Source organism: Silene latifolia, chromosome 1, assembly GCF_048544455.1.
Source record: "Silene latifolia isolate original U9 population chromosome 1, ASM4854445v1, whole genome shotgun sequence".
In the NCBI taxonomy this organism is placed as follows: domain Eukaryota; kingdom Viridiplantae; phylum Streptophyta; class Magnoliopsida; order Caryophyllales; family Caryophyllaceae; genus Silene; species Silene latifolia.
Genome location: NC_133526.1, coordinates 12,343,255 through 12,415,343, shown reverse-complemented (window position 1 = coordinate 12,415,343; position 72,089 = coordinate 12,343,255). Strand labels below are relative to the sequence as shown.

The window sequence follows — 72,089 nt, the reverse complement described above, 5'->3', positions numbered from 1 at the left end:
TAAAATATGATTGTACAAGAAACATTGACGATAAATCAAATCTTTTTCTCCTCGACCACACAGAACACCCCATTTCTCTTATAATCCAAGCTTCCAAGGACATCTGTATTCAGTGCAAAGAGCATTGAACTATGCAACAGACACAATGGAGAACATCCATGTAACTCATAGGATCTCCTAAAACTGAGACTGTTGAAAAGCCTTCTTGCATTATTGCGTGCCTGATGCCCCAGCTGCCAGAGAGTGTCATATGGGGATATGGCCTTAACTGCTTATCTCAAGCGCGTAAAAGAGGAGAGTTGCGATAGGTTTGCATTTGCCAGCGTCAAAACAAGTCACACTCACACCTTATGAATGGCTCTAAACTGAATTTATTTAGCTGGTAATACAAGTAAACTTGGTATATTGCAGAATAAATGAGAACTATTAGAGGTACATCTACCAAAAACATGACTAGCAGTATTTTTTTGACACACGCTCACACACACACACACACACACACACACACACAGTGAAAGAAGTAATACTCACTTATCTTGACAGGATTCATTTACTTGAGATACCAGAGAGCTGTGTCTCTTAAGAAGTTCCATGTACAGTCTATAGGCTGTAGGATGCAAACGCCGACTCGGAATCGCCCTGCACCAAGTAAAAGTACAATCAGCACTGACTGCGTCAAGTGAAACCTCTAGAAGTAACTAAAACAGAAGACCAGAAAGCAGCAGCATCCATTAGTTTATGAAATACAACACAACGCACCAGTAGCGAAAAACTTCAGTGACTCAAGTTGGCATTACTTTTCATGTGTAGAATATTTATAATTAACAATGTTGTACATAGAACTATAGAAGAGACACCACAGGAATGACACCCATTCAAGAGCAAAACAAAAAATCATCACTCCCTTTTCTCCAGGATAATTTATCCAGAGAAGTAAGGAAAACACTCGATACTCTGAAACTCTGGAAGTGACACCAAACTTACTTCTAGCCTCACCATATATAACCCTTAGAAAAGAACACTTTTGAGTGGTGGACAAACAGAATCTTTTCCACATATGTCCATAACCCTTTCATTTCATATACTCCTTCGAGTTGCTGAAGGCACGATCATTTGGGGTTTTATACCTTTCAACTCTATCAAACACAAGCAAAAATCATGAATAACCGTGATAAGATAATAGCTATTGTTCTCTGCCTCAAGTTGTACACAAGTGACATACATACCCTACCCATGTTCTATGAGCTAGTTATCTTTCAACCAGTGTTCTCCATGAAAAGGTGACATAATCAACCACTATATAAGACACTAGAGCTTCTGCAAGGTGCAACACTGTCCTTCTATTAGTTGTACTGCTACCAGATTTGTCAGCATGATGCTTCTTGTACTCCACTAAACAAAAAAGTTTGATTTGCTCGAGGGTTTATTGAGAACTCCCGCCTTTTCTAAGTATCATTTTAACACCTCCCACCTTCAATAATATTTTTTTTCAAAACTCCCACCTTTTATGAACATTTTCTTTACAACTTCCAACAAAAACCCAACTTTGCCAAATTGAAAGACATTTTTTAGAAAAATTAATCATGGTATATCTTCATTTTTGCCAAAACCTAACTTTTGATAGCTTTCGTGGCCGGTACTGCCGAAATAAAATTAAAAAAAAAAAGTCTCATTTTGACAAAAACAGCTTTTAGGTGGAAATTTTGGAGAAAATGTTCATTTAAGGTGGGAGTTTCGAATTTGAAACATATTTACAGAAGGTGGGAGTTTCAGAAATAGGGTAAAATCTTTGCTCAAAAAATACGGTTTTTTTTAGAGTTTATTCACAACTCCCACCTTCTCTAAGTATCATTTTAGCAACTCCGACCTTTAATACTTTTTTTCAAAACTCTCACCTTTAATGAACATTTCCTTTAAACTTCCGCCAAAAACCTTTTTCTGCAAAACTAAAGAACATTTTTTTAGAAAAATTAATCACGACATATATTCATTTTTGCAGAAACCTAACTTCTGATAGAATGAAATGTCAATTCATGACCGTTATTGCCGGATAAAAAGTCTTTTATTTTGACAAAAACAGCCTTTAGGTGGAAACTTTGGAGAACATTTAAGGTGGGAGTTTTGTAGAAATTACAAAAGGTGGGAGTTTTGAGAAAAAAGGGTATAGAAGAGGTGGAAGTTTTGAACTAACGCTGTTTTCAATAATCCAATACAAGGAGCTTTTGTGCTAGGCAGGTACCCAGGTTCACTCAAGACAGTGTGTATTTTCTTATCTTTAATTTTGGGTTAACTGACTCGATTTCTACTGTTAGAAGAATTTGTCTCCAAGACAAATCTAGGTAAAGTTTCAAATATTCACCAAGGCCTGACCAATACCAAAATCGCGCGCATTCATCAACAATCTAAGCCTCATTCTTTTCAACTTTCCTGCCTTATATTAAAAATCGTGTGCATTCATCAACTGAACTCATTTTCTGGCAAAAAATGAACATTTTCAAATTACTGTGTTGCCGAAACACCATACCTAGAACTCAAATCCAATATTTTAACCTCTGCCATTAAAATTAACACCTAAAATGAAACGAACTATGATTTTCACTCAAAAAAGACTGTGTTCCTCATTTCAACAATGAGCATTGCTTAACTGAATTGATTTTCTGATAAAAATCGAAAAAATGAACATTTTCAGAGTTATTGTGTTGCTCAAACAGCGTACCTGTAACTCAAAACCAACATTTTAACGTCTACAACTGAAATCACTATTTATAAACGAATTATGATTTTAACTTGAAGACTAAATTAACACCTAAAATGAATCAAACTATGATGTTAACACCTAAAATCGCTAAAATTGAAATTAACATCACTGAAACCGGAAAAAATCGAAATTAACATCGCTAAAATAGGAAAAAAATCAAAATTAACACCTACAATAAAACGAACTGTGATTTTAACTTGACGAGTGCATTCCTCAACAATCAACATCGCAAAAATCGAAAAAATCGAACATTCTAACTAAAATTGGTACTATAACAAGTAACAAGAATACGAAAACACGAACAAATTGAATAAAAAACTGAAGGAAACCTGGAAGAGAGGAGCGCAAGAACAAGGAGAGGAGAAACAAGGTGAAGAGACAAAGCAGCGTCTAGAAACTTCCATGCGATAGGAATATTATTATCGAAGCAAATATGCGAGACAAGTAACTCAGCGAGTTCGACTGAGGGATGAGTTAACTCGGCGGAGTGGAGGATCGCGCTGAGTTGAATCGCCCAGTGAATCGGGTCAGTATTGTTCTTTTGAGCTGATTTTGTTAGGTCTAAGATATTGTCCCATACGACGCCGTTTGACATGGTTGTATGTAGGATTTGTTCAAGTTACCATTAATGGGGGTTTTGAGGAAAACTGGAGAAGTCAGTTGTGGAGGGCGGAATGGCGGATTAGTGATGAATGAATGACTTGTGGAATGTGGAGTTTATAGTCGTTCTGGTTGCGTTATAAGTTTACTAGTGGATGCTGTATTACTTTACTCCAACCCAATAAAATATTAAAAAATTAATTATTGTATTTTATAGCTAGGTTAAAAATGTTTTGTTTAAAACTGCTGAAGTTAAACCTTTCGCTAGTTACAATTTGCTTTTTCTTTTTTTCTTACTTTGTTTAAATTAGTGATTTGTTTGGTTACAATCTTGTGTTCTTTTTTTCACATCTGATTTTCTTTCTATTACATACGTCATTTACAATTATGCCCTAATCATTTTTTTCTCACCCAATTCATTTTTTTCTCCTTCCAATCTCCTTTTACCACTAAGTCACCAACGTCAACACCACCTCTTGGTTAGTCTTCCTTCAAACCTCGCTCAGGTTGAACTCCTCCGAGCCTCGCCTCAAAGTTCCTCGCTCTCCGACCACTCTCGTGAGTCAATGATCGCTCCTCCTCCCTTTAACGCACTCCCATGCCCGTGTTCGGCCCTGACCATCCGGTTGTCGGCGAGCCTCCTCCCCTTCGCCGGGTCGACGTTGCTCGCGTTCATGGACGACCTTTCTCCCGCCACCACCACTCGTGTGACTCCGGTCCTCTTCCCTCTAACGCATTCCCTCCCCCCGCAACCCCCTTCCCCGCAATCCCCCTTCCCCGCTCTCCCACCACCACAGACTACCACCCTCCCTCTAATCCCGACCCATCCCGACCTTTCTGTCCCGTGTTGCATAGTCCACCCAAAGAAACCACCACGCCTTCCGCCAACCATCAACATAATTGATAGTATTTGATAAATTAAATTAAGTTACTAATTTGCAAACCCTAATTTAGGACAAAAGGGTATGATACGGAAATTTAATGAAAAAATGTATGTGAAAGAGTAAAGACCGTATGTGAAAAAGCAATACCCTTTGGTTATCCACTTAATTTATGAGAATTCTAAAATCCATGAATTAAGTTTTTTGAAATTTGTTTGGTTGCCCTAAGAGCAATAGCAATAGTAATTCTTAGCATTGGGGTTGTCATCAAGAATTTTATTTCAAAAGTTCTTCTATTGCATTTAAAAGTTGTTCTTATTTTTAAGAACCAAGTTCTAAAATAAGAACCAAGTTCTAAAGTATTGGAAAATGTACAACCAATAAATATAACTTTGTAAAATGTGAGAAACCATTTTACATTATTTATTTTATGGTTTTTTTCCATCTAAGAACTTCATATAAAATTCTTCTATTGTGAACAAAAGTTCTTAAAAATTGGGGTTGGTGTATTGTGACATGGCATATGAAGAACTTTATATAAAGTTCTACTATTGTTATTGCTCTAAGGCCTTGTTTGGTTGCCTATCTAATTCATGGGAAAATTTAAAATCCCATGAATTGTAAAAAATGGAGAGTGTTTGGTTGCCATTTTTTTTTTTTTTTTGCAAAATGTAGGCATTCAATTTTCCTAGGAGTTTTGAATGCCTACATGATGGAGGAGTTGGATTACCTACTCCCCCCTAGTTAGTTGACAACTTCTAGGAATTCAACTCCACATCCGCAACCAAAAAAATTTTTCGTATTCACGTGAATTTGTATATAGGAAAATAATTCACGTGAATTGCATTTTTCGGTGTTAATCAAACTCCAAGATGAACCAAACGAGGCCTAAATATGACAAAATGTAGGAATTTTCAACTCCTGGGAATTACCAACTCTAACCTGATGTAGGAGTTTAATTACCTAGCCCACTAGCTAATTGGAAACTCCTCCATCTTATCCCTCCAAATTTACCCATTACCCTTAATAAAAATTAGATGCTAGTAAAAATCTTTCTCTAGTTTTTTCTCCCCCTTCCTTCTAAAAAACAAAACCCTAAATCCTCCCCCTTTGCTGCCGCCGTTCTCCTCATTCCTCCCACCGCCACCCATCAACCCCCTACCATGTCGCCGAGGATGGGGTCTCTCAAGACCTTTCTCCGGCGACCCGTCTCCTCTCTTCCGATTAACCCTCCTCCCATTTCTTACCCACATCCGGTTCTGGATCGTACGGGTCTGCCTGTTCCTCTCGGTCTGCGTGGTGTATGTGGTATGTTCGGGTCTTATCGGACGAGTTTGTTGAGGTGGTGTGGCAGGGTGATGCTTGGATCTGGCGGTGTTGTGGGTTGGTAGGGAGGCGTTGGCTTCTTTTCCTGTGTTCCGCTTTGTTTCCTTTATGTTTTTGTTTAATTTTCGCTTTCGTTTTTGTTTCGTCTCTCTTTCTGAGGGCTCTGTCTCCGTCTATCGGCGGTGTCCTTCTCTCAGTTTGAGAGTTTTCGTTTTCTGGTTCGTTTGCAGTTTTCTAATAAGTCAGCAGAAGATCAACGTTGTTATAGATCGTTATATGGGTTTACATATTTTGTCCGATTCATGGCTACAATCAATCACGTCGGAAGAAATGGATACTCGTCAAGGAAGATTCGGAGACCCTCTTATGGATGAAAGCCTTTTGCGGCGAATCGATGATAGAGACTCTGTTGCAGTGTTTCATTCTTTGAACAAGAATTTATTTCCTATGGTTGTTATCGATTTGTATCCGATTGAGCTTGACATATTTTGTAGATGTTGTATAACTTTTTATTAATGATAACGATCTTTTCTCAAAAAAAAAATAAAAAAAAATTAGATGCTAGTAATATTATTGAGATATATATGGGTATTTAGAAATTAAAATCGGGTGAATTACATAGTTTAACAAAACAATCCATTGGAGTTTAATTCATGGGAAAAAAACACCTCTAAGGCAACAAAAAACGTTTTTACCATTTCATGTAAATTGCATATGGGAATTGAAATCCGGTGAGTTGTAAACCACCACAGGAGTTCAATTCCTGTATGAACCAAACGAGCACTTAATGTGGGTATCGTCTTAACTTAGAACGATGTGAACCAATAATTTGTGTATTTTATAGAAGCAAAAGTATATCACTAAAACTTTTATATCACTAAAATTTAGGAGAGACGGTCTTTCAATAAGTTATTGAGAGACTCGTCTTCCGTACCCTTTTATTTGTATTTCGTGACCTTTTTTAATTGTTGATCGTGACATAATAATTTCGTACCTATTTCTATAATAAATGTACTCATTTTATCTTTAGTCTTAATTTGTACCTGTTTTATTACCTTTAATACCACTTTTTCTTAAAATTGTAAAATAGTCTGATGTTATTTAGAAATTGCTTCATTTGCTTTGCACAAGGATGATGTTAGTGAGAGTAGGGGTGTTCATAACGGTTAACCGAACCGAACCGGTACAAAAAACCGGTTAACCGACTCAACCGGTTCATCAGAAAACCGCACCTAAACCGAACCGATTTAAACCGGTTTTTTCAATTCGGTTAACCGTTTGAAACGGTTCGGTTCATCGGTTAACCGATGACTGGTTTCATTTTTTTAGGTTTTTGCGAGCTTGCGACGATGAACTGCTGCTTTAATTAATAATACCTGACTTCTTGTAAGTGGACATTTTCAATTGATGCTTGCATAAACAAATGTCCAAAGTGTAACAAAAGTCTTGATGAGTAAATAAAATAAAATACACCACAAAATGTTTCCAAGATAACCAAATGTCCAAAAGTCCACAAAATGTTTCCAAGATAACCAAATGTCCAAAAGTCCAAATGTTCAAGTTACAAATAATAAAATGTCCAAATAACAGTATAACACACTATTAGTTCCATGCTTCATCCATCCCTCCAAATAGCAAATCTTCATCATCAGTGGATACCGCCAAGGACTCATCAATCATAACTTCGGGTTGATTGGCCTTCAGTTCTCCCAAACCTATAATTAAAACAAACAAAGAAACACAGAAGGATGAAAATGTATGTATCAAAATTATATTCAGTATTAACAATAAAGAATGACACCAAAAAATAAAATATGTAAAAGAAACACTTACGCTCTTCAATAGCTTCCAAATCCGCTAAACGTTCTTCTATTATAAGAGGGCCATGAGTCTTACGAATCCAATCTTGACAACAAATCAAAGCTTCAACAATCCTTGGAGTTAAAGAGGTTCTAAAAGAATCTAAGACCCGACCTCCAGTGCTAAAGGCGGATTCAGAGGCAACAGTTGAAATTGGCATAGCAAGTACATCTTTTGCCAACTTAGCAAGAGTAGTATATCTTCTTGTTGAACTATCTTTCCACCAACCCAACAAATCAAACTTAGGGTCATTTGGCTCCAAGTTATCACTTAAATACGTATCTAACTCAGATTTTTTCTCCAAAACAAGTGAGGTTCCTTGGTCCCTCCTCCACTTATCCATGAGAAGTTGATGTGCATCTAGTTTATTTTCACCTTCTTTATCACGACTTATGGAAAGTGGAGAGCTAAAAGTAGAACTAGCTGCATCCTTTCCCTTTGATGAAAGGGAAGAAGATGTGTCATAAGCTTCAAACAATGACTTGAGAGCTTTCTTTAGTGTCACAATTAACATATCTGCACTCTCGACATCAAAAGCCTCTCTGATTGTCCACTCCACAAACACCCATTTATGTCTTGGATCAAGTATAACGGCAACGTACAATAAAATGTTCATATTATCAACATCACCCCAATACTTGTCATGTTTTTCTTTCATCTTAACAGCCATGTTTCTTATGTGTTCATTCTGATGCTTACAATGAGAAGAAATAAGACTCCTAACACCAACAATATGAGGTATAAAAACATTGCTAGTGACATGAAGGCTGCCGGAAACTTTTAAAGTGGCATTATAAAATATTTCAAGGAAGGGTAAGAAAGTCTTCACTGCATTCCAGTCACTATCATTTGGCACACCAAGTTGTTTGGTTAAATGCCTTGTAAAGGCACCACCTTTGCTACTCAAATTATCGAAAGCCTCTTTGAATTTCAAAGCAGACTCTAACATCAAAAAGGTTGAATTCCATCGAGTTTCAACATCTAAGGAAACAAGACCCTTACATTTTATGCTCACTTCTTTTATACTATCATTGAAACATTTGGCTCTAGCAGGTGAAGACCTAACAAATCTGACAGCAGCACGAATTTTAAGGATGGAAGTATGAAGATCTTTAAGACCATCTTTAACAATCAAGTTCAAAATATGTGCCCCACACCTCATATGCATGTACTTTCCATCCAAGACACTTCCCTTCCAAAAATTTACTCTTCTTTTTAAATATTGAACGGCCACATCATTTGCACTAGCATTGTCTACCGTAAGAGTCAAGATTCTTTTCAAATTCCATTCAAGAAGACATTGTTCTATACTCCTACCAATAATTTCACCAGAATGACCAGCTACTTGACAAAAGTTGATGATTCGTTTATGCAAAGTCCAACTATCATCGATAAAGTGAGCAGTTAAGCACATGTAACTCAAGTTTTGACCAGAGGTCCAAGTATCAGTCGTAAGACATACCCTAGAAGTTAATTTGCTAAAGAACTCTTTCAACTTTACCCTCTCATCAATATAGAGATCATAGCAATCTCTTGTCACAGTAGCACGTGATGGAGGAATGAATTCAGGTTGTACTGCTTTCATCAAGCGACGAAAACCCTCGCCCTCAACATGTGCAAAAGGCAATTCATCAATAATAATCATCGCTGCACACTCTTTTCTACTAAAGTTTTGATCATGTTGCCACAACCTAGGTACACTAACAACCTCAGAAGTGCCATCATCATTTATAATAGTTTGACTCTCAAAATTGATCAATTTTTGTTTTTTATCAAGATTGGCAGGAAACAATTTGCATCTTTGTGTGTGATTTTTCAAGGCACTTGTGCCATTACCCGATATATATTTTATAAGACGTTTACAATACTTGCATTGCCTCTTATGTTTTTCTTTAGATTTCACAAAATGTGAATGGTACTTAGATCGTTTACGACCATCAGAATCAGAATCGTCACTTACATCGGCTTTCTCTTTCCCTCGTCTCTTTCTCTTCCGTTGAGAACTCTCTAATACAACCACCGACTCACTTTTTTCACTTTCTTCACTTTCAATGTTATCGTTGATGAAACTCTCCATAGCTCACCTGTTGAGAGTTAGACAATGATTAAAATTCATTACAAGATGAACAAAATACTGCCACATCAGAAACAGGAAATTTATAAATGGGTTTTCCATTTGGTAATTGAAACATAAGAATGAGATACCAATTTATAAACGCAAACACAAAACAATGAACAGAAAATATAAGAACATGAACACAAAATATGAATATAATACATCGAAAAAGAGAAGGGAGGCGAAAGAAAAGAGTACCTGAGCTTTAGAAGAGATAGATCTGGACTACGGAAGTACGGAGGACGATGAGTCGAAATGGCGAACGATCGGAAAAGAGAAGGGTGGCAGATTTGAGAGTGAATTGTGAGGGACCGAGGGAGGCGATGAAAGAGTGAGATTTGAGAATGAAAGTAAATTAGGGTTTTTACTGGGGGAGTGGGGGTGTTAAAACTGTAATGGGTAATATTTCCGGTTCGAACCGGTTAACCGAATTTTAGGCACAGGAACCGAAACCGAACCGGTTTTGAGAAATAAAACTCGGTTCGGTTCGGTTAAATTAACATAAAAAACGGTTCGGTTAAATTAGCCTAAAAAATTTGCGGTTTGCGGTTTTTCCGGTTCGGTTTTTACGGTTCGGTTAAAACTGAACACCCCTAAGTGAGAGGCAAGTCTCACCATCTCAATGTTGAATTTTAACCCAAAAAACACGCTCAAGAGGAATGAAGTGTTTCTAGAAAGTCCCAAAAAATGAAATAAGGAGCGTATTCCTGATACAATGGGTGAAAATTTGATAGTTACTCTCAGACAAAGAGCAAAATAAATACTCTACCTTTTACTACTATACGGATTACATTTGTACATTCGACATGGTTTTTGATTGTCGAGGTCACCGCAGATCAGTGAAGATGTATTCAAGATAAAGAAGATAAATAAATAACGATCCTGACGCAAAATTCCACAAAATGGCACATTTCTTCTTCACTGAACCAAAATCTTGAACATGCATCTGTGTAACTGTATTATAGTAACATGAATCCTATAATCGTAACAAGCATGCAAAAAAAAAAAAAGAAATCACCACATTTTGACCGAAACTCAATACAAGACTCAACAGCAACGTAAAGCTCAATTTACAGCAGCTTGCTTTCCTTGTATAACCATATCATCGGCAGAGTAATAATCAGCGATTAACCGATACATATATGATGGATTATGACCCCCTCTGCAAATGAAACAGGATGCAGTTAGAGAAATCTTCCACTCAAATAAAAAGGCTAACAGCAAAAAAGTTCAGAAAAATAAACTCATCAGTCGAACTATTACGAGTATGTGACCTAATTTGACAAGCGTCACTTTAAACATATTATGGTTAAACACCCAAATTGGCCTTTGAATTCGAATCTAAGGAATTTTGTTGAATATAGAAGAGTGTTATAAAAATGACATTGGTTTTATTCAGGGCTTAATAGGTGCTTCAGTGATTTAGCGAAAGGTTATATAAACCAGAGCAGAGAGTTATTCATCAATAGTCCATGCATCCTCCAATTAACGAGTCTAGTAGAAAAGGGTGATGCTCATTTAGACATCTATTCTATTAGTGGGCATCATTATCTGTCCACACCCTACACGGTCCTTCCCTTTATTCAAAAAGTAAATTTCAAATTCAGCATATTCAACATAACCAAAGTTGACTGTGTTAACGTTCATCCTAAGAAAGGCCAGGCTCCACCAAAAACAAACAACCTCACCTATCGGACGAAAAAAACAAATAGCCAATGCAGAAATTTGAAGGGCATATCACATAATTTTGACAACAAAAAGTTAATTGAATCCAGTAAAGAACTTACGTGTCGGTGATAAATAGACTGACAAGTTTTGGAGGCACATAATCAAATGTAGGGTTGACAACATGAAGGAGCGGTTCACCATTGCCACTTCCAAAATCCAAACAATCTGAGAACTCTCCGAAATCCAGTAAATCAGATGGGGACTTCAGCTCGTTAAGCAAGACCTCTGGGTTGTGCGGATACAAGGGGCAAAGCTGCCACAGGTTACAAATCGCACAACTAGGTGAGTAAGATAAGTTGCATGAGTAGTTCGTACAAGTAAAAGAGAAATACGAGTACTATTTAAGCTCTAGAATGTACTCCCTCCATTTTAATCAACTAGACAATGGCGACCAGTCAAGAGCTTTCATGCGACAGGTCAAGGGAAACGGTTGTCAGACAATCACCTTGTCGGCATTTTTTGCCACATTGAAGAACGCCACTTGGCGCATTTACATTGGATGCAGCGATGTTTTGGAAAAACGAAGAAGAAATTGATACTTTGTTAACTGATTTGAGTTGGACACAGTATTTTTATAGGTGATGAATTGCAATATTTAAAATTTTTGACCCATTCTCCGGAATAAAAATGATAAAAAAAATAATTTTATACAAAAAATTTTTAAAAAAGTTGTCACAAAAATACCTATTGCATTCTTAAATACGGAGTATTATTTATCTCAATTATCATAAGAAAAAAAATTATTTTATAGAAAAATGATATATGATGGTAAAGTAAAAAAGGAGAGATGTTGAAGTAGAAGTAGGAGAGAAATAGAGAGGGAGATAAACTAGGCCATCCATATCCTTAGAGTAAAGACCTAAATTATTACCCAATTTGAAAGCAGTAAAATAAAGTTTTCAGAGCTAAGAAAGGTATAACAGCACATTTTAAATGAATAATAATGAAGACATAGAACACAGATTAATCACCTTATGACTTCCAGCAACTACCACAAATGGGACAGCGTGTCTCTGAGCAGCTAGTGCAACCATATTCAGGCCAACAGGGGCTATCAGTCCACCATTAGCCATGACAGCATGGGCACCAACAATGACCTTCACATATATCTTACACTTAAGTAGCAACTTTCAAGAAAAGTGCAAAATCTAATCAAAGAACAGGGTGGTCGTGTAAATACCATGTTTACTCGAGAAATCATGGCAAAAACAGCAGAATCAGTTATTACAGTGGTCTGCAATCCTCTGGCTACTAATTCTTTGGCAAGAACATGTCCCTGGTACCTAGTACCATGATCACAAAGAGAGCAAGTCAAAACTTCTGACACATGAGCTTATAGCAGTAAAGCAATAGTTTCCCCCATTGTTGACAATACAAACAAGAATACATCCACACCAAGAATAATGTGTAATGTTGCTTTTGATAAAACCAGGAAGGAAAAACTTCTGAAGATTGTTACATTAGAACAGTCAACACCAAGCATGCCAAATAACTTTTGGCTTCAATTCACCTGAGAGCTCTAATTTTCTAAATAATTATTCTTTCGCAGTCTTTGACAAAACTACCGTAAAGGCGTCACATTAGATATGGAGCTAAACTTTTTACGACCAGGGTTATTTGAAAATTAACAATATCCCAGTAAGTTCCTTTCGTTTCTTTTTCCGTCTTTTTTCTTGACAACCAATCTTGTTTTAGCATTCAGATACTAAATATTTTAGCTCCATAAAAGAAGTAATCACAAATACCTTGGAGCACCTTCAGCAACAAAAACCCGGAACGATCGTTTTTTCTCCTTTGCTGCACATAGAAACTCCATCACTGTTCTTGAACGGCCTAAAGTTAATATCACCTCACTGTAACCACATTTGGAACGATTGAATGAGGAGATAGCCCAAGCCTAAAGTTCAAAGGATAGTATAACATATAGATATGAGCTGTAAACAAAGAGTGACACATTTTATTTTCAAATAAACTTATCCTTGTTGTTACACAGGTAGGATAACAATGGAGGAACAAGAACTCATTATGTGGGCCATGAGTATAACTTAAATTCTATGGGCAAAAGGAATATTTTAAACACAAGCTTGTGTTAACTTTAAGAAAGGGGTAATCCCATTAAATAGGAAGGAGTAAAAATTGACTCCTATGAAAAACTCTCATTTGTTTAGATAAAATAGTTAGCCAAAATAATGGTTATGGCATCACCATGCATGATTTACTACGACAAATAATACCCTTACAGACACAAAATTAATGTCCTTTTCAGGTTTAAATACTAATCAAACTATTACGAAAGTTCAAGAATTATTCAACTATGATTGTCCGCACATGATTATTTGGTTATTACACTTCACTCGTATGTTAATGTTTATGTCCGAATGTTTGATAAATTTTCATACAAATATGAATAATATCGTGACATTGTGGACATTAATATCACTGTCATCAAAATCACCTACAGATATAGCATACAATCCGCCTCTAGAAAACATTGTTTTGAGGATCTGTCTTTTGAGGAAGCATGAAAATGACAAGTAGAGACATTATACAACATAAAAAAGAAGTAAATTTCGTGAATCCGTTCAGGAATGACTGAATGAGAGCATAACAGACAAAATACAACAATGAAAAATTGAAAAAGCTGTATTTAAGTAGAAATAGAAGAATGTACTTTTGATGAATGTGCTCGACTGCCTGCTCGGCAATCTGTTCATGGCAAGAATTGATATCTTGAATGAGCTCATTAACAGCTTCAATGACATCGTGCTTTAGTTTCCGGCTCCTCAAACCCTTGTCAGCAGCTGCGGACGAAAAATAGTCAGCTACAGAAAACATACACAAGGCTAGATTATCCGGAGTAACCGCATGTAATCTATCCTGAATCAAGGTCTTGCTATCTTAAGCTCCCAACTTTTACTTTAAACCATATTGACAGTGTTCAAATAACACAACATTCAAATTCATTTGATATTTTGATCCTTCAAACGACCAATTTTGGATTCCCACATCCTTTCTTTTAATATAAAATAGTCCTGAAGAGATAGCAAAAGGGGTGCGCTCATAGGAAGGGAAGAAACCCATTAACCCCGACTCCAGAGTCTTCAATTGTACAGTAACATCAAAACAATTATAACCACATACTATTGAAGAAATCTCTAACTACAAAATGCATTATGTTTCCTTCTGGGTATGGTTCACCATCTATAGACCTGAAAAACAATAAGGAGAACACCACTTCATTTTCCTTATTCACTCCCATCTAAAGATTCAATTGTCCTCTTTACAGGTGACCAAGGGATAATTTTCTAAACCACCGTGTACTCCAAAGTAGTTATTTCTCTTTTTCTGAATAAGCAAATAAATAAAACAAATTACCATCTCCTAGGTTCATGTCATGGAGAATAGAATATAGGGTGGTTAGCTTCAATCAATCCACAAGCCGCAATATAGAGCAACTTCCTATTGAAGGATTAACAAGATGGTGGAGAGGGCATCAAGAAATCCAGCAACTGGAGTAATGGCGGAAAAAATGAAAAGATTCACAGAGGCCAAAATTTGAGTAAGAGTAAAGCATGTCACAAAGTTAGTCTCAGAAAAATTGTCGGCCCACAAGAAAAGCATACTAGCAATTGTTGACCCCGGCTACTTCCAAGATTAAATGAACTTCAATAACCAAGATATCTGACAGATCAAAAGCAGCAGTACATGCAACTGCATACGGTACATAAAACTTTTACAACTATATATATTTAACACTAATAATAAAATATGTATAACGAAGCTTCTCTATGCTAACACAGTAACACCATAACTTACATCTGCTTTTTCCTTCTGAATCGCCCCCAGACGAGGAAGTATGATGAACGGCAGCATTATCAGGCAACTCCTCAAGAAGAGTCTGCAAAGACGGTGGGCGTAAAGTGCTTCTGGATGCAGCAGCAACCACAGCTGCTGACAAGACGGGACGACCACTTTCATTTTCATCTTCATCATCGTCACTTCCAGCTGATATATTTACGTCTCCTATAGCTGCAGTAGTGAGGGATAGATCCTCCTCTCTGATTATATGCAGCACGCGCCTCACAATGTTACCAACAGCAAGCTCTGCAGTAAACAACAGAAGTCAACAAAGGCTGCCACAGTGTCCCAATTACATCAGAATCTGCAACACTTAAATTGTTAATTAAATTTTCTATTAGTAGGTCAAGAATTTTAGAATTTCACGATTCTTAATATTGATCATTCGAAGAACAGAAAAATATTAAATTTTGAAGTGTCTGGATTTATGCCTACAGGCCTAGCTTAACTTGCATCTCTAGATTTAAGGTCATCATGGTTTTTCTATGTATCTAGTACAAATTCAGAAGTACAGCATCAAACTTTACGATATTACTCTACCAAGAAGGATTCCCAGATAACCAACAGCATTAGGCATCAGCACATGGTGAAAGTCATCTGCATTATTCACACTAACCTAAGTTGTAGGACTAAAACCATCCATTAAGAGGCCACCAAAGACTGTCCTTATTGTATAACAGTACTAAGGTTAAATTCAGTTGAGGGTAATTCAATTGTAATGAGACCCTCTTCAGCGAAGATAAAGTGGGAATGTAGGAGTAAGAGGAAAAACAAGCAGATGAATGTAATTTGAATAAATCGTTTGATGAAACGTAATTTGTTCGATCTGAACCTATGCAAGCGCCATTACATAACTAAATGTATGGTTTAAACTCCCCTATACCACTTTTCTCTGACTACTTTATTTCTCACCATCTCTCCTAAGTCCAATTTAAGATTCCTTACACTGCACTGCAACCACCGCATTCACCCAAACAGGCACAAGAATACTACATAATATTATATTCTAAAACAATAAAATGCTACATAACTTTGCTACTATTTTAAAGCACTTATTTTAATAATAATTTATTGTATGTGGGAATAGCAGTACTCATAATCAGTACAACTCAATGGCACATTAATCCTTTGTTTGGATAGACTATAGAGGGAAGAGGATGAGAGGGATTAAGAGGAAGACAATTTCCCTAGTTTGGTTAGCAAATTTGGGTTTTTGGAGGGGAGGGAAAATGGATCACTCTAATAATTTCCCCTCCAACAAAGGAAAAATTTGGAGGGAAAACTCTTCACTATCCATTCCACCTCCCCTTCCCTTTCCTCCTCCCCCTCCCCTCCCTTTCTCGCCTATTTTAATATCCAAACAAGGCCTAAAACTTTGCCATTCAAATTGTATGTAATGCCAATGTTTAGTTAGAAATAAAAGAGAGGCATACCGACAGGGTTTGCAGCAATTAGCTGCTCTCCAACAGCCTTAACAGCATCAATAAGGGCACCAGCCTGATTAGTGTAAGGAATCCTCTGCTGAGATATTACCGAGCGAAGCAACTCCGCGGTGTGCCTCGCTGTCGCTTGTGACCCCTCAATTTTACTAAAACCCCAAAACAAAAAACAAGCAACAACAACAACAACAACATTAGAGCCTTAATCCCAAAATGATTTGGGGTCGGCTGACATGAATCATCCTTTCGAACCGTCCATGGGTGAACGCACGCCTCAAAATGCGAATAAAAAAAGGGAAAATGAAAAACAAGCAACAGATCAAAAAACAAACTCGTTCATCATGCCTAGAACTTCCTACAATTTTCTTTAAACAAATCAGTAAGCCTAACTAGAACACTCACCGTTTCTTAAGTTTGTTAACAACATCATTGACAAGAACCTGGACATCTGGCATTTTATCCTTTCTTTCCCTAGAACCCACCTGGAAATTGGCAATATCATAAGCTAAATTTCCAGATTCAGGAATTGTCGTGTCACATAACAAGCTCGATTATTCAATCAAATCACATAACAATATAGCTATGGCATCACAAACCATTATAATTGCTCATAACAATGATTATACTCATAAAAATTGCCTAGTTAGAATAAACAATTGAGAAATTGAAATTTACAATTAAACAATTGAGGAATTGTGGGCTGTTAATTTGCTAGGAACGACTGAAAATCGCAGAAGTTGCATATTAATCACCGTAACATAAAATCAATTGCAAAAATTGTGAACTAGGGTTTGTAAAATTGGGGATTAAATTTAAGCAAACAAGTACTACCTCCGTCCCACACAGTTATTTACATTGATTGAAATACTCTCAAGAAAACTATAAAAGATAAACAAATGATCGAGACGGAAAAAGTAAACTGTAAATATTATACCTGAGAGCGAGAGTATGAACAAAGGAAACTGAAATAAAGAACACAATTCAATTCACTTGTTGTCGACTGGAGAAGCACTGTTTTTGGTACCCAACTACTGATGTTTTGCGTTTTGTCTACGTCTACTTTTTATTGAGGCATGTTCAGGGGTAGGGATGAACAACGGGTCCAAGATCGGACCGGACCGAACGAAACCGACGAGATCAAAGATTGAAAAAATAAATTTAGTGGATCTAAAATTGGATCTAAAAGTTTCGGTCGTTAATCGGGCCAAACTCTAATTTTTTTGGTCCGGTCCAGTCTTTGACAAAAATAGATTTAAAAATAGTATTTATCGCTATTTACTGTATTAGTGTGTAACCCGTGGAAAAATGCAAGAGTATAATATACATTTATGAATAACATTATATTTATATAATCACCAATTCTCATTGAAGACGGATACTTTTCGTCACAAGTTGAAGACGGACTAAATGTCGCCATTTTAACGACAAAATGTGACTATTTTAATGACAAATTATTATAGCTTAAGAAATTATTCTGGTAACTTTTTAAGGTAAAATGGTTACATTTTCGTCTTAAATGGGTTACATTTTACCCCGTCTTCAACTTGTGACGAAATGTACCCGTCACAAACAAGACACTTTGTTTTATAATATATCTTAAATAAGATATTTATTATTATGTATTGTATATAGATACTCCGTATTAGTTTACGCTATTATTTTCTAGGAGAAATTTTTAATTCAACCAATAAACAAATAATTAGAACGAATGAAGTATATTATACAACCAACAGAAATCTTAACCTCAACGTCAATAAATCTTGCAACATAAATTCGTGTTATTGAACTACTTGGAAATTATTTTTATGAATTGGAATGGAAATAGAAAATTATTGACGAAAAAATGGAATAACACGAAGTCGTTCAGCTTTCTCAACCGTGAATCCAAATTTTTCCTCCATGTTCATATTTTCGGGTGTGATACCATTTTCAAGTATCCAATCAAACTCATGAATGAGTGAAGCAATCATAAGAGGAATTATCCGATTGGCCAATGGCATACCCGGACAAATTCGACGTCCAACACCAAATGGAATCAACTCAAAATTATGACCCTTGACGTCGATCTTGGATCCTAAAAATCGTTCGGGCTCAAATTTCTCAGGGTTATCCCAAGTCTTAGGGTCTCTTCCAATGGCCCATACGTTAAGTAACACCATTGAGTTTGCAGGGATCGTGTACCCAAACATGTTTACGTTTGATTCGACTTTCTTCACTGGGATCGGAACTGGAGGGTGTAATCGAAAGGTTTCCTTGATGATTGCTTCCAAATATGGAAGCATAGTGATATGACATTCTTGAACCGAATTTCCTTTTCCAATCGTTTCTTCAAGCTCTGCTTGTAAGTTTTTGAGTTTGCTAGGATTTTGAATTAGTTCTGCCATTGCCCACTCAAAGGAGCTTGATGTTGTATCTGTTCCTGCAACAATTAATTCCTGAACGAATAAAAAACAATTTACAAACAAGTCACTAAATTACCCAATAAATAAGATTTAGGAGCATTCATCTCTAATATGCATGTATTTAGGAGATAAATGGGTTTGTTACAATATGCCTAAATGGCTAACCTTGTTAAGTCCCTCTCTAATTATACACCATGTGTCCTAGTTTAGCGGTTTTGGGCAATGCCCCCAAAATTTACGATATACCTGACATCGTGGTTATAGTTTTGGAAAATAAGGTGCTGAAATTGTAAGTTCGGCTCTGCTTAACTACATAGTTGGGTGAGTGAGCGACTTTATGACAAACCACTTAATGAGCGAGTAACAGGGGCGTCGATTAGCATGTTTAAAGTGTGCTAAGAATCGAGGCCCAAAACTCTATTTAGGCACATAATATCACTACACGGCTGTAATAAACTACCATTAAATTGCTTTGGTCTAGGGGTGTGAGCTTGCTTTCTTAAGGTAATGTTCCTACTCTTGGTGCGAGCTTGATTCCTTCCCCAAGCATAATCGCATTATTTTGGTTTATTTCTGTTTTGACTTAATCAGCAGTAAATTAGCTTTTGTGTTTAAAAAAAAGGAAAATATTGATTTTCTTATTGTCTGAGGACCTCATTGATGTTTTGAACCGGATCTCTCAAATTCATTTGACTGCCCTTGCTGAGCAACTTGTTTTCGAAGCACTTTTTATAATAAACCCAAATTTAGGTGGACCCATTTTTATTAATTTCTTTAGTTTTAACCATTAATTTTGAAAAAAAAAAAAATCCTTCAAACATGATACTCCAATTTTACAGTAACTACAGGGGAAGCCGGAAGGTAATGACTTACTAAGAAGAGGCGAGGAATAGCTGTTGCCTCAATATACTCTGCTTCGTTTGGTGTCATGTCTAACAAATTATCCAGTACGTCGTCGCATCGTACATAATTCGGCAAGCACCGATTCCTCAATCGCTCTTCAATAATCACATTAAACACATCAAATATCTTCTGTGCCGAAACACCCATACGCTGTCTGATTCCCTGGACATCCATCTTTTTCATAATCGGGAAAAAATCCGAAACATTAGGCCTTCCCATTTCTTTAATTATATCTCGAAACGTCTTTCGAAATGAACTAGACACTTCCGACGTAGGATCACCTAAATCCAATGAACATAAAGTCGTCGACAGAACATTCAATACAACATTAAAACCCGCTTGCCCAATATCTACCACCATTCCCGTGTTTGCGCAATTTTGAACGTATGATAAAAGGTCTTTCACCTTATTCTCTCGAATAACTCGGCTAGCGTCAAGTTTTCGGGCAGAAAATATATGGGAATTTGATATTTTTCGTAGATTTTTCCATTTCGGAGTTGGAGGAGGAAATATGAGAGAGTTTTCAGGGTGGTTGAGAGCATGAATAGCGTCAGGGACAGTCCTACCGGAAAAAGTAAGGTCATGTTTTCGTACGACTTCTTGGACAACAGCGGCCGAAGAAAAAACGACAGTTCGTTGTTGTCCAAGTCTAAGAAACATGATAGGCCCATGAATCTTAGCAAGCTCAATTAAGGAAGTATGTAGTGAATGACCAACACTAAACAGGTTTCCGAAAATGGGAAGGGTTGGTGAAGGGCTTGGTGGTAGTTTTATTGTTTTTGATTTTTTTGTGGTTAGAAAATGGATTGGTAATGCTATAATGCAGAGAAATAATACGATGCGGAGATAATTTGAATAATAGCATTCCTCCATAATGGTATTGGTGGTGTATGATTTTGTGTTTATGCTTCGTTGCTAATTAAGCATTTTATAATGGTGTCTATAATGTGAATGAAACAGAGGTGGTCGAGATGATGTTGAATGTCCAGTACCCAACACATAATTTAAATTCCACGAGATAATGTTTTTTTTATAAACTAAAGCATTATTGTCAATTTGCCATGCACAAAATCTTGTTGAAAATGAAAATATCCGGTTTAAGGTAAAGGAAAAGTACACATTCATATTTACAACAATTATAAATAAGAATAATTTATAGGGATATTGTATCCTCGAGTTTATCGGTTTCTATATTGTATCCCTACATTTTGAAAATTATATTGCATACCCCTAAATTATATGCATTCGTCTATAAATCTTGCAACATAAATTCGTGTTATTGACATGGAAATTATTTTTATGAATGGAATGGAAATAGTAAATTATTAACGAAAAAATGGAACAACACGAAGTCGTTGAGCTTTCTCAACCGTGAATCCAAATTTTTCCTCCATGTTCATATTTCCGGGTGTGATACCATTTTCAAGTATCCAATCAAACTCATGAACGAGTGAAGCAATCATAAGAGGAATTATTCGATTGGCCAATGGCATACCCGGACAAATTCGACGTCCGACACCAAATGGAATCAACTCAAAATTATGACCCTTGACGTCGATCTTGGATCCTAAAAATCGTTCGGGCTCAAATTTCTCAGAGTTATCCCAAGTCTTAGGGTCTCTTCCAACGGCTCATACGTTAAGTAACACCATTGAGTTTGCAGGGATTGTGTACGCAAACATGTTTACGTTTGATTCGACTTTCCTAACTGGGATCGGAACTGGAGGGTGTAATCGAAAGGTTTCCTTGATAATTGCTTGCAAATATGGAAGCATAGTGATATGGCATTCTTGAACCGAATTTCCTTTTCCAATTGTTTCTTCAAGCTCTGCTTGTAAGTTTTTGAGTTTGCTAGGATTTTGAATTAGTTCTGCCATTGCCCACTCAAAGGAGCTTGATGTTGTATCTGTTCCTGCAACAATTAATTCCTAAACGAAGAAAGAACCATTTACAAATAAGTCACTAAATTACCCAATAAATAAGATTTAGGAGTATTTATCTCTAATATGCATGTATTTAGGAGATAAATGGGTTTGTTACAATATGCCTAAATGGCTGACCTTGTTAAGTCCCTCTCTATACACCATGTGTCCTGGTTTAAGGGTTTTGGCAATGCTCCCAAAACTTACGATTAGGGGAGTTAATGAGACGAGACAGCTCGCGAGCAACTCGAGATCGGCTCGGTCAAAGCTCTACTCGTGCGAGATCGGCTCGAGCTCGGGCTCAGCTCGACAGCTTAACGAGTCAAGCCGAGCAAACGCTGGCTCGGCTCGAAAAGCTCGTGTAACTCGAACTTGTGATTAATATAAGATATTACTCATATTTTATACAAATATTTTATCATGATTATATTTTGTATCACGTATATCAAATGTCTCACCGATTTGCCAAATATTTTACATTTAATCTTCGAGTCTTGTTATTGAAAATATATGAAGAAAAAAAATTCAAAAAAATTAGCCATTATATATAGGCTCGATTTGAGCTCGAGTTTGGCTCGAGCTCGCGTTAAAGCTCACAAACTTAATAGCGAGCACATTTTTTACAAGCTCGGGTAAGCTTGAGATCGGCTCGAGATCGAGTTTTGGTTCTTGAGCACAAGCCGAGCAATGCCAAGCTCGGGCTCGACTCGGCTCGATAGCACCCCTACTTACGATATACTTGCCTCGTGGTTATAGTTTTGGAAAATAAGGTGCTGAAATTGTAAGTTCGGCTCTGCTTAACTGCATAGTTGGGTGACCGTAAAGTCGCATTTGAGCGACTTTATGACAACCCCCTTAGTGAGCGAGTAACAGGGGCGTCGACGATTAGCATGTTCAAAGTGTGCTAAGAATCGAGGCCCAAAACTCTATTTAGGCACATAATATCACTACACGGCTGTAATAAACTATCATTAAATTGCTTTGGTTTAGTGGTGTGAGCGTGCTTTCTTAAGGTAATGTTCCTACTCTTGGTGCGAGTTTGATTCCTTCCGGAAGCATAATCACATTATGTTGGTTCATTTCTGTATTGTCTTAATCAACAGTAAATTAGCTTTTGTGTTTTAAAAAAAAATTATGGTTTATTATGCCAAAAAAAATTGATTTTCTTATTGTCTGAGGACTCTCTCTGATTGACGTTTTGAATCGCGTCTCTCAAATTCATTTGACGGCCCTTGCTGAGCAACTTGTTTTCGAAGCACTTTTTATAATAAGGGTTTCTCTAAAATGTGCCATAAGGGCACATGTTAATAACCTTAATATGGTAAGATTGACAATATATTCTCATGAGATATTTAACCATAAACTCATTGTTATTCATAATTAGTGAGAATATATTGTTACTCTTACCCCATATTAAGGTTATTAACATACGCGCTTTACTAAGTTCTGAGACATTTTAGAAAAACCGTTATAATAAACCCAAACTTAGGTGGACCCATTTTTATTAATTTCTTTAGTTTTAACCATTAATTTTGAAAAAAAAAAAAAATCCTTCAAAACATATCCTCCAATTTTACAGTAACTACAGGGGAAGCCGGAAGGCAGAGACTTACTAAGAAGAGGCGAGGAATAGCAGTTGCCTCAATATACTCACCTTCCTCTGATTTCATGTCTAACAAAGTATCCAGTACGTCGTCGCGTCGTACATAATCCGGCAAGCACCGATTCCTCAATCGCTCTTCAATAATCACATTAAACACATCAAATATCTTCTGTGCCGAAACACCCATACGCTGTCTGATTCCCTGAACATCCATCTTTTTCATAATCGGGAAAAAGTCCGAAACATTAGCCCTTCCCATTTCTTTAATTATTTCTCGAAACGTCTTTCGAAATGAACTAGACACTTCCGATGAAGGATCACCTAAATCCAATGAACATAAAGTCGTCGACAGAACATTCAATACCACATTAAACCCCGCTTGCCCAATATCGACCACCATTCCCGTGTTTGCGCAATTTTGAACGTATAATAAAAGGTCTTTTACCTTATTCTCCCGAATAACTCGACTATCGTCAAGTTTTCGGGCACAGAATATATGGGAATTACAGATTTTTCGTAGATTTCTCCATTTCGGAGTTGGAGGAGGAAAAATGAGAGAGTTTTCAGGGTTGTTGAGTGCATGAATAGCGTCAGGGACGGTCCTACCGGAAAAGGTAAGATCATGTTTTCGTACGATTTCTTGGACAACAGCGGCCGAAGAAAAAACGACAGTCCGTTGTTGTCCAAGTCTAAGAAACATGATAGGGCCATGAATCTTAGCTAGCTCAATTAAGGAAGTATGTAGTGAATGACCAACACTAAAAAGGTTTCCGAAAATGGGAAGTGTTGGTGACGGACTTGGGGGTAGTTTTATTATTTTTGATTTTTTTCTGGTTAGAAAATGGATTGGTAATGCTATAATGCAGAGAAATAATACGATGGGTAGATAACTTGAATAATAGCATTCCTCCATAATGGTAATGGTGGTGTATGATTTTGTGCTTATGCTTCGTTGCTAATTAAGCATTTTATAATGGTGTCTATAATGGGAATGAAACAGAGGTGCTGGAGATGATGTTGAATGTCCAGTGCCCAACACATAATTTAAATTCCACGAGATAATGTTTTTTTTTTTTAAACTAAAGCATTATTGTCAATTTGCCATGCACATGAAAACGAAAATATCCAATTTAAATATGTTTAAAGCGATAAAGGATAATCACAAATTCTTATTTACAACAGTTATAAATAAGAATAATTTATAGGGATATTCTACAGTGTACTCTCGAGTTTCTCGGTTTTCTATATTGTACCCCAACATTTTGAAAATTATATTGCATACCCAATTATATGCATTCGTCTATACCATGAGGTCATGACCTTATTTATTGTCTTTGCTATCGTATGTATATATATGTCCGTGTTCGATTTTGTCGTCGGAGGCGGCTGTTTGGTTTTCGTTGGTGGACTTTGTTTGTGTTGGTTTCAATTATTAGAGTGGGAGTTGGGTGGGCTTGGGATCGGATGTGATTAAACGGTGGTGATGGTTTGGGTCAGGTGCGGTGGTTTTTCCGAAAACACTTGTCCGATAACTCTTGTTTTATAAGCTTTTATCTCTGGTTTACTAATTTTCAAAATAGTCTACTCTTAGAAGAGTATTTGCGTTATTAATCACCTCTTAAAGGTGTTCTATCTTAGCTTTCCGAATGAGCGTTGTTTGTGAAAAGTTATGACTGTCATTTCTATAGATGCGATTTTTCTAAAGCACTTTGTTATTGTACATGGAAATGGTGAATTCAAGGAGGATGACTAGTTACTTTTTAGTTCTTTCTTACCAATGGAAGAAACCCATTTGATTAAGGTTAAATTCTTTAAGGAGAGGGGCAACGACTTCTTTAAGCAAAAACTGTTTGACTCCATTGGCGGCTGCTATGAAATGGCATGTCGACTTTTATGTTTGGTTTTGGAATCTATGGAGGACTATAACGTTGAATCTGTCTTGTAATTAACAATCTCTTTAAATTTGAATTTAGCGGCTTGCGCTAATAAGCTCCATGAGTATGGAGTAGCCATAAACTTCAGCTCTTTGGTTTTGTCGTCCTTCCCTAAAAATGCTAAGGCTCTAGCTATTTCGTAGAGTTGTAGCTTGTATGAAGACTAATAGCTTGTATGAAGCGCCAACTGATTTAGAAACTGCGTCAATGCTTGAACCTAAGAATAAAGATATCCTTAGAGAACTAAATGTTGTCAAGAATTTACGGGCTATTAATCATAACTGCAAAAGAAGTATTGATGACCAGTTGCTATATGAGGTGGTTAGGGAAAGTAACTGATTTTGATAATATTGGGGACATCTTAGTAAACGATAATTGGGGGGGGTCTTCTTGTGGCTCTTGCGTTACTCCACTTTATGACTCCATTGTCAAGGATACCTGCATTTCGGATGATGGCCTTCCTATAAACTTCAAAGAAAATTCTTCTCCTAATATTGATTTGGAACACAATCACAAAGACTCTCAAATGGGTGATAATGAGCATATTCCTAACAATTCGGTTCTTGAGTTCTCAAGAAAGGGTGGAGGAAATTCACGACTAAGGATCTTCGGACGAGTTTATCAAAAAATTCTCCAAGGTAGTAAGCTGAGCTTTTACAATAAAAGAGACTTGTCAATTATGACTGATGGGGCATATTCTGCACCCGCTGACCGAGTCAACATATTGAGCAAGCTCAAAGATATCCACAGCAAGTCAACGACTTGGACAGCCTAGCCGATGCATCCCATCGGCCTGTCACTTGGGTCTCGGCCAGGCAACTAACCAGCCGGGGCACATATCCGCGTACTCATATCCAAGACCCCTCGGCCGGCCTACCATGGGTCCATCGGCCGAGGGTAGAACGGTCTTTCCTCCTGCTAGCCACTTGGCCACTACGTGACAAAAGGTGAAAGTCTATAAATACTCCTCAACCTTCATTGAGGAGAGGATCCATAAATTAACCTAAGAATCATTATTCATCCGGTAATATCTTCCTTATCTCTCTACAATACATCCTTAGCCAAGTAACAACAACTTATCCCTCTAAGTTTACTGACTTGAGCGTCGGAGTGAGTACGCTTGGCACAAAGCCAAGCCCTCAGTTCGTTCATTGTTGCAGGAGAGGCCGAGTGGAACGATAAAGACAAGAGGGATTCAACTCAAGACATCATTCTACAAGCCACGGGTGGTAACAATACTTGCTCTGGAATTACACCCGGAACAATTGGCGCCGTCTGTGGGGAAGACACTAGAAGCTAGTCACATTCATTCCCAAACAAAAAAATATACACACAAAAAACCCACCCCAAAAGCCAAGAAGATGTCGAAACAACAAGAGGTATTCGTGACTAACGAAACCGAATTCTACCAAGATGATACCGTCCACAAATCTGGAGTTGTGCAACCCTCCGCCGGTCAAGTGATTCAACCGGAGTACGGGATGCCAATAATACCAGACACTCCGCTACCTGCCGACCAGGTCACCATCATGGGACATGTGGTTGACGCAGCAAAAGCGAAGATGCTCCCGGACCTGGTGGGAGTACGCCACTCACACATCGTCACGCCGACAAGAGCGGCGAAAACCGTCCAGGAGACCAGGGCCCAAAATGTGACCCCAAGAAACTTGAACGGAGCATTAGGAGAAGCTGACCCTGTCAAGACACCGGAGGAGCCCAAAGTGGTCGTGGTAGACCTAAGTCCTTCTCGCACTCGTGAGAAGACAGCGTCGCCGCGGCACAAACGAGGCACACCCCGGAGGAGCGAAAGAAGCCCAACTCGCCAGAGTTGGAGAAGAAGCCGGACTCACCAGAGTCGGAGAAGAAGCCGGACTCACCAGAGTCGGAGAAGAAGCCCTTCCCGCCACGGGGAGAGTAGCCGGACTCATGGTGCGAGGAGCCGATCGCCGCGTGCCCTTCGACACGTGGTCAGACAGCCCCTCAGTGCCTATGTCCTTGAAACCACCGTGCCAACCAAGTTGAATTTGCCGGCACTCACATACAAAGGGGATAGCGACCCCACCGACCATGTTGAGGCCTTTGAGTCGTACATGTCGGTGTGGGAACAACCCGATGAGGTCTGGTGCCGAGTCTTCCCAACGACCTTGCATGGGATGGCTCAAAGTTGGTACAAGGGGCTGCCCGACGGCTCGGTAGACTGTTACGCCGACCTGAGGGACGCCTTTTTAGCCCAGTGCTCTTGCAATAAGAGGAGGACCGTGGAGACCTCGGATCTCCTGACTATCAGACAGGAGGGGGGCGAGTCTCTACGAAGCTATGTGAAGAGATTCGACGCAAAAGCTCAGCAGATCCGAGAGCTGAACACTGAACTGGCGGCCTTCGCACTGATGAAGGGCCTCCCGAAAGGCGAGCTCAAAAATGAGCTGATCAAGTGCGGGGACCTCAACCTGGACTCCGCCAGAAGAATGGCCGACCAAACCATAAAGGTGAAGGACTATCACAGCAGACAGCGCCAAAACCTCGATCACCTCGGCCAAAGCCGGGAGTGACGGGGGAACGAGCCGACATGCTAACATATTTACGACGGCAGACAGCGCCAAAACCTCGATCACCTCGGCTAATTAAGACCGAGGACGACGGGGGAACGAGCCGATATGCCTAGATATTTACAACAGCAGACAGCGCCAAAACCTCGATCACCTCGGCCAAAGCCGGAGTGACGGGGAACGAGCCGACATGCTAACATATTTACTGACGGCAGACGCGCAAAACCTCGATCACCTCGGCTAATTAAGACCGAGGGCGACGGGGGAACGAGCCGATATGCCTAGATATTTACAACAGCAGACAGCGCCAAAACCTCGATCACCTCGGCCAAAGCCGGGAGTGACGGGGGAACGAGCCGACATGCTAACATATTTACGACGGCAGACAGCGCCAAAACCTCGATCACCTCGGCTAATTAAGACCGAGGGCGACGGGGGAACGAGCCGATATGCCTAGATATTTACAACAGCAGTCAGAACGTAAACTCAGTTGCCCCGGCCAAAGCCGGGAAGAGACGAGGGAAACGCGACTTGCTCTCGGCAAATTAAGACCGAGCTTAAGAACGTATAAGTACAGTTGAGACGCAAATCTGACACCTCGGCTAACTAAGACCGAGCGTGAACGAGGACGCGATCAACATGTCTACAGATACGAACGCTGTCGCGCCAGCTACCCCAACGGGGACACAGCGGCCGATAAGCTAGAAGAAACGCATAACTCAGTACAGTTGAGAAACGCAACTCTAGTCGCCTCGGCCAACCGAAGGCCTGGCAGAGGAAGCGATCAATATGTCTACAGATACGTGCCAGACATGCAACCACGGAATGTCAATCGTTGCAACAGTTGAACGTCAATCAAACAGTGACCAAGCGTCTTCAACACGCCCCTTCATATCTCTTTGCCTATTCAGCTTCCTCAACAAATTCCCAAGTATCTGTTCTCCGCCGGCCACATGATCAAACAAGCTAGGTAGCACCGGCCGGGGCAATCAAACACAACCGGCACTCTCAACCCTGGTCTCGGCCAGCGTCACCTTCTTTTCCACATCGGATGCCCTTTACACATCCATGTGAAGGGGGGATATATCTGGTACGGCCTCAACATGACCAAGCCGACGTAGAAGCTCGCCGATGAAAAACTTTTTGTAAATCGCAGAATATACGCTCAACATACATCGGAGCCCATACCACGGCATAGACTACGCTGGGGGAAAATTGATGGGGCATATTCTGCACCCGCTGACCGAGTCAACATATTGAGCAAGGTCAAAGATATCCACAGCAAGTCAACGACTTGGACAGCCTAGCCGATGCATCCCATCGGCCTGTCACTTGGGTCTCGGCCAGGCAACTAACCAGCCGGGGCACATATCCGCGTACTCATATCCAAGACCCCTCGGCCGGCCTACCATGGGTCCATCGGCCGAGGGTAGAACTGTAACACCCCCATACTCCGAGTGCCTTACCAGGACCACTCAGGTATGAAGACATCACCATCTCGGTCGCCCGAGGTATGATAATCAAATAGACAAAACAGAAACAACATTTATTGTAAATAGTTTAATGAATAAATACAATCCTCGAAACCAAACTGAAAGTACAATACATTATTCCAAACTATCTGTTCTCAACTGAAACATAAATAAATGCTAAACTACAGCGGAAGACTCTATCGTCATGTCGTGGCCATCCCGGCTATCCCAAAGACTCATCTCTATACCGCTCAATATCCGCTCACCATCCCGAATGGATCACCGCAGGTTTTACAAAACAACACCGGGTCGGTACTAATCACACAATCAATATAAACAAGAATAACAAGACAAACATACAAATTTTGAAATCACACACACACACACCACCAACTCCCATCATCTCAAATCGATCGTCCCTTTGGACCCCCGCGATGGGGGACCGCAGCCGTTCCCACCTAAGCCCCGCTCATCGTACGAGCAATAACCCTGTCCATTAATGTGCACATCCCCTTTCGTGACGGGTTCCACGAAGGGCGAAACTAGGGCGTGAGATCACTCCCGCAAGTGACCCCACTCAGCTGAGAACGCATCTCGAGAGCCATAGACAACCAAACACAATCACAATCACAAACACAATCAACATATCCAACAACTAACTACAGCACATCACCAATATCCCATTATGGGACTAATACCGAGTAGGAAATCCTACCTGGAAAGCACAACACGCAGACGGTATCTACAATTTGTATCAAAACGGCTCCTCTACGAATTCTCCTCCTACCATACAACACATAGATGCTACCATTCAAATACTACTCATAAAAACCCCCAATTCTTAAATTAGGGTTTCATCAATCTTAACAAAACATTATATAAATTATATTAAAAGCTTACCCTCGACGCAAGGAATCCAACGACGCGAACTACGATACGAACTGACCGTCTGAACTCCGGGAATTGTCAAGAACGCGATTAGGAAGAAGACTAGTTGCTTTCTCTCTTAAACAGGTTTTAGGTTTTGTAAAAAGTGATTTAAAACAATTACGAATATGTTTAAATACCTTAATCACGTAATTAACAAAACCCGAGAAAACTCCCCGTAAACCTAGGACACTCGATCGAGTACCCAAGGTACTCGATCGAGTACCCTACTCGATCGAGTGCCCCTGACTACTCGATCGAGTACCCAACAGGTCAGAAACTGTTTTATTCCGCAACTTGCCCTTACTCGACAGAGTAAGGGCTACTCGATAGAGTACCCCAAGACATATAAATACGGAGTATTACAAGAACGGTCTTTCCTCCTGCTAGCCACTTGGCCACTTGGCCACTACGTGACAAAAGGTGAAAGTCTATAAATACTCCTCAACCTTCATTGAGGAGAGGATCCATAAATTAACCTAAGAATCACTATTCATCCGGTAATATCTTTCTTATCTCTCTACAATACATCCTTAGCCAAGTAACAACAACTTATCCTTCTAAGTTTACTGACTTGAGCGTCGGAGTGAGTACGCTTGGCACAAAGCCAAGCCCTCAGTTCGTTCATTGTTGCAGGAGAGGCCGAGTGGAACGATAAAGACAAGAGGGATTCAACTCAAGACATCATTCTACAAGCCACGGGTGGTAACAATACTTGCTCTGGAATTACACCCGGAACGAGCCGATATCAAAAAATTCACGACTAAGGATCTTCGGACGAGTTTATCAAAAAATTCTCCAAGGTAGTAAGCTGAGCTTTTACAATAAAAGAGACTTGTCAATTATGACAATTCGGATCCTACCAAAGTTGGTTGGTGTGAGTGGTAAAGGCTATCATCTCTTAAACAAGGGTCAGGAGTTTGATTCCTGGCTCTTACGAATGAAAAAGTTAAACTTGGGAGGGGTTAACCCATTAAATTGCCTTCAGTACCCCGAACAAAATTGTCCCAACTGTCGGGAGAGGATACTCATGGTCAAAAAAAAAAAAAAAATCAAAAAAAAAACTATGACAATTCAGATCCTTAACATCGAGGTCACCAAGGAGGGAGGAATTACAAGAGATCATTATAAGAGAAAGAAGAAGAGGAGACGTTCTAAAAAGCGGAAACTAAAGACGGTGGTGGTGAATGAAGACACGTCTTCTTGTTCAGGTGTCATCAATGGGATTCATGATATTAGTTCGAGGGAATCCTCTATTGGTGGCGTAAACTCGAGTTCGTCCTCTATTTTTGACAACTTATCTCCTTCTGGTATTCAAGTCCTCCAAGGAAGCCCTACGGTTGTCGCTCCTAATTCCAGCTTACCTGTTTCTTTGCGGATGACACGGGCAACACCTCTATTTGCTTCTAAGCCCATAATGATTTGAATGAACATCACTCGTTTCTTTTTTCAGCTTGTCTTAAGAAGTGTAAGATTTCTTCGTTTGGTAAACTGTCATGTACCTCATCTACACGTAGGCTTTGCAGGTACCCTTATAACCGTCAAGTGAGTGAGAAAAAGAGAATTACTAACTTCAAGAAGAATCATAGCCAAGGGGATGAATCTCCGCGACACAATGTATCTACTTGCTCTACAAGTAGGTCTTTCTCCCTTAAATTTTTACGTCCTCGAGGCATAAGTTTGTCTCTTGTAGGTACTCCTCCAAAACCCAATTGACAAAGAAGAGAAAAGAAGTTTTCGCTCATTTGGCAAGCTGAGATCCTCTCCTTATGAAGGAACCCAAAGTTTCACATGTGAGGGTTGTTCCACTTTGATAAAAGAGGAGAAGAATTACCATTTTATAAGGCAATGAGCTACTCCCTCTATTGCCAATTGGTTTTAGAGTGAACCCTCTTAGGCCTCTGTTGTGGACTCTTTTTCCTCAGTTTGGGTGTCGCTCAGGCCCATTGTTGAATTTAACATGGTATCAGAGCCCATGACCAAATACCTGGGTTTCATGGGCCAAAGTTTGCAGTCTACCACTTTATAAGGAAAGGGATTACTCCTATTGTCAATTGGTTTTAGAGTGAAACCCTGTTGGGTCTCTGTTGTGGACTCTTTCTCCTTAGTTTGGGTGTAACCCAGATCCATTGTTGAATTTAATTCCCCTTAAAAAGCCTTTCTTTATTAACAACACATATATGCGGTACAGTACTTTATAACCTCCAAAATATTTATGGACCAAGCAAGAAATCATATTTGTAGGGGCAAGAATAAAAATATTGGAAAGACAGTGACAATGTCCTAGTATGCATGAAGATGCACGTCAACTTAATAATGATTCAACACAGGTTCGAGATCTGATGTGTTTACAGCAACGAGTTGGTTCCAAAGATCTTCAAATCTAATTTTCTGACACGAAAATTAATTGCAGCCTCGGAATTTTTTCGTGACAGAATCCTTTTTCAGGGAAATGATAATGTCATTACACATTTTGTTAATAGCACAAAAATACAAATAAATGTAAAAGCATGTCATTATTCACCGTCTCACAAATATAGGTGACATTATTATTTTCCGAGTGGCATTATGTCTTCCCTCTTTTTAGTGCCAAATTCTTGGAAAATATTTCAGGGAAGGAATGTGACAAACTGACAATGAAGCAAATTTTTACGTAGTCCTTACCACTAATTCTCATTTAAGACGAGTCAAATAGTTAGAATAAAACAAAAACATAATGCATAGAAAAAAGGATATAATTGTCTTATATGTACAAACTTACATTTACTTAACTTGTTTTAATGTTAAGACAGATGTATCCGTCTTAAGGAAGACTTACCCTTTGTTAATACTATCAAGAATATTTCCAATATCGTCAATAAAAAGAGAAATTCTTCTCCAAGTAAAAACACGGAAATACAAAGAGATCTTAACCTAATGGCCCAAGACGAAGAATCGTGACAATAGGAGTATAGGACACGTCTCCGAATTCCACTCCCCCAAAAAATTATGCTCCCTCCATCCTGGTCATTTGTTTGGTGCCATTTCTCCGAGAATATCTTACGGAGTACAAAGGAAGTGCAAAATGCAAAATTCAACAAGAAACAGGATACAGTTCAGAAAATTCCAGCATGAAGAATTCAGAGAACATATTACTCCAGTATATTACCAATAAGAACAAGTAGCTTAGAACAAAACCGTGAAGAAACGAAATAACATGCTACAAATTTAGATAGTTTGACCCTAAAGACCACACCAAAAAAAAGAGGGAAGCTATGCCATAAGAATCCTTGTTCAGGTTGAAGCAAACCTCAACATCAAAACCGCCATCAAGGCAGCGACCCTGAAGACTATGTCTTTCACGCTCTTCTCCACTCTCATGACCATCTCATCCTCTTCGAAACCTGTCTTGGTAAAGTTCTTGCGAATGGATATGATAGTGTCCCTCAGTCGATTCACGGACCAGGAAAGCCAAAATAGTCCAACTCCGAACCCAGATGTAAGGAGATTGGGCGCGGTCCCACAAGCAAGTTTATAGACCAACGAGAATATGACAGCAAGTCCAGTCCCTGTGATGCTGGCAGAGAACTGTGTCAAAAGTTGAGGCAGTTCTGGACTTGATTTCTTCAATGCATTCATCATTGATTTGCTATTCCGGTTTTTATCCACCATTAGGGATAGAATTGTCTCAAAAGCATGAAGAGAGTTGCTTCTGTGAAGATTCCGTTCTTTAGTCGCTTTCCTGGCTTTTCGCTTTGGCTTCAGATGACCTTTCTTAGGACTGTATTGTAAACAACAATGTTGACGTGAACACGTCTAACAATATAAAAGGAACGGAGCATGAATGAAGGGAGTACTAAAAAATGAACCGACAGGAAACCATGCTAGTCTACCCTCATCATCTTAAACTAATCGTGAACAAGAAGCAATCCTAATATATGTATTCATGATAGTTTAGTTCCATCATACCGGATTAGTTTCTAGAGATCCTGATATCCTGATGGCCTAAGGACAATATCGAAAGCTAATAAATAATCACCTTTTAAGTGGAGAAGTTGTCACAGTTTCTAGCATCATAGAAGATACACAATCCTGCAAGTCAATAGCATCACTCCTGCAAATATGCAAAATTAGCTAGTTACGGATATGCTGCTTATAATTTATGCAACGAAACAGTTAAATAATAGTGACAAACTTGTATAGCACTGTCTGACCACTAATGGGGCGTTTAGTTACGGGGTGTTAGGAAATGTTAAGGAGAGTAATGAAACCCTTTATTAGTGTTTGTTTTACCTATTTTCTCATTCCCTTTCTCCCTTCGTTGCCCCCAGAGTCCTCTATCCCATGCCCTTTCCCTACTAAGCCAAGCAACCACATCAGTCCATCACCCACCTACTATCTCCTCCATCATCACCAACATCCACCCCCACTGATGTCACCGGGCCGGCAACACATCCCCGTCACCTCCGTCGAACCCCTGGCGCATCCCGATTCCAAACTATATCTCCACTACGAAAACAGCCACATACCTCCCTAAAAAACCTTCCCACACCATGTGATTAATGAAGATTCAACTTCAACAAACTAGTTCGTAGCCTGATTGATCTTTTTATCCAAATAGAAGAGGAAGGGCGGGCAAGAGTGCAATCATTAGAGCCTTGGTAAACAAAAAAACTGCAAAATAATTCTTCCCATGCTAGGTAGTATATTAAATGGTCATAAAGGTTTATCATCTTATAAGTAATAAGCTACTTGTCTCTCAATACAACAACGTTACTGCAATGCCTCAATGATGCTCGCCTATGGCGAGGTAAGGGGGTCAGATGTACGCAACACAACCTTACCACTCTGCTAAAAAAACAACGATGTATGCTGATGAGTGATGCTGATGACCCATAATGAAAATTCCACCATAAAATGCATGAGACTCAACGTACAAGAAGCATAGAGAGTGCAAAGAGTCATTTTGCTTTAATCTATCGTATTTAAGTGTCGAAGAACAATTTACTCTCATTGGAAATGGAGAGAGATATTTTATTTTTGAAATAAAAAACTGAATACGAATTACCGCAATAAAGACATTAAAAGATAAATATGAAAGAGGAACAACATAATACATACCATGTAAAGTGAGGGACAAGCATCTGCTGTTTCGTACACTGAACTGAGTCCTTTATTACAGAGAATTCAGCTAGAACTGAATTCAGATCCTTCATTTCAGCTACAGTGTCAACCAACGAAAGTTTCCCTTCAGGGGCATCATAGACTAAATCATAATCAGTCTCTTGGTGGTAAGAATATCTATTTGCATGACGAAAGGATTCCTTTGCCTTAAAACAGCTATCTAAGTGAAAATTAATACTAGCTACATCTTTCAGGAGCACATCACTTGGGCTCGCATTAAGCTCCCTGAATTCAGGCACAATAGAAGGAACCGGATAATCTTCCCTTAAGTCGCTCGATCTAGACATTAGAAATTCCAAGAATTCTTTGTTGTTTGTCCATTGCTCGTCCATGCTAAAGCTGGAGAGTATAGAATCATCGTGCATATCTGAAACATATACAATCATAATTTAGACATCAAACCAACTACATATCTTCTATAAAAAATGGTTGAGATGCAGCTTATAAAGAATTGGAAAAACTCTAAGAGAACTTACGAATAAGAATCCAAAAGTGTACCATTTCGGCCTTAAATATCTGTGAAATCTATTAAGAAGAAATCTAGAAAAAATTCCTGTGTTACCTAAACACCACATCATACTCGAGTCCTGACTCCTGACGTGGTGTTACCAACCAAAACCAAACAACCACATAATCAATCTTTAAAATAAGTCATACTAGGGCGACCCGTCTTCCACGAAGAATTTTATAACTGCTCTCACACTTAAACAAACGAGAAACGACACAATAATCCCTTGACCATCACTGGAACTAATGGTGAAATTTCACAGTTCCTCCTCTGACACGGGACAACAACAGCCACCATTACCTTCTACACCATCCCTAGCAACATCAAACTTTTCTCTTATCTTATCCTGACAACTAGCCATCTATAACTATTCAGCATCCACCATCTCGTCTTCTTATCTACGACAATTCACCATCAACACTCTTTGGAGTTCCTAGGGTAGGGACTAGAGTATAGGTGTTAAATTCTGGATGACGGCACTGGAAGTTCAATTCCTCTGCCCAAATCCGGAATTTTTTCGAGTGCTTTGCTAATGCAAATTGTTTGATACTGTCAGAGAAGCTCCACTTTAGGGATGAGTTTAAGAGGAAGTGGAAATAATAATTGTGAATTGCCTAAATGACGCTGGAATGGAAAAACATGGCTAAGCCTATAAGTAATTTTGAAATAAATTGGCAATGAGAGATGAATTACAAAGGGAAAAAAATGACTTAAATGTAGCCGCCATCTATGAGGAGCAGCATGGTTTTGGAGAGGAGAACAGGAAAGGGGTCAGTATAGTCGAGGCTGGAGGGAGATGCATACAACAACATCAGAGCCTTAATCCCAAAATGATTTGGGGTCGGCTGAGCTGGAGGGAGATGCATAAGTTTCATATTTTATCTATCATGATATTTATGACATGTAATATTTTGAAAGGTGGTTTGATTTTATTGTTACCCACCTGGCTCAATTCCTATAATTCGCTCATCTGGGCAAACTACCAGCGAGTTGGAGCGAATTGACATGAAAACGAACTGCGAATTGGTGCACTTGAATCAATTCCTATGTTCAAGAATATGCCAAATCATTTCTCTAAAATCGACAAAAAATCCAGCGTTTAAACCGTCACTCCAAATTCACAAAACTATAAAAAGGCATTTTAAAGAATGACAAACGAAGGACAAGATGTGCTGTTTAGAAAGCACTTTTGATGCATATGAGATTTATTTCTACTGGGAATTATAAAGGAGACGATAAAAGGCTGCAAAATGAACCTTGAAATTCAGCAGGAAGAGACATTCTTCTCATAGCTAAATAATTTACAAATTGGTTGTATCCATGCGACCCAATTCTTATATTACGAAGATCATTCTGCTCATGTGATACAGCAGTGGTTGATCTAGATATGCCATGTCTTGATCCAGGTGTCGGCAAGAATGGCAGTATATCCTGCATAAACCATGTGATTCAGCATTCAGACAGCACTTTCAGAAGATCATATAAACACAGTACTCCGTAAAACTTAGTGTACATGAAGGTTTCACATGGGCTGACCAAGTTTCAATTGTTCTTCGGAAAGTAGAAACAATTAAATTAACCGACATAGCGACAAGTCCGACAATTATCATAGACATTCCAATAACCAGATGTTCACCCATCCATACATGTTCAAAAACAAAACAATTCAGAGAATTGCTATCCACCTTCTCTTTTCTACCTTCTCCTCTAATAACCGGTTAAAATACAGTATATTTGGCTTCATCCACTTACCATCCAACCCCACACGATAAATATTATCTTAATCGATTGTGAGAAGACAAAGGGAGAAAGTGGGAGGGAGAAGGTAGATAGCAATCCTCAACAATTCAATACATAAAATCCAAATCAACGAACTCAAGCCAGATTGAAATCCGATCATCATTTAAATCATAAGCATATTTCACAAGTGAATAAATGCAGTAAAACTCTACAGACCATAATCATAATTCTCCCTTCGTCTTAATTATTTGTTTACCTTTGATTAAAATAACCTTCTTCACAAATACGGAGTCATATAAAAAGTAAACAAATGATTTGGACATAGGGGGTACATAATAAGCAAATATAAAATGCGGTCTTAGCAACCATACTAAACTACAACAAGAAATTTTGCTACCCACCAAAATTTCGTTCCATATGATCAAACCCAACATAGAACAAATTCAGCAAGCTTAAATTAGATTAATTGAAATAAAAAAAAAAAAACAGATTAAACCCAGATAAATAAATAAAAAAGTAACCTTGAAGGGTTTGGAATTGGGGTGTTGTTCTTGATAAAGAACAAAACCAGGAGGAAATCCAGAAGAAGCCATGATGATTAATGAGAGAGAAGATTAGTGTTCAGAAAATGGAGTTTCTGATAACAAAAAGCTTCTTCTCTAAATTGGTTAGCTGCTAGAAATGGTGATATATGATCCAGAGAATCAAATTGGCCAGAAATTTCATTATATGACAAAATTGTTGAGATTTTGGTTACTTTGAGTGGTGTGTGTATCTTTGTCCACTTTGCTTTGGATTTTAAGAAGCAGCTGGATTAATTTGTGGCGTTGAATTTTATGGGTATTATTACAAAATACGAGTACAAGCTAAATTTTTGTGTGTACGTATCCAAGGCCGACGCTAACACGACTTTTGAAAATCAGCGAGTCTCCCTTGACGGGTATATCCGTCATAAGCTTACGACGGGTCAAATACTATCTACATGGGTAAATAAGATAAAACAGAATGCTACTCCTGGACATTTTGCTTTTGTCTTATCTCTCATGTGGGTATTATTTGACCCAGCTTGCGACGGATATGCCCGTCACAAATGAGAATTTGTGTTTGAAAATATGTGTTCGATATTGAACAAATCGTCTCTCATTTGATTTATTTTTTACGTTTTATATTATACTCCCTTCGCACATAAGTTTTCACCTCGTTACATGTGAGATTGTGAGAGGTACTTTATTGACATGGGGGTGAAAATAGGTGTGTGGAGGAAGTAATAAATTATGATTATCTTTTACGAGTTCAGTTCAGATCATATAAGTTTAGTTCATTTAATAAAAATTCATATTCTATAAGTTCAGTTCAAAAAAGTTTAGTTCAATTCACTAAAATTAAGTCCAAAAGAAAAGGGTCTAATTGTAACTTATAATGTTAACGATATGCACATAGCACAATGTAATCATGTATTCCATAACTAGTTGAGATCCCGTGCTAAAGCACGGCATTTGTGAGGTTTAAATTTATTGAGCTTGTAAAAATTAAAAATTTTTACATAAATGAGTTATAGTTATAATAGTATGTTTTAATGTACTGATTATAATATTAATAAAATTCTAAAAAAAAAGGTTTAATATTCAAAGGACTTTTAGATAAAATTATTTTTTTGTGAATTTATTTTTATTATTAAAAATAATGATAGCTGGCTATTATGGAATAACATAATCTAATATAGAGTCAGTACCCTGTTATTATAAACCACGTATTGACCTTATCACGAAAACATATATAAACAATATACGACACATTTAGAAGGACGATTTACAAACAACAAAAAATATTGTTTTCCCCTATATTGTTTTTTCTTTTATTTTTAATAGGAAAATTAGAATTATTGATTCTTACTCCTATTCCTTTATTAAGAACAACCCATATTAATAAAGATTAGTTAACTTTAAAAAAAAGGACAATTTATTTTAGAAAAAAAAACAAATAAAATTAAAACTTTATCAACTCCAACCACCAACTTAAAAAAGAACAAATTAGTATAATACGGGTATATTAAGCGTGAATAATAGCAGTGTTAATCCTATTTTTATTTGGCATTTGATTTGATTGTAATATTTTATTCCGTGGTTGAAAATAAATTTTTAGTCAATAAATTAAAAAGTCATAATTTTAATGTGGGCCTATCATATTTATCAATCAATTGAGCGGGAAAAATTGTGAGCAACTCTTATTCTTTTAGTTTAGTGGGGATGAGTTAAAAATGGGGCAACAACTAAATCTCGTAAGGATATTATTTGGTATATTTTATTTAAGGTGAAAGATTTGTTATGCTACTTTTTCTTATTCTTTTAGTTAAAGGGAGATTGCAATCTTATTTCACACATTAATCTTGAAAGATACTTATACTAAAAATTATATGTTCACTTGTTAAGCCCAATTTGTAAAGAATATTTCAATAGAATAATATAGCCAAATATAGGAGGTTCCTTACTAAAAATTTGAGCGGGAAAAATTCTAGATTTTCTTATTCTTTTAGTTAAATGGAGAAGATGTAGGAGTATAAATATATTTATGTGATGTCTTTAGTCCTGTTAAAATTGATTCTCCCCAAAGTCGTAAACGTTCTTTTACAATATATCATGAACCTGTAAACTTGACCCATGATCCAAAAGGATCCATTACTTCAGGTTAAAATGAGTTCGAAAGTACGGGTAAGGCCGCACCTAGCCAAGTCAAGCTGGCCCGCACTTTTGGCCACCTTTAAAGTTTGTTAAAATTAGAATTTTTAAGAGTATATAGATAACTTTAGAATATTTGGTAAAAAGTAATAAAAAAAAGCTGAAAAGGCACTTTTTTTCGCGTTGAAAATTATTTATTAAAAATTCTCATTCTTTTTAAACGGGTTTAGGAATAAAGGAACTATCGTAATGAAATTGAGTTGAAATCTATAAATATTATTAAAAGGATAAACCTTAAAAGCCACGTAGACAATGCCACCTCGCATTACTAAATGCCACCTTGCATAACCAAAATTCCATGTCACCAATTATAGAAAGCCACGTCATTATTTCTTATTTAAAAAGAAAAAAAATTGAACCATTAAATGCAAATAGCATAACAAACATTAACTTTGTCTTTTTTAATTTTTAGATAAATTAAACAACCATTAAAAATAAATTCATACTAAATTTAAATTTTTTACGTTTATTGTTAGAATTTTTTAAGCAATAAATAAATATCACATAATTATAATTTTACACCATTTATAAAATAATAAATAATTTGTAAATATTAAGAGCAAATAATAACATACTTAGCATTAAACATTAATATTTTAATTTTTAAAACTAGAATAGGTTAAACGAAAAATTTAAAATTTATATCACTCTAATTTTAAACTGTTTATATCTGCAACACCCTCTTAAATCTTATTGAAATAAACTTGCTCAATTTTGTTAAATTTGGTAAATAAATAAATCTATAAATATAATTTATAAATAAAAGACAAGGCAAAATATCCACCTCTTTTAGTTTCGTAAGATAACTCCCTAAACAATTCTCATGCAATGTGGATTTTGTAAAAGAAAAAAAAAAAGAAAAAAAAGGAATAAAAAAACCTTTTACATTTCTTTCTATTTACTCTATATTTATGTCTATAATAAATATGCTAATAATGAAAACGAATACTCAAAAGTCATGAAACCTTTCTACATATTTATACATATATTAACTTTGATAATAATAATAAAAAAAGTCTAAAAGTCATAAAATGCATCCTCATTTGGCTATATAAATGTTTTATGGAAGGCACATTTGTGAGCCAAAATTCAAGCCAAAATTTTTTTTACCCCTATTGCCAAAAGAATTGTATGTATGTGTCAACAATCTTTCTTATCATTGTATCATCATCAAGGTAAGTGTATTAAAGTTTTTAAATTAATAATTTATTTATTTATTTTTAAGTTCGACTGGTTTGAAGTAATCTTCACATTTTTAACCTTAATATATATGTAATTTTGTTTTCATTTAGAGACTATCAAAATTTGTGGAGTTGAACTATTCAAAGGTAAATATACTTATATCTTTATAATTCAATGCCTATTTCTTACCTTATTTAAGATAAAACTTAAATTAATAATGATAAGGTTAATATTGCATAAATCAAATTTCACCATTTTATTTGTTATTAATCACTCAGTGTATTTTTTTTGTATGGATAGTTAATTGGAGAAAGAAGATTATATGAAGAAGAGAAATACTATAATTGCTTAAACAAATTACAATTTTATTTGTTATTAATCACTCAATGGATTTTTTTTTGTAAGGATAGTTAATTGGAGAAAGAAGATTATATGAAGAAGAGAAATACTATAATTGCTTAAACAAATACCCCCCCCCCCCCCTTACACTCAATACAACGTTATAAACTAACTACAAGATTGACAACATGAACGTGAATGAGTAATTGTTTTTAAGTTCATGTTTTTTTTTTATCATTATTTCAGAAACTTTCAACTATATGTTTTATTTGGGTATGTGTTATTTTCTTATTCAAAAAATAGCTCTAATAGAATGAAATTGGAGTTGCGAGGATCTCAATCTTATTAACAAGTTGGACAAAAAAATCTCTTTTGGTATTGATAATAGCTAAATGTAAATTATTGTCTAATAACACAAATGAGATTACAATGAGCGCTACCATTTGTCATTTTATCTTTTTGCAAAATTTTAAAATTTAGGATTTTTGATAAATTGTATATTAAGATTATCATTTATTAAACTTCATAATTATTCTAACACAAATGAGATTACAATGAGATTTGTAGTAGAATTTTACCATTTAACTCATTTTATCTTTTATGCAAAATTTTAAAATTTAGGATTTTTGATAAATTGATATAAAGTGAACAATTTTTTATATTAAGATTATCATTTATTAAACTTCATAATTATTCTACTATTAGAAAACATGATTTTTATGAGAATTAACTAGTGGCTTAAATTGAGAAGATAAAAAAAGTTCTATAATTCTATATCTTCTTAACTCCTTACATTTCGAGATTTATTATTCTCAAAAAAAAAGAAAAAAAAAGATCAATAATTTAATATTATGGATTAATTTACTCTTTCGTCTTCACGTACTAACTTTATTGGCCTAAATGACAAAGGGACATTCAAGTTTTCACATAGAAAATTTAGTACATAATCTATACAATCTAATTAAAAGGTAATCTTAAGCATTTGTCATGAATTACTGGACTTATTAAAGGTAATTTTTTTTTTTAAAACCACATGTTATTAGTATATTAATCAAAATAAACAACTAAAGTACAACATATAGTTTTGAAAATAAACCAAAATGTCAAAGAAATAAGACACTAACCGACTAACTTTTATGTATTCCAAGACTATATTTTTTAAATGGATCAATTAATTGTTCAGACAAGTATAAATAAAAAGATAAAAATAACAAAATTAAAACAGATAAACCCGTGAATTTCACGGGTAACAAACCTAGTTATTTATCAAAAATAGACTCACATAAACTCGGTTTTTTTCTTTTCTAGCTTCGGTTCAAAATAGTTGAATCTCAGGTCTTTAATGAGTATAGTCTTTCGATACACTTCATGACACAATTTTCAACTTGGGTAATTCGGAAAAACCTCATTGAGTTAGCAGTTAGCACTAGGATAATGCTATGAAATTTTACCAAAACTTAGTTTCATAAGGAAGCGACTAACTTAGTTCATGCCATGGTGTGAGATACCATAATTAAGACATCACCAAACTTAGTTGATAAAAGATAAACAAGATGAAATTCAAATAAGATGTATCTAGGTTAACTTGAATTGCATTTGGAGTGTCCACAACATGAAAATGAAGAAGCCTGTAAAAGCCGGAGCAGAACTAGTCGTGGAGATTTGAATATAAGGCGATTTGGGAGAAATGGCCACGAAATTAAGCACAAAATTTCCTCACTTTTTGCTTCTACTTAGGAACACCATTCATATTATTTGTAATTTGGTAAATGTAAGTCTAAAATCTCCACAGAAATTGGCACCTGCTACCTTTTTACATGTAAAATCTTGCCTACTACAAGTGAAGGCAATCCAGCTGCTTTTGTACATGTACCTCGTGCTTCGTCTTGACAATTCCGCAGTGAACAAATTGGCTGAAAACAGACAGCCAAGCACATGGTGATTAACTGATTGCTGCGGTTTGTAAAAGTTCATCTCTTTTCTTTCGGCAGAAGAGGTTTCTGGGAATCATTTGGTGCATAAGATGGTGATTCCTTCTCCTTAGAAGCCTTTGGATTTTGGTAGGCTCTATTTTGGTCTCCCTGTAAACGAGGTTTAAGGTAAATGATTAGTTCTACAGTTAAAATAATTATACCTCAATATATCGAGGAAAAAAAAAAAGAACATATGTTTGATGCAGTAACAACAATTGTGGAGCCCTCGAGGCAGGTGTGCCTCAGGTAATGTTGTTGGAAGGAAAAAAAGAGCGGCCTGTACTTGGATGTCAAAACCATCTGAAACTATTTTCTGAAAGTCCAACATGCCCTAATTGCGGAAAGTAGCTTTTCAAGGACGGTAGGCAATGTTTTCAGTACGTCTCTGAAATTCGAATTTTTATGTCAACACCCCTCCCTTAAAGAGACGAAAGGTTTCCCTTCCTCATTTAAATGTGTCACTTATTTCTGGTCCTACACTGCTTGGAGGTATCTTTACAAACAGCATCTTCTAGTGATGAAACCCTATTTGCTAGACCTTCCTCCGAAATGATGATACCCTATTCATTAATGACGGCTTTAACTTTTAAAGGATGATTTGTGTGACCTCCAATCATTTTGGGATTAAGGCTATGATGTTGTTGCCCTCTTTGAGGAAGTCCATCAGAATACCTAGAACTACAAGTATTCTATGATAAGAGATACGAGTAGCTTACCATCTTTTGTACGCTCATCTTTCGGGATGATGGAGCTCTTGCGATAGATGAAGCTACAGCCGCAGCTGCAACACGTATCCTACAGGAAGCAGTACATCTTCAGCGATCGCACAAAATAACACTCAGCAGAATAACCAATATGTCTGAACGGTTTTATTTCTTTCTTACCTTTTATGCACATCAATATACACATCTGTTTCATCTACAATCTCTTCCTGAACATAGATTAAAAAATAAATGGCTTAGAATAGTGAGCACGGTACTTATCATCTACTTAGATGACCGAACAAGGAAATATTGAAAGCCGGCAGTCTGTCAATCACATAAATCGTTCAAAACTGGTGTAAAAGCACAAGTGGGCCAATTATACAAAAGTGAGTCGAAGAAATGGGTGCAAAAGTGCAGGTAGACCAATTCATAAATATGAAGGTATTTTATGAATCAATAAAATCAACTCCATACATGACAAGGGAAACATTTTACCTGCAAAAGTTCCTCAAAAACGTCCTCAAGCGTGATAATGCCTATTACCTCACCATCTTCAACATCTTCAGAATCATCACGGAAGCCATTTTCAGTGGCATCGACTCTGCTTAGAACTTGATTATTTCTGCTCATTGCTCTTAGCTGCTTATCCAGATCAACAACAACACTTCCTGATTCTCTGTCGGGATCAAGCAGCGGGGCTTTAAGCTCAGGATTCAAAGATCCAGCAACATTCGCGTCCATATAGTCTTTATTGCTGATATTTTGTATGTTCTTGCTTTTCTGTTTCACCTTAACTACAGCAGCCATATGACTGCTTCCCTTTTGGAACTCATTCAAGATATCATACAGAGGCATATCCCTTGGAACCCTGAAAACTTCCGCAACTTAAATCATAACTATTAACTCAATATTACTCACACATGAAGTGACAAAATATGCAATATGCTTACCGTGGAATTCTACGGATAGAGACTGCGCTTACAGGTGTTTCAGTTTCTGGTCGCACAGTAAGAAGACTTTTCACCTAGACAGGCATAAATATGGCAAGAAACTCATTTTAACAAATCATTGAACATGATTTAAATATCAAGATACCAAAACACTATTTTCCGGACTCACCAGCAATAGCCCGATGATATTTTTTGGGTTTCCAGAAAACACAGGAACTCGGCTATGTCCTCGTGCAAGAACTTTTCCCAGTGCTTCCCTGTAATATACCAGAAAAAGACAATATTTTTGTTTAGTGTAATCCACTATGACAATTACAACGCTACTCGAGTTTCGAACCAAGATAATGAGTACCAGTGTACCACCACTCATTGACTTTCAGATAGTCTAGCATGCGAGACTTAAAATAAGTAATTAAGTATGATCAGCATAAGCAATTCGTGTAGTACTCTTTACTCCTTAAAAGCATACTAGAATACGAAGTAGGACGCTCTATAAGAGACCTATACAGGTATTGAAAACTAATTTAGTACTCTGTACTCCTTAAAAAGCATACACATTACACAGAATTTTATAGATGAATTCATAAAGTATCTGTAATTGATATCAAAATGAGGTACCAGTCCAACTTGGAGTTTACATCCAAGGAAAATGTTGATTCTATAGGTGTCATAGCTTCCTCGGCAGTCTGTAAATCACATAAAACGTTGAACCCACAAAGTATGTGAGAAGAAAGATCTAAATATGTGATGAGAAATGAAGCATGCCAAGATTCCTGAAATAAACCTTCTCTGTCAAATCCAAAGCCCCACTGATTATCGTTGTCTCATCATGAGTAAGTTCACCACCCTTGCCTTCCTAAACGAGGACGGCAAATTAGCAAGAAAATCAGGATTTTCAGTATAGCAAGCATTGTTGTGCAGTAATACTTGGAACAAGATAGCAATATATGAGAAGCAGATAACTTCGTAACAAGTTAAGTGCAATTTTGAAGAAATCAAATAATTACCTCCATACTATGAATAGAAACAAGGGCTTTCAACTGCGCTCGCCTAAATAATGCAGTATCATGTCCAAGGAGAGCATCAAGTACCTGACATAATGGAGCACATATAACAAGAAGCTTAAAGATAATATTTTGAATACGGGGTCCAGACACGAGTAAAGAGACATGTCTTCAATACAGAGAATAATTCAAACAAAAAAAAAAACAAAAAAAGAAAGAAAAAACTTTAAAGCGAAACGTTGGGATGTTGGAGACAAAAGGCTCAAAGCTGTAAAAAATTATACTAAATCTTTTGCATAACAGTCCTTACTCTTCTTATATCACGCAAACTTACTCCGCTAGGAAATTTACGGATTGGTAAGTGCAGGGACGGAATTTCATACGCGTTCCATCAAACACAAGTATGGCCCATAACGAAAAACTCTAAGTAATTGGTAAGGTGCATAATTTCATACAATACTTTTCATGCCCGAGCAATCGAGGAACCCTAAACAGACATCCGCTAATTCTCCTTTTCTTTTTGTTAGTTGGTGTGCTCTATAGTTTGTCTCTCACAATACTTTCATATGAGACACTCACAGGAGACTTACTCACAAACACCAATGACAAACCAACCAATAAAGCTAAGAATTAGATTACCTTTCCAATTGGATAAGCCAGGGGATAACAAACTACCATCAGAATACGCACAAGCCAAGCAAAATTTGCACCAACAGCAAGTCCATATTTTGAACAAATAGCTTGTGGGATAATCTAAGGCAGCAAAACGAGACAAGAAAAAGTGTCACCAAAGCAGCAAATCATTTTAGCTGATTAATATTGGAAGAAGACGAGAAACACAACTCACCTCTCCAAACGCTAGAACAAAAGTGACGGAGAGCACTACAGCAACAAAAGGATGAAAAAGCTTGTCCAAGTATATAGGCAATGCCTGAAACATAAATGACAACACAATTACATACTCCCAAATTAGCTTTAATATCAGTTGGTTTTTTTATACTCGTACTTACTTCCATCGCACAAGCATTACACAAAAGCAAGGTCACAAGAAGCTGATGCTGCTTCTTAACAACTGGTAGAATAACAGCTGAAAACAGAGAAGCTCACAAGATTAACCAAGGAAATTGGCAAGTGAAACCATATAGCCAGCCGTTTATGAGAAGCTCACAAGATTAACCATATTCATTGAACACAAGCAAGTCGAGACTTTATAAACTTATGTACATAATACATTGGTCATTTTTCAATCTAATTGACCTCAAATATCATAATATTATCAAATAACGCATGCAACATAAACCCAAATCAGTGCCGGTTTTTAATGTAATTAACCCAAAATCTCATCAACGACTGTTCGACCTATCACCATGGGATGAAAATTAACAAATAAACAACAGTATGCTAAATCAAGCAAAACCCATGTATGTTTTAATCTAATAAGGCAAGAAACTTAATACTCCCATCCGTTTTATTCTTTATGAGCGGTATTTTAATCAAAGGTAAACAAACGATTTGAACAAAGGGATTATAACACAGTCTCACTTGCCATAAAAATTACCAAAAAACACACAAATTAAACAACAGCAAGCAAAATCAAAGGAAACCCATGTCATTTTTAATCTAATTGAGCAAGAAAACTCATCAAAGATAGTTTGACTTTCCCATAATCATACAAAAATAACCCAAAAACAAAGAAAACCCAATTGAACAAACAAAATGAAAAGATAAAAAGATTACCAGCTTGAGTTTTTTCAGTGGAAGAACCACTGCGTTGAAGGATTTCAAGTTCAACAAGGCCAAGAGACATTAAACCCAAAGTCAAACCAGACATAATCCCAGCAAAAATAACAAGAAAACATGAAATTCCTGCATAAACAAACCAATAAAATGTTGCAAATTCAACATCATCTGCTTCAAATATTATGTTTCTCATTGGTATTCCTGCAATTCCTATTGCTGTTGATAATAACATATCTTGACTTTCAAGTTTCAACAGCAAAAAATGCAGTGTTTAACGCAACTATAACCAAATATTATGTTGAACTGAGTTTTCAAGTGAAGGGTAGTTGTTGAATTCCCAAAATCTTAGGTCATTTTGGGTCCCTTTTATATTTTTTGGATTTAGCAATTTAGTCAAGGAATATACGATCATACGGAGTTGTACATCAGTTATTTAGTCAACCATTCGCCATCCACCCATTCTCCGCTTCAAACAATCAAACCTCGGATATTTTGGGTTATTTTGGGTTATTTTCGGGCCAAGCCGGTCAACTATGATGATAATCAGATTGGTCCTGTTATACGTCGTCGACAAATTACTAAATATCGTCGACAATTAACGTAAATTTCCAAGTTTGCCCTCCATATCATAACTCCATATCCGTCTCACCAAAATGCAATTTCCGTCTCAAAACAGAAATGCAATTTCCGTCTCACTAAAACACAAGTCACCGTCTCACTAAAATATTTCAAACAAAAAAAAAAGTCGGGTTTTGTAATTAACAACATGAACGGGAACGATTTTTACAACGATTCCAACAATGAAGCTAGAAACGAGGTTAGTTTACGATTTAGTTTTGTTAAAAATTTATGTTTTATTATCGTTTGAATCCCGAATTAGGATAGATGCCATGAATGTAGACGGAATTATGATAGAATTTGTGACGGATTTATTTGAAAATGCAATTGAAAAAAAAAAAAAAAAAAAAAAACGAACTGGGCCTGGACGAAGAACTTTTTCGTCCAGGCACTGTTTTGGACGAAAAAAACCCTTCGTCCATAATGGGTTTGGACGAAGGATTTTTCGTCCAAAACCAGGCTGGCGAAAAAATCCCTTCAAGGCCCATTAAGATTTTTTTTTCGCCCAGCCTGGTTTTGGACGAAAAAATCCTTCGTCCAAGGCCCACCCGTGTTTTTTTTTTTTTTTTTTTTTTTTGTTTCGACTCGTTTTGTATAAAACATTTAAAATAATTTATTTCCGTCTTTTTTTGTATAAAACATTTAAAATAATTAAATACCGTCTTTATATTATAAAACAATTTATCTTTAATATTTCCGACTTGTTTTGTATAAAATAACTAATTACCGTCTTTGTATTATTTTTATATTATTTTTTATTTACTCTGACTCGTTCCGTAGCTAATAATTAATTAATAACTAAATTATCGAAATGCGTGCGCAGGTGATTAACGATGGAGACGGTATTGATTACTCAGATCATTTTAAGACTAGCTTGTTCTTTGCATCCAGTATTGAAGCGTTTAATTGGGCATATGAGATCGGGCTCCGACTCGGGTTTGGTATAAAAAAGCAAGCAACAAGAAAGTTGGTCGTAACACGAATTTGAGACAACGTTATTTTGTTTGTCGGATGGGTGGAAAAGGTCCCGTAAATAAGGATGCCGATTCTTTAATGAGGGGTAACACGGCTACCGCGTGGTGCAATTGCAAATTTTCAATGAAAGTTGTTGAATTAGAAGAGAATAAGTGGCAGCTTGTGATGAGATCCGGGTTTCATAATCATGGTTTAACGTTGTATTGTGACGGCGACAGATACTTTGCAAAGTTTGATGACGAGGAGTTGGCTTATATCGATGCCCAAGTTAGAGCTCACGTTAGACCAAGCAATTATTAGTGCGGGTTTGCATCGCGGAATCCGGAAAATTCAAGACCTAATCGGCGACAAATCTACAATCGTTCTCATAAAGTAAGGGCCGAGGAAAGAGATGGGAGAAACCCTAAGACAATAGATGTTAGCACTTGCGGTTCAAAGATAAGTACGTTCATTATTGGGTCACTGATCAGGAGACCGATGAGCTAACCCACGTGTTCATGGCTCATCCAGAAGCCGTTAAGATGTTTCGATCATACTATTATGTGGTACAGATCGATTCCACGTACAAGACAAATAAATACCGTCTTCCGCTTGTTGAGATGGTTGGAGTCACACCCGTCGGGAAAAGCTTTGTCATCGCGTATGCTCTTGTGACGCATGAGTCCGAGGAGAAATATCTGTGGGTCCTACGGAAACTGAAGGCCCTGCTCAATGATGCCGTTCAACCTAATGCTATTGTTACTGATTGCGAGGGAGGTTTGTTGAACGCGATCCCCATTGTTTTTCCCGATTCGTCTCACTTGCTATGTCTTTGGCATATATATTCTAACGTGGAGACGAAAGCACTTTATATCACGGGTCAGGATAGTTGGGCTAAGCACGTAACTTGTACTTTGTTTCAAGCGGTTGTCGAGGCGGAGACCGAAGATAAGTTTAATGTTGCGTGGGGCAAATTGGCAAGGAACGGGCGGGGGAGTGACGGCTTATATTGAGAGGCAATGGTTCCCGCACTTGGAAAAATGGGCCAAGTATAGAACGAACAAGATAAGTCATTTTGGGAATACTTCTACATCCCGGGTTGAGTCGGCTCATGCGAATTTGAAGAGATGGCTGAATAGCGCGAAACTGGCAGTTGATAGCATCTGGATTCGGTTTCATTCTTTGATGGAAACGCAACATGTTGAGATCCGACACTTGTTGGAGTTATCTAGAACGAAGCGGTTGACGGGGATTCAGAGATTATTTTCCAGACTTTCTTATAAAATATCAAAGAATGTCATCATTGAATTGCGTGAAGAATTCGAAAGGGGTGCCAAGATGACGGAAGATGCCTTGATGATCGATTGCGGTTGTGTAAAGGCTACTACACTTGGTTTGTTATGTGCTTGTTCACTTCATCGCATTGCTAGAAACGGATCTCGGGTTCCGGTTGATGTGTTACATGCATTTTGGAGGAAGTTGGAGTACGATGGTTTGGAGGCAATGCCGACTTGTGACGATGATCGATTGGAGGAGTTATTCGATGAAATTCGGAATGCAGATCCGAGTATGAGATCATCCATGTTCGATGCCCTTTACTCTCAGATACATCCGCAAGAGGAGGATGTAAACGAGCCTCGGGTGAACGAGAACCCTAGAGGACGTCCGAGTAGGGGAACTCGTAGAGATCCGTCCGCCGTTGAGCATGCACGGGTTCGTGTTCGAGTAGGTACTCCGTCTTCCCAACGTACTCCGTCTAGTACTCCCCGTTCTACTCCGACGGTTCCTGTTACTCCGTCGTCTACTCTTCGTTCTACTCCGACGGTTCGTTTTACTCCGTATAGTACCCCCCGGTCCACTCAAACGAGCCCCGGTACACCGTCTACCACTGCTACCACGACTACGGGGAGTTTCGGTACATCGCATTGCGCACCTCTTGAGGTCGACTACACCATTGGTCATGTGAGGTACTTTCCTTATCGTGACTTTTTGCCTTCATGGTTTCACGAGCATTTAGAAGCGTGGTTTAATCCTTCCGGAGACGGTCATTGTGGTTTTCGAGTTATCTCACATGCTGTTCGGGGTGATCAATCTCATTTCACGATGGCTAGAACAGATTTACTTAGGGAAATCTGTAGTCCCCTTTACCGTGAACATATTTATGGGCCAGGGAGATTTGATGCGGAGGTAGCTAGAATTACATTTATGGATCAGATACCGTGTGGCTCGGGTCATTGGATGGACGGTTTCGATCTATATGGTTATGCTACGATGTACAATTGGGTGATATGTTGTATTTCTGCATTTGACGATCGAGAAAGTCAGCGACATTGGAATGGTAGTTTTACTTATTTGCCTTTACGAGCCCCCTCCCCGGAGTACGTACCCCATATGGTGTCTTATGGGTATTACATGCGGGAAACCACTATTTGCGGCTCCGGGTACGCCCCTTGTCACCTATGCCTCCAGTAGCCCCTTGTTGGGTACATGATGCAAGCGTAGCTCATTATAATGGCCTGTATCGACATCGGTTTCGTGTATGGCGCGATTTGCGAGTTCATCTTAGCTTTTATTTGTCCGATTATTGTATCTTTTATATTATATATCCGAATATTGTACCTTATATTTTATTTTATTTATCCGATTATTGTAGTTTATTATCTTTCGCATCCGATTAAATGACTTAAAACGTAATTTAATTAAAACAATCCTTAAAACACAATTTGACATATTTTAATTAAAACATTCCTTAAAACGCGTTTTGACATAATTAAAACATAAACCAATAAAAACATAATTAAAACATACCATACCCCAAATACCAAACCCTAAATAGCAAACCCTAAACCCTAAACCCCAAACCCCAAATCCCAAACCCTAAACCCTAAACCCCAAACCCCAAACCCCGAACTTAATTATCTTCCGATGATGAAGATGATGATTCCTTATCTTCTTCATGATCTTGAATCTCAATTTCTTCAGGTTGGGTAGACATATATTGAGTCAACAAATCATTCAAGTAGAGATAAAGAATTCCTTGCCCCAAGCACTCTACCAAAGACATAAGTCCGATAGTCTTGGGTAATCGATCACGGTGAGAATGCGCTCAAAATATGTAAAGATATCACTTTTCAACCTACGAAACTCCCACATCTTCTCGTTTAGTACTTCATCAGAAACAACCTCATCTCTAACTGCTGGAGTTAGAACATGATCCGGGTTTCCTTGTAAAATTATACAAAGGGTCCCAATTGGAGGTTCTTGACATGTGCCATACAAAGTGTCACCTTTGGGAACCACCGATTCAAGACGCTCAATTAGAATTGGTAAATTTTGAACAATTAAATCGATTCTTATTTGATAAACTCTGATTTTTTGAGCATTTGTGAGAACCATTTTAGGATTGGATGTTGTGAGTGAATAATTAGTATTGTAGTGAGTGAAGATGATTTGGATGTTGTGATTGAAATTGACATAGAATGGCATATTTATAACCTATTAATTGTAACGGTTATTTTTGAATTATAACGGTTATTTTGAATTATAACGGCTATTTTTGAATTATAACGGCTATTTTGAATTATAACGGTTATTTTGAATTATAACGGTAAAATTTGAATTATAACGGCTATTTTTGAATTGTAACGGTTATTTTGAATTATAACGGTAACATTTGAATTATAACGGCTATTTTTGAATTATAACGGCTATTTTGAATTATAACGGTCACATTTTTCCCTATATAAACATCTACATAATGTTGTAATTTTGCACTCATCTTCAACCTTTTCTATTTTCCAATCATCTTCATCATCTTCCATTTTCTTCTTCAAATCTTTACTTATGTCAACATCATCCTCAATGTGGGGAACCCGACCAATTGAAGGCCTTGATTTTAAGAATCAAATTTGCAATCGTTGTCAAAGAAATGCTATCATCAAGATTTAAGATTGACTACTAATCCGAAGAAAGCTTTTTTAAGTGCGTACCTTGCGATCATTTTGTGTCGTGGTTGATCAAGATCATTTAACAATAACAAAAAAGTTGAATATAGCATGTCAAGATGAAGGTGATGATGCATCAAGTGGAAATGTCATGAAAGAGCAAGTGATAGGTATAAAAAAGGAGATTTCGGAAATGACAAGGATGATGAAGTTTTATTTCAAGTGTATCTTGTATTTGTTTGTTTTCATTATGTTGCCATTGTCATGAAGTAGTTACTATTTCCAGAAATGTATGAATTTGCATCAGTTGCTATGTATTCAAGAAATTTAAGAAATTTAAGAAATTTCAGAATTTAAAACCGTCATGTTTTTTGAAATAAACAACGTTCAAATAGTCAACTAACATAATCATCCAACATAAAAAATGTCTTCAAAAACGTACAACATAAAAGAAAACAAACACAAACTAGTCTCCCGACTACTTATCATCCTCTTGCTCGCTATCATGTACACACCATCGATCTACGCCGAACAACATCACCGGGTGTTTGACGAGGTCCTCGCCGACGTATGATATCCCCACCCTCGCAATCAATGGGTCGATGTTCTTCATCATCTTGCGGAGGAAGGCAAGCTGTTTCTTGTCATCCTTAATTCCTTTGGCCTCAAAAACGAAACATTAAAGCACGTGCGATCTGCAAATTGACAAAAACAACTAAAACATTATAAACATTATCGAGGAACAATAAGAAAGTTAAACAATTATTACAACAAGCGTAAGTAATATTATTACCTCAAAGCAGGAATATCAAAATCATCATGTGGCGCGGGGCATCATGGTGGTCGGGATCAATGATGAACGGGTGAGAATTCCCATTATACCAAGCCTCATAATCTGGCTCCGTCTCACCCGGAAACTAACTGGTCTCGATTTACGAAAAGTGAACCACGTGATCCCGCCAACAATCCCAAAGATGATCGGTCTCCGCAACCCCAACCCTAACCTCGTACCCTATCCCCGGCGGGACGATGCGTTGTCAATCTCATAATGGGACATACCCAAACCGTCGTAAACACCGATCGGTGGTACGACTCCGCTATGTCCATGAAACGAATACAACGGCATACAAAGTACGAGGATGATACTCTTCCCCGACGCGGCCCGCACGGATCCCACCTAATGGAAGCACAAGTAAGCCCATCTAACAACCTCCGATACTCCAACAATTTCTCCGCATTTTGAGCGAAGGGACCAACGGATCTCCAAGGACACGACCGAGGCTGAGTAGGGTCAATTGCCGAAGGTGGACCGGGTCCGAACATAGGAAAATACTCATAGATCCACGATTGCAACAAAGTCAAGCAACCACCAATAGTCTTCACACCAAAGACGTGAAGCCACCCCAACCTGTCGGTACATGAAGGTAAGTACACCGGCTCCCCAAGCGTAGTCGTGTACACCATCAGCATCATACACTAAAGGAAACAACTGAGGACGTAACCTATCACCTGATTTGTCGACAAAAAGTGTCGACCCCAACACCGCATGACCAAAAACCCCGAGCAAAAACAACATCACAATTAGCTCTCGCCGTTTCACAACCGCATCTACCAATATACCCCCACTCTTGTAAATAGGGACCTTCTTCCTAGAGTTTAACGGCAACCTCAATCGCTCCGATGAAATCCCAAAAAAGCCACAAACATACATAAGGGGATCCGCCAACGTCCCGTCATTACTCTCCACCTTACAACAGTTACCATCAACCCGAACGCCTAAGATCTGCGCAACATCGTGAAGGAGTATGGACATCTCCCCAAAGGGCATGTGAAAACTGTTGGTGTCGGGTTGCCATCTCTCAACAAAAGCAGAAATAAGGGGCATGTTATAATTCTCGGCCATGGAATCTAATAGGTGAGAAAGACCAATACCGTCATAAATAGTCTTAAGCACGGAGGGAGTTGCCAACAACTCAACAACCTCGTCTTACCAAACCGGTGGTAACCGTTAAAAAACCGGTCGACCGACCTCATTAGGAGTCGACCATAAGGTGTTGGCAATGTGGCCCCCAAAGCTAGGAATCACGTGGGAAAGTCGGGACCACCAGGAACACGATGATCGATCAACCAAGAGACATCCTTACCCGACTTCTTCTTTGGAGCCACCACACTACTAGAACTACCATCCGACCTCCGCAGGAAACGCCCCTCCTCATTCCGTCTACGTGGCACCCTACGCACTCGCTCATAACCCGACTCCTCCTCACCTATCACATCACCAGACCAAACCAGCTCCTCCTCCAACCGCTCATCACCCACGAATCGGTACTACCATCTCCAACCTCGACTCAAACCGGAGCCCCTTTCGAGCTCGAACGTGACGGTCATTTCCTCCACCGGCCATCTATTCAAAAAATAAAACAAAGAATTTATAAATATAAGTTTAAGTAAATTAAAAATTAAAAAAAAAAAAAAAAAAATAACCCGGAACGGGGTTTAGTAATAATAATTAATTAATATTTTACGTAAACTAAACGAGACGTTAAACAAAAATATATTTACAACAACTTGATTACTTAAATTAATAAAACAAAGAATTTATAAATATAAGTTTATGTAAATTAAAAAATAAATAAAAAAACAAAATATCCCCAAAAGAAGTTTATTAGTAATAATTAATTTATATTTTACATCGACAAAACGAGACGGAAAAAATATATATTTACAACGACTTCGCCACGAACGACAATTATTATTAATAATTTATTACTTTATAACGATAACAAAACAAGACGGAATAAAATTTATTTTAAAAAAAAAAAAAAAAAAAAAAAAAGTAACGAGAAATTCTAAAACAAAAAGAAAAAAGAAAAAAAAAACAACATTTGGGCCAGACGAAGAATTCCTTCGTCCAACACCAAGCCCAGACGAAGGAATCCTTCGTCCAAAGGCCACATGAGACGAGCAATGGCTTCGTCTGGCCTGGGTATGGGACGAAGAAACCCAACGTCTCAGCCCAGATTTTCGTCTTCTTTTTTTTTTTTTTTCGATTAATTGTTTCGATTATTCTGTTTGATTTTCGCGTAACACGACTAAATCCGATTGAAATCAAAGCATCTATCCTAATTCCGTCACTAATTTGGCATCTATCCTAATTCCGTCACACATTTACAAACTAAGCAAAATACTACAAAAAAAATTTAATCCCGAATCACATACCTTGTTGAATGTTTGAATTCGTGACGGAAATGATGCGGTCGATACGTTTGTGTCGGGTTTTTTTCTTCAAAATCTGAGTCGGGTTGTTTTTTTTCAAAATTTGGAATGTGATAGGTAGTTTTTGAATAAAAAGGAAAATATTAGGGGGAGTGTGAGGGAGGGGCAAATTTGGAAGTTCATTAAAATTGTCGACGATATTTAGTAATTTGTCGACGACCTTTAGCAGCCAGGAATCAGGTTGTAACAATATCACTTATTTTGGATCTTGGTCAATTGAGGTTTGGGTCTTGAGTTCGAGTTCGGATCAGGTTATTTGGGCCGGGCCTATTTTCTCAAGTCTACCTTCAATCCTTCATAGTTCAAACTAGTCTATATATATATATATATATATATATATATATATATATATATATATATATATATATATATATATATATATATATATATATATATATATATATATATATATATAGTGATAAGTTCTTCTAAGTCCCTTCCATCAATTGAGTCCCTAAGTCTTTCTAAGGGCCTTAGGATGGAGGGGATGGAGGGAGGAGATTACATCTCAATGAAGGGCTAGAAATCAAGCTCCCTTAATTACCTCCTCAATTCAATTAAATTTCTCACTAATCACTCCTTCCCTCATTATCACACCCTCCTCTCCCTCTCTACATCTCACTTTCACATTCTCTCATTTTACTCTCATCAAACAAAAAAAACCCAAAAAATCTCAGAAAAAAAAAACCCCAATGAAACAAATAAAACCCAAAAACATCTCAGAACAAAAAAAAGAAAAGCGTTCCTCCTCGACGTCGCCCTCCTTCCTCCGGCAGCCAGTGACCCCGCAACCCCACCACCATCCAACGTCGCCCTCCCTCAACCCCGCAACCCCAACCCTGTTCCTCCTCAACCCCGCAACCCCAACGCCGCCTTCTCCTCCCACCATCACGACCTCCACCAACCACACAACCTCCTCCCCTTCTTTCCGACCACCAACCCGAAACCACCTTCACCCAGCCTCGAAATCCTCCCGCCTCCTCTCCTCATTTCATTTTTTTTTTTCGTTTTTCTTTTCAGATCTGGGCGTCTAGAGCACATCATTCCTCGTGTTAAACAAAACAATCTCATAAAGATTATACCTTCAAATAAGAAGAGCATGTAGAAACGATTTAGAAAGTAAAAATGGCAGAAATTAATCACTGCATTGCTGAGAATGTTCACTTGTTGTGGCCGTTTTTTTTGTTACAAATTTTGTATTTTTTTAATTTATTTTCAGAGATTTTTTGATTAGGGGTTGGGTTTTATTGTTTATTTTTTTTCAGATTTTTTTTATGTTTAAGATTTCGTGTATTTGGTTTATTTTTTCTCTTCCGTTTAGATCTCGTTTTTTATTTCGTTTTTCTGAGATCATTTTTTCATTTTTTATTTCAAATCTTGTTTCATTGTTTTTTAAATTTGGTTTATTATTTTTTTTAGATTTGGTTTATTATTTTTTTTTCAGATTCGGTTTCATTGTTTTTTTAGATTCGGTTTATTACTTGTCTCAGCAATGTAGATGTTCCCTTTTTTTTTTATTTTTTTTCACATTTTCAGATCTCGTTTTTTTTTTATTGTTTCATATTTTTTTTTTTTTTGCATTTTGTTTATTTCGGTTTTTGGTTGTTTGTGTTTCATATTTTGATTTTGGTTTTTGCATTTTTTTATTTCTTTTTTTTTTATTGTTTCACATTTTCAGTCTTCACCTTCATTTATTTCATCTACTTTTTATTTCTGTTTTTTATTATTACACTTTTTTTGGTTACAATTTCACTTTTTTTGGTTAAAATTACATTTTTTTTGGTTAAAATTAAACTTTTTAGGTTAAAATTACCCTTATTTCGGTTATAATTACACTTTTTCCTGTTAAAATTACACTTTTTTCTATTACAATTACACTTTTTCTTGTTACAATTACACTTTTTCCTGTTAAAATTACATTTTTTTAGTTGGAATTACACTTTTTCTTGTCACAATTACACTTTTTCTTCTTACAATTACACTTTTTTTTGTTACAATTACACTTTTTATGTTAGAATTACACTATTTCTTGTTACAATTACACTTTCTCTGTCACAATTACACTTTTTCTTCTTACAATTACACTTTTTGTTACAATTACACTTTTTATGTTAAAATTACACTCAATTCTGTTACAATTACACTTTTTCCTGTTAAAATTATACTTTTTCTTGTTGGAATTACATTTTTTTCCTTTAAAATTACACCTTTCTACTTTAAAATTATACTTTTTTCGGTTAAAATTACACTTTTTCCTGTTAAAATTACACTTATCTCTATTAATGACTAAAGTTACACTCTTGGACTAAAGTTAGACTAATTTGGACTATTTGGATAATTTGGACTATTTGGACAATTTGGACTAATTAATTTGGACAATATGGACTAACTAATTTGGACATTTTGGACAATATGGACTAACTAATTTGGACTATTTGGACTATTTGGACGAACTAATGGAGTTTACGACTAAATTGAATACAATATTTACAACTAAATTTGGACTAAAATTATACAATTTTGGACTAAAAATACATTTTTGGATTGAAAATACACTACTTACGAATAATTTTGAACTAATAATACACTATTTACAACTAAATTTAGAGTAAAATTACACAATTCATTTATTTTGAGTCATTTAGATTGTGCAATTCCAATCATTGTCCACTAAAGTGTAACTTAGTAAATTGATAGTGTGTGCATCTTTTATCGTTTTATGAGTGTAATTTTAGTCCACAAAAGTGTAATTTTAGTACAAAAAAGTGTAATTTTAGTCTACAAATGTGTAACTTTAATCCACAAATGTATAAATTTAGTCTACAAAAGTGTAATTTTAGTCCTGTAAGTGTAATTTTAGTCCATAAAAGTGTAATTTTAATCCAAATGTATAACTATAGTCCAAATTTGTGTATCTTTAGTCCAAATTGTGTAATTTTAGTCCAAATTGTGTAATTTTAGTCCAAATTGTGTAAGTTTAGTCCAAATTTGTGTAACTTCAGTCCAAATTGTTCTAACTTTAGTCCAAAAGCGTAACTTTAGTCATTGAGGAGATAACCTTAGTAGAGATAAATGTAATTTTAATGAAGACAAGTGTAATTTTAAAGGAAAAAAGTGTAATTTTAACAGAAAAAAGTGTAATTTTAACGGAAAAAAGTGTAATTATAACTAGGAAAAAAGTGTGATTTTAACGGAAAAAAGTGTAATTTTAACGGAAAAAAGTGTAATTATAACTAGGAAAAAACTGTGATTTTAACGGAAAAAAGTGTGATTTTAACGGAAAAAAGTGTAATTTTAACGGAAAAAATTGTAATTTTAACCGATAAAGTAATTTTAATAGATCCTAAATCACATAATACCAAAATAAAATTTTAAATACGAAATTTGGCAAATATATATAACAAGACGGATATTAACAAAGTGATATCAACAAGAAAAAAGTAAAAAAAATGAGATTTCATAACTAATACATTTAGTACTATAATTTTAACCGGAAAAAAAAGTGAAATTTTAACACAAAAAAGTGTAATTTTAACGGAAAAAAGTGTATTTTTAACAATGAAAAAACTGTGATTTTAACCTAAAAAAAGTGTAATTTTAACGGAAAAAAGTGTAATTTTAACGGTAAAAAGTGTAATTTTAACGAAAAAAAGTGTAATTTTAACCCAAAAAAAGTGTAATTTTAACGGAAAAAGTGTAATTTCAACGAAAAAAAGTGTAATTTTAACCGATAAAGTAATTTTAATAGATCCTAAATCACACAATACCAAAAGAAAATTTTAAATACGAAATCAAATTATAATTTGTAAGAATGTCAATAACCGGAAAAAAAAGACCAAAACATGAAAATTGAAAAAAAAAAAAAAAAAAAAAAAAAAACGGAAATGAACGAAAAAAAACGGAGATGGGTCAAAAAAAACAAAACATTAACTACAAAACGGAAATGAAAACATAAAGACCAAAACATGAAAATTGAAAAAAAAAATAACAAAACGGAAATGAACAAAAAAAACGGGTCAATGAAAATTGATCTATTTTAGTAGATCTAAGATTAAAAAAATAAAAACTCACAAATTTAAAACAATATTATATAGCAAGACGATATAAGGAGAAAAAACAACAAAAAAAATAAAAAGAACACCCAAACACAAGTTTAAAAAAAAAAAAAAAAAAAAAAAAAAAAAAAATGACGGGAGGCGGCCGCCGTGGTGGTGGTGGCGGGGGCGGGGGTGGCGACTGTGGTGGTGTCCGGTGGGTGGTGTTAGGTGAATGAAGAATAGATGAGTAATTGATTTATTTGGATTTTTTGGGTTTTTTATTTGTTTGGTGTTTTGGGTTTTTTTTTTCTTGGGTTTTTTTTTAGAGAATATGGAGAAGTGAGATATAGAGAGAGAATGAGGAGATGTGATAATGAGAGGTTAATGTTTAGTGATGAGAAATAATGGAGTTAATAAGAAAATTAGAGGAAGAGAGCAAAATTAGAGGATTAACCCACTTTTTTGTGTTTCATCCTATCCCTTCATTTTCAAGATCCAAAGGCTCACAATGAGACTTATGGGCTCAAATGTAAGAGGTGGACTTAGATGATCTTATTACTATATATATATATATCTATATATCTATATAAAATAATAAAACAACAACCATAACATATTTTTTTTCCCTCCAAAACTTCACTTCCACATTTAACATAGATTTTATGATTCCTTAAAAATAGGTCCACTAACCACTAACTAAATAGCCTAATATATAAAATTTCTTTTATGTTGTTAAATAAGATTTATACCACCATATTTTATTGCTGTTTTTACTAACTTCTCTATATTTTAAGGTCTCCCTCCATAATATCATAATTAGTTTTAGAATTTTGTGGTTTTTTAAAAAAAAAAATCATATCCTATATAGTATATACAATTGTTTGGCATGAATTTAAAATTTTCAAGCATCATGTTTTTACTCGATTAGACAATATTGTTTAATCATGCAATTTAGATAATCGTTAGTCTCAAAGTCATTCCTTTTATATTTTTAAACCGGTGTGAATAGCTATTTGCTAAAGTGGCCAGTCATGTTGAAGTGTTCATAACTTTCAATCTAACTATCTATACGAATTAATAAAACAATAACAATTGTCATAGTATTTTCTTGATTAATTTTTTTTTTTTTACTATGAACTTAATATTTTGTTGCCGATCTTCGATTATCATGTTATTATAACATCTCCCCTTTTCTTGCACGAGTAAATTGAGTAATCTAACAAATAACAAATTGTATTTGAGAAGCATTGGGTAAATGACTTTAGAGAAGGTCTCACAATAAATTTATTATGAGCTTATTTTATAATTATAGTAAAAAATAGTACCATGCATGGGCAATAAAACAGGTGAAAACATGGTTAAAAATAAATTGAGTACACTTATTATAAGAATATGTACAAAGTTAAAGAGTTGTTTCAAGCCATGGTAAACAATATAATTATATAATGGTCATGAAAACGAATAAATGACTACAATGTTGTATCAAAATAACTTATTTAGAGACTATCTCCGATCTCGCTCAAATTTTTTTATTTGTTAATACAATTTATACGAAAGAAATTTGATTATGAGTAGGTTGTCATTGTTTACACATTAATAAAGGATTAAAGGGTATGCAATAGAGAGTTTTGATTGGATGTATATTTAACATTAGCGAACATGAATAAGAGGTCTAACTTTAGAGTGTCAAGGGCCTAATTATCAATCACAAATTATACTATGATATGATACTCTAATATGATGGGAAAAAATAAAAGTGACCATTTTATGGTAAAAATTTAGCTTTTGATATTAAAAGTTACCACTATTTTGTTATTAACAGTGACTACTTAAAAAAATCATTTTTACACAAAATATTCACTATTTCTTATAAATTGGTCACTTTTACCACTCTACATTCTACTTACATTGATAAAAGTGACCAATTTCTTATTTCTTATAAATAATAAAACGCAAACCATAAATATCTTTTTTTAATTTTCCGCCTAAATACACACCTCATACTAAACACAATTTTACCAAAATCCATTAGCCCACTAATCAAATGGCCCATAATGATCATCAAATTTAGATCCACTAACTCATACACGACTAATATTGATTATGAAATAAGCCCACCATGTTAACAAAAATGAACCTCAAATTGATTTTCAAATTGATTTAATTAGTACCAATTTCTACCAGTCAAATATTGAATACCTTGAAACTAAAAAATAAATTCAACTTAGTTTATGACTTTTGGATGTGTGCATCAAAAGATACGAAACACGAGTAATGTTATGGGACATAGAGACCAAATATGTTTCGTGATTAACGGGTCGTAAAATAATTTGAAAAGCTCAAAGAGGTTTTAGTATGGTCAATTACATATATTGATTAGTATATCAAATAGAAAATAATTTATAGAGATATCATAATGTGTAACTCATAAACATTCTTTCCTTTTATGCCAAGTTTTCAAGTGTATACGTTAATTGATATTGTTTTGACTTAATTCGTAATTCTACTTTTTATTTTGTCCTCATTTCAATTTTAATTTTTGTGCAAACATTTCAAAACTTATCCTATATGATAAAATTTGTCGATATTTGAAATTTTAACATAGGTGTAAACATGTTGGCATATGCGTGCTCTAATAAAAGATATGAGATGCGAGGGTGCAAGCATGATATACAACAAGAGTGTAACTATGTTTTTACAATTAATACTCCCTTAATACTAATGTTATTTTGAAAAAAAATTAACATTATAATTTAAATGTGTAGATTATACTGTTATAAAAGTATTGTAATTGTAATTGTAATTGTAATTGTCAAATATATAATTTCCATGTAACATATGGGAAATCAATTACCTCAAATAAGAAACCAAAACAATGTTGTAAATCGAAGAATTTACGAAAAGTTTTATATATAAAATCTATACACGCCCGTGCAACTTTGCACGGGTCCTAAACTAGTAAAATAATAAAACAACAACTATTACAGATTTTTTTTCCCTCCAAAACCTCACTCCACATTTAACATGGATTTATGATTACTTAAAAATAGGCTCACTAACTAAATAGTCCAATATATAAAATTTATTTTACAGCAACTCTCCTATATAACACTTTGTGTTTATTTTATGTTGTTAACATAAAACTAGGTTTGTGACTCGTGAGATTCACGAGTTTATCTGTTTTAGTTTTGTTATTTTTATCGTATGGTTTATATTTGTGAGCAATTAGTTGATCCATTTAAAAAAATATAGTCTTGAAATATATAAAAGTTAGTTGGTTAATACCTTGTTTCTTTTACAATTTTGGTTTATTTTCAAAATTATATATTACTCCCTCCTATTCACTATTTTCTTCCCTATTTCCTTAAACGGATTATTCAGGTTTTCTTTCCCTTTCTTATTTTAGAAACATTTACTCTTATTTTATTCATCTCTCTCTCCTATTACCAAATCCCACCCAATTTTTACTCTTATTTTATTCATCCCTCTCTCATATCACCAAACCCCACCTAACTCACAATTCCTTATTTAATTCCTAATTATTCATTCCTCTCTCCAATTCACAAACCCCACCATCTTCCTTTATTCATTCTTTAATCATCTCCTAAAATATTGTACCCACATCAAAGGGGAAGAAAACCCCGAATAGGAGGGAGTATATTTTAGTTGTTATTTTGACTAATATACTAAAAATATATGGTTTTAAAAAAAGTTACCTTTCAATAAGACCAGTAATTCATGACACCATGTAAAAAATAAAAAATAAAAAATTAAATGCTTAAGGTTGCTTTTTTATTAGATTTGTATAGAATTTGTACTAATTTTCTATGTAAAAGTTTGAAGGTCGCTTTGTCTTCTGGCAAATAAAGTTGGTAAGTAAAGACGAAAGGGCAAATTAATGCATAATGAGTTATTTCTCCTTTTTTTTCCTTCTTTTTTTTGAGAATAATAAATCTTTCAATGTAATGAGCTTAAAACATATAGAATTATAAGGTTTTTATCTTCTCAATATTTTAATTGTCATAAATCATATTGTAGCATAGTTATGAACTTTAATAAATGCTAGTCTTACTATATCATCTATACCAATTTGTCAAAAAATTTAAATTTTATATTTTTGCATAAATGATAAAATGAGTTAAATAATAGCCTACTACAAATCTCATTGAAATCTCTTTCTTTACGGTTTCCAAAAAAAGACATGTACGCATAAATATCAGATAATAATTTACATTTAACCATTATTTATGTCAATAGAATTTTTTTGTCCAACTTGTTAATAAGATTGAGATCCTCGCAACTCCAATTTCATTCTATGAGAGCTATTTTTCAAAGGAAAAATGATGAATAAAAAAGAAACACATATCTAAATAAAACATACATTTGAAAGTTTTTGAAATACTAAATTTTATTTATGAACCTAAAAACAATTAGTCATTCACATTCATGTAGTCAATTTTGTAGTTAGTTTACAACATAGTATTGAGTGGAATAGAGGGAATATTTGTTTAAGCAATTCTAGTATTTTTCTTTTTCAAATAGTCTTCTTTCTTAAATGAACTATTCCTAAAAAAACCAACTGAGTGATTAATAAAAAATAAAATGGTGGAATTTAATTTATGTAATATTAACCTTATCGTTATTAATTTAAGTTTTCCCTTAAATAAAGTAAGAAATAGGGTATTGAATCATAAAGATATAAATAAATTTACTCATGAATAACACAACTCCACAAATCTTGATAACCCCTGAATGAGAATAAAACAACATATATGTGAAGGTTAAAAATGTGAAGATTACTTCATAACCAATGGAACTTCAAAATAAATAAATAAATTATTAATTTAAAACCCTAGCACACTTACCTTGATGCTGATATAATGATAAGAAAGATTATTGACACATATATAAATTCTTTTGGCGATGGAGGATAAAAAAATATTCGCTTGAATTTCGGCTAACAAATGTTGTCTTCCATCAAACATTTATAGCCAAATGAGGATGTGTTTTATGACTTTTGGGTTTTTTTTATTATTACCAAATTTAATATATACATAAATATGTATAAATGTTTATGACTTTTGAGCATTCATTCTCATTATTAACAAATTTAACTAGTATTGGAGCCCGTGAAAATCACGGGATCATTATTAATTTATTGTTTTAATCTGCTTAAAGATTATGAACTATGAATGTTTATCTTCCAACAAATATTTAGGCGTTATTTTAAGTTCTCTTTATTGGTTGAATGAATTAGAGTGTTTAGACCGACAAAATAAAATCTCAAAGGTGTTTAAGGTAGACAAGTAGATATATTGTGATAACACAAGAGATGATAATCGTAGACAAAAATATGGCAATGTATACGTAGTATAAATGAGGAGGGAAGCCAACAATTCAGCATTTACGAAAAAAGTGATATGCTAAGTTAGTAGAATGCCAAAAATTCATCATTTAAGAAAAAAGTGATATGCTAAATTAGTAGAATGTATTAATTATTAATAGGTATAAAGATGAGAGAAAACTAAAAAGTTTATTACATTTACATCCTTTTGTCACATTAAAATTTGTCATTTTAGCTACCATTTAATTAAATTGTATAGATTTATTTATAGATGAGTGAATGAAATCAATGCCATGTAATTATAAATTAATAATCCACGTCACATTAAAATTTCCATAATACATTTAATTAAATTTGTCATTTTAAGTACCCCTTTAAATTAGATTGTATAAATTATAGATGGGTTTTATGGCCGCGGCATAAACTTTATAGTGAAAAGAGTTGCATATTCAACTAATAAAAAGTTGCTTAAGGTAATATTTTTAAATTATATGAGTATGTATCATCCACCTGCAATTTGAAAACACAAAAATAATAAAAAATAAGATTCTAATTAATTCAATATACAATAAAGAAAAAAAGTAAAAATATATTCTAGTTATCTATGTAAACTTTACATACTAATTTTTGGAATAAAATGGAAAATTTGATTGTTATATAATGGTGAGGGGAAAGCAAAAAGATCATCGTTAAATAAAAGTAATAAAGTTAAATAAATAGGGTAAATTGATGATTAAAGTTATGAGAGGGAGATAAAAAGTTTGAATCAATTTTTTTTAATTTATTTTGTATGTTTGAGACTTTATACTTTTAAAAGTTTTTTACTAATAAGCATGCGACACGTGATAATAAAAAATGAATTTTTTTATGACACATGGCTTAGTGAGATAATTTAGTGAAATATTTATTCTTGCCTTTTTATAATATTGTACTTTACATACCAATTTTTTGAATAACATGGAAATTATGATTATTGTTATATAATGGTGAGGGAAAAGCAAAAAGATCATCATTAAGAAGATAATAAAGTTATATAAATAGAGTAAATTGATAACCAAAGTTATGGGAGGGAGATAAAAGGTTTGCATCAATTTTATTTTATTTTTTGTGTTTGCAGCTTATATTTTTTTAAATTTTTTTAAAAAAATTTATGAATGAGGTGAAATATAAGGTTTTGTTTGTCATGTTGAACTCAAAGCGGGTAAGAATAGAAACTATACATATATGAAAATTAAAGGGTTAAAAAAAATTGAAAAATAGAACAATAGGCAAAAGTAGTAACTTACAACATAACAATAAAATGTTCACATCAAAGAAGATCATGACATTGAATCCTATAAAACACAACAAAATAAAGAGGTTAGACATAATTTACTAATAGAAATGTTAAAAAACCATAAAAATAAATCAATACCAAGATATATACAAAAGATATGTAATCTATAAATACTATTAAAAGGCTAACCTAAAAATGCCACATAGACAATGCCACATTGGATGAAAAAAAGCCACGTATACAATAACATGTGACTTGACAAACTAATATGACGTGGATTATCCAATTTATTATTATATTGCATTAATTTAATTCACTTATTTACTTTAAAAATCCATCCATATTCCATTAGATTTAAATTTAATTAACTCGAAAAAAAAACTACAATAAAAAAATACGCATTAACTATAAGTTAATAATTTCAAGATATTTCATATGGAGTACTATTATATGTATTCGAAATAAAAAAAAAAAAATTGAATACATAAGAAATTAAGAACGAATCTATAAATACTATTAAAAGGCTAACCTAAAAATGCCACATAGACAATGCCACATTGGATGAAAAAAAGCCACGTATACAATAACATGTGACTTGGCAAACTAATATGACGTGGATTATCCAATTTATTATTATATTGCATTAATTTAATTCACTTATTTACTTTAAAAATCCATCCATATTCCATTAGATTTAAATTTAATTAACTCAAAAAAAAAACTACAATAAAAAAATACGCATTAACTATAAGTTAATAATTTCAAGATATTTCATATGGAGTACTATTATATGTATTCGAAATAAAAAAAAAATTGAATACATAAGAAATTAAGAACGAATAAATAATTAAAAGGCTACCCTAAAATGACAAATAAACGCCACCTTGACAAAGCCACATAGGATCCAAAAAGCCACCTAGATTAAAATTTAATGTGACATGACATATTTAAATGTGATGTTGCATATTTTTAATGTGACATGGCGAATTAATGTGACATGGATTATCAATTTATTATTACATGACATTAATTTAAATCATTTATCTATAAATTAACTTAATTCACTTATATCTATAATATGAAAGGATATTATTATTCTTAAATTAATTTTGTATATTAAATATATTGTCTTCCAAAATTTATATAACCCTTACAGATTTACATCAAATTTCATAATTTATAATTAATATTGACATTTTAATTGAAATTTTTGTAATAAAACATGTTAATAAACCTTTAAGAAAATCATTGGACTTATGTGAAAATTATCGTGGGTTGAACTTAAATAATGGTTGAATATAAAATGTCATAATTTTACGTTTAAGAATATTATTAAGCTACTCATTTGTTTTTCTTTTCAAGTTTATGTAATTTTAAATAAATAAATAAATAAATGTATGACTTTTATGAGCTATATTACTATGAAAAATGTTAATCGATTCACTAACATTTTTTTTATTATAAAATGGGAATTTTAATTTTAAATTAAGAAATTTTGATGTGAATTTTGGTAAGTTACATCTTTTTTTTTTGGAATTTTTTAATTCAACCATGAAATATAGTTTATAATTTGGAAATTCATGATTAATAGTTATTAAATGGAGAATTAGCGAATGGAAACTATTGTAGGTTTAATAGCCATTATAAACAATTGATTTTCATCTTTTAATTTGTCTTTTCATTTATTTTTGAGTTATGAGTATTATTAAATAAGATAATTCATTAGTGAGGAGCTCAAGAAGTAAAACAAATAGGAAAAATTATTAATGAAAATTATTATTATTATTGTTGATCTTAAATAGTGGTTGAAATAAAATGTCATACCTTTACTTTTAAGAATATTATTAAAACAGTTATTTTATTTTTATATATATATATATATATATATATATATATATATATATATATATATATATATATATATATATATATATATATATATATATTAAGCTATAGCATTCATTAAGATTAAGAATTCAAGAGTAGGATGAAAGGTTGAAATTAGGTTACGAACCTACAATGAATGAGAGAAGAGGAAAAACAAAAGTGGAGTAAATGCATAATAAAACATCTTGACTGTGTTATTATTATTAAAATTAGAACTTAATTAGATATGAAATATTATAGCATATTAACTTATTAAGAGGTTTTTGAGAGTTGTCACATGACAATTAAATACTACTCAAGTTAGTCTTTTAATGGTATTTTATAGATAATTTAGCTAGTCATTTAACTATATTGTATAGATAGAAATATATTTCAATGCGGACATCGGCAATCCAAAGGCATTTTGGCAACAAAATTGGGGAAGTTGATATTTTGAAAATTGTATATGTAGTTGATTCATATGTGGGTAGAGTAAAAGAACATGGATTACTAATACGATTTTGGTTTTTCTTTTAAAGAAGGAAAAAAGGGATTAAAAAATAATTATTGCTAGGTGGCTTTTAGTCGATGTCTACGTGACATTTATAATCCTAGGTGGCTTTTAGTCGATGTCTACGTGATATTTAATAGGTGTTTCAAGTAGCCTTTTAATAAAATTTTAAAGATTAGAGTGATACGCGGATTAAGATGTGGCATTGCAAATGCATACGTGGCTTTTCCTTATCCTACGTGGCATTATCTGCGTGGTCTTTTGAAGCTAAGCTTTTAATAAGATTTTATAGATTTATACCGCCATATTTTATTGTTGTTTTTACCAACTTCTCTATATTTTAAGGTCTCCATAATATCATAATTAATTTTAGAATTTTGTGGTTTTTTTAAAATAATTTTCATATCCTATATAATATATACAATTGTTTGATGGCATGAATTTAAATTTTTTAAGCATCATGTTTTTACTTGATTAGACAATATTGTTTAATCATGCAATTTAGATAATTATTAGACTCAAAATCATTCCTTTACGTTTTTAAACCGGTGTGAATAGCTATTTGTTAAAGTGGCCAGTCATGTTGAGGTGTTCATAACTTTCAATTTAACTATTTAACTATCTATACTAATTAATAAAACAACTAGTTTTTGTACCCGTGCAAAAAGCACGGGTCGCTTTAAATATTAAGGTGAAATTTGGTATTTTAATTAATGGTTGATAAATTATTAAACTTCATGCTTCATATTTTACTACACGTCATTTTAGCCGCTCCTTTTTACCAGAAACATCTTTAGAAGCTCACCGGAGTGCAATGTTAAATATAGCTTCATTTTTCGGAAATCAATAAATACACACTTTTCTCAAATTGATACATTTTTTTGAGAAAAATCAAATACGTACAACTTGATTACTGAAAACTAAACCGTGGTTATTTGTTTGGGTAGGATGAGAAAAATTGAGTAGTCTTATTACTATCATAATTTGAGTGAAGTATATTTAAAGTGCAATCTGACAACACTATCAATTCACGGCGCACTGAAAACTAAGATAGTTATACATTTTAATAATTTGATCATTTACTACACCATTAAAACTAATAGGAAATTGAAATTGCGGTATCAAAATCTTTTTTAGATTTAACCATCATGAAAATATGTTTTACAATAATGACAGTTATCTACTTGTCTAGAAATTTTGATAATCAATCATCTCAACTTCTTGTTAATATAAACAGTTCACTTACACATTAATCATGTAAATACTTCACCTACTCCATAATCAAACATTTGAAGAACCAATAAATACTTGAAATATTCTATTTTTTCGCTAATTTATGGCATTCTTGATCTATCTAGGAAATGACTTTTTCATTCAATGTAAACGTTGGTTGAATATTAGAATAAAACTTCAATGCCTTCTCCCTATCTATTTACTTTTGTAATCGATCAATTACTAAATGCATACATAGAAAAGAATTAGCGGTAAAAGTAATAGGAAAAAAAAAGGAAGAATTCTTACCTTCTATATGGAATATAATTATTATGCAAATGCTTAATCTTTCATTTGTTAATTAAAATTAAAATATATTATAAAACAGTATTACCCAAGACATATTAAGAGTCACTAATTTAACATAACTAGTTTTATGCCCGTGCAGAAATTGCAGGGTCTAGATTGATAAAATTTATTGAATATATATTTTATTGTCAGAAAATCCACGATTATGTACTACTCCGTATATTATGACATTTAAATTTTTTGATTATAAGTCATATTTTTAATTTAAGAGAATGTAAAAATTGGTAAACGAAATGTGGCTCAGACAATTTTTAACCCGTATTCTAACTATTATTCGACCCCTATTCACTTTTACCCGTATTTTATCCTGACATGGTTAATCTGTTTAACGTAATCTAAATTAACCCGACTTGCATAATCCAAATGCAA

General features: G+C 35.2%; 7 protein-coding genes across 7 annotated transcripts in view; 1 reads left to right on the top strand and 6 right to left on the bottom strand.

The window, feature by feature from the left end:
* Positions 1–3,498, bottom strand: part of LOC141598858 (mediator of RNA polymerase II transcription subunit 33A-like) — an 11,225-nt gene extending 7,727 nt beyond the window's left edge. Inside the window, exons 1-2 of the mRNA XM_074418673.1 lie at positions 3,088–3,498; positions 532–639 (exon numbers count right to left, since the gene is read on the bottom strand). Coding sequence (XP_074274774.1) covers positions 532–639; positions 3,088–3,353 — 374 coding nt within the window. The 5' untranslated portion in view covers positions 3,354–3,498. The remainder of the gene's footprint in view (positions 1–531; positions 640–3,087) is intronic.
* Positions 3,499–10,393: 6,895 nt separating this feature from the next.
* Positions 10,394–17,687, bottom strand: LOC141599011 (uncharacterized). The gene is made up of 10 exons (XM_074418879.1): positions 17,501–17,687; positions 16,969–17,048; positions 16,561–16,715; positions 15,086–15,373; positions 13,941–14,070; positions 13,015–13,122; positions 12,450–12,552; positions 12,241–12,366; positions 11,329–11,522; positions 10,394–10,703 (listed from the first exon to the last, which is right to left on the bottom strand). Exons 2-10 carry the CDS (start codon positions 17,019–17,021, stop codon positions 10,607–10,609), a joined length of 1,254 nt encoding a protein of 417 aa, XP_074274980.1. The 5' UTR covers positions 17,022–17,048; positions 17,501–17,687; the 3' UTR covers positions 10,394–10,606.
* Positions 17,688–18,395: 708 nt separating this feature from the next.
* LOC141640299 (geraniol 8-hydroxylase-like) lies at positions 18,396–20,744 on the bottom strand. The gene is made up of 2 exons (XM_074449153.1): positions 19,842–20,744; positions 18,396–19,001 (listed from the first exon to the last, which is right to left on the bottom strand). The coding sequence occupies exons 1-2, from the start codon at positions 20,742–20,744 to the stop codon at positions 18,396–18,398; spliced, it is 1,509 nt and encodes a 502-aa protein (XP_074305254.1).
* Positions 20,745–21,502: 758 nt separating this feature from the next.
* LOC141640235 (geraniol 8-hydroxylase-like) lies at positions 21,503–23,796 on the bottom strand. Its single transcript, XM_074449110.1, has 2 exons — positions 23,371–23,796; positions 21,503–21,799 (listed from the first exon to the last, which is right to left on the bottom strand). The coding sequence occupies exons 1-2, from the start codon at positions 23,794–23,796 to the stop codon at positions 21,503–21,505; spliced, it is 723 nt and encodes a 240-aa protein (XP_074305211.1).
* Positions 23,797–33,393: 9,597 nt separating this feature from the next.
* Positions 33,394–38,562, bottom strand: LOC141599004 (uncharacterized). Its single transcript, XM_074418866.1, has 5 exons — positions 38,208–38,562; positions 37,203–37,377; positions 35,376–35,805; positions 34,294–34,368; positions 33,394–34,035 (listed from the first exon to the last, which is right to left on the bottom strand). Exons 1-5 carry the CDS (start codon positions 38,277–38,279, stop codon positions 33,549–33,551), a joined length of 1,239 nt encoding a protein of 412 aa, XP_074274967.1. The 5' UTR covers positions 38,280–38,562; the 3' UTR covers positions 33,394–33,548.
* A 5,057-nt stretch (positions 38,563–43,619) lies between these two features.
* Positions 43,620–48,717, bottom strand: LOC141598851 (DUF21 domain-containing protein At4g14240-like). The gene is made up of 13 exons (XM_074418661.1): positions 48,311–48,717; positions 47,584–47,660; positions 47,421–47,504; positions 47,213–47,326; positions 46,577–46,660; positions 46,354–46,425; positions 46,188–46,255; positions 45,739–45,826; positions 45,570–45,643; positions 45,115–45,487; positions 44,800–44,846; positions 44,632–44,710; positions 43,620–44,023 (listed from the first exon to the last, which is right to left on the bottom strand). Exons 1-13 carry the CDS (start codon positions 48,543–48,545, stop codon positions 43,913–43,915), a joined length of 1,506 nt encoding a protein of 501 aa, XP_074274762.1. The 5' UTR covers positions 48,546–48,717; the 3' UTR covers positions 43,620–43,912.
* Positions 48,718–50,403: 1,686 nt separating this feature from the next.
* Positions 50,404–52,357, top strand: LOC141640149 (uncharacterized). Its single transcript, XM_074449063.1, has 2 exons — positions 50,404–50,662; positions 50,868–52,357. The coding sequence occupies exons 1-2, from the start codon at positions 50,404–50,406 to the stop codon at positions 52,355–52,357; spliced, it is 1,749 nt and encodes a 582-aa protein (XP_074305164.1).
* Positions 52,358–72,089: the final 19,732 nt, after the last annotated feature.

Excerpts from the sequence above, each read along its gene's own strand:
- LOC141640299 (XM_074449153.1), bottom strand. The coding sequence starts at position 20,744 with ATGGAGGAATGCTATTATTCAAATTATCTCCGCATCGTATTATTTCTC. Across the intron at positions 19,002-19,841 it reads CTATTCCTCGCCTCTTCTTA|GAATTAATTGTTGCAGGAAC; the intron begins GTAAGTCATTAC and ends TTATTCGTTCAG.
- LOC141640149 (XM_074449063.1), top strand. The coding sequence starts at position 50,404 with ATGGCTCATCCAGAAGCCGTTAAGATGTTTCGATCATACTATTATGTG. Across the intron at positions 50,663-50,867 it reads TGTTACTGATTGCGAGGGAG|GAACGGGCGGGGGAGTGACG; the intron begins GTTTGTTGAACG and ends CAAATTGGCAAG.
- LOC141640235 (XM_074449110.1), bottom strand. The coding sequence starts at position 23,796 with ATGGTGGTCGATATTGGGCAAGCGGGGTTTAATGTGGTATTGAATGTT. Across the intron at positions 21,800-23,370 it reads CGGCTTCCCCTGTAGTTACT|GAATTAATTGTTGCAGGAAC; the intron begins GTAAAATTGGAG and ends TTCTTCGTTTAG.
- LOC141599011 (XM_074418879.1), bottom strand. The coding sequence starts at position 17,021 with ATGCCAGATGTCCAGGTTCTTGTCAATGATGTTGTTAACAAACTTAAG. Across the intron at positions 14,071-15,085 it reads TTCAGAAGGAAAAAGCAGAT|CTGCTGACAAGGGTTTGAGG; the intron begins GTAAGTTATGGT and ends TTTCGTCCGCAG. Across the intron at positions 12,553-13,014 it reads GTTGCTGAAGGTGCTCCAAG|GTACCAGGGACATGTTCTTG; the intron begins GTATTTGTGATT and ends TCATGGTACTAG.
- LOC141598851 (XM_074418661.1), bottom strand. The coding sequence starts at position 48,545 with ATGTTATTATCAACAGCAATAGGAATTGCAGGAATACCAATGAGAAAC. Across the intron at positions 46,661-47,212 it reads TGGCTTATCCAATTGGAAAG|GTACTTGATGCTCTCCTTGG; the intron begins GTAATCTAATTC and ends CCATTATGTCAG. Across the intron at positions 44,024-44,631 it reads AGATGAGCGTACAAAAGATG|GGAGACCAAAATAGAGCCTA; the intron begins GTAAGCTACTCG and ends CCTCGTTTACAG.
- LOC141599004 (XM_074418866.1), bottom strand. The coding sequence starts at position 38,279 with ATGGCTTCTTCTGGATTTCCTCCTGGTTTTGTTCTTTATCAAGAACAA. Across the intron at positions 35,806-37,202 it reads TCTTCCTGCTGAATTTCAAG|ATATGCACGATGATTCTATA; the intron begins GTTCATTTTGCA and ends TATATGTTTCAG. Across the intron at positions 34,036-34,293 it reads ACAACTTCTCCACTTAAAAG|TCCTAAGAAAGGTCATCTGA; the intron begins GTGATTATTTAT and ends TTTACAATACAG.